Genomic DNA, 58,248 nt, shown 5'->3' with positions numbered 1-58,248 from the left:
ATTACAGGCAACAAAGTGTTCTCATAGTCCTATTTACTTACTTGATAATATGTTAATTTGAGGGTTTTTCTATTAATAGGTAGGTACTCAATACTAGCTGATGCGACGACCCACTCGTATCTGATTGTAGTAGTGCCTATGTTGAAGGTATATTATAGCAGAAACCTTCTCGCTAGTAATGACTACAACTGTACGAAGTTACAACTCTATCCAGTGAGCGATACAAATAAACACTATTTTTTATATAAAAGACAAACACATGCAGACATAGGAACCATCTCTGTTACTGCAATGGCGGATGGTGGTATTATAACATCTGATATGCCGGTACACCAAAGTTGTATTACAAAACTCATCGATGAGAACATGAGAAGTGAAATCATGTATTGTGTCGGCTGAACTACATAAATTGTATGGATTGTATTACGTAAAGCATAAAGGATACATTACAACCACTAGGTTTTTCGCCTTGGGTTCTCTGGACGCGGGCCTTGTGCTCCACCGTACACGTCGAATGCATTCGAGCATTCGATGTCATTGTATTTCTTACGCAATTAAGATGCACTGCTAGATATAATCGTGCCCTCGTACATACTTCATCAACTGACGGCATCTGTAAACACGTCTCCTTGTTTCATTACAACATTCCCTTGTACGTTTGTTGTTTTGGCTGTCTTATTTAAAAGGACGCGATGCGGAGGAGAGATTCTTCTTATCTTCAGAAAGTTTAAACCATAATATAATAAAGTTATCCAATGATCCAAAGGCAATAAACTAATAAAAGTAGGTACTGCGCTCTCTACGTACGCTGCTGTGTATGCATATCTACATGGATTATAATGTTTACTGAAGTTAAATTTAATTATTGAATTGACTCACTTTTATGGCGATAAAGCACAGATAGGTACGTAGGTACTAGTACGGTAGGTAGGTATGACAATTTGTTTCGGTTGTACGGTATTCAGCCATGCGTGCAGAGCTTATTACTTATTAATTATATTTATCTGGACATGCCCTACTTGCGGCTTTAACAAGTTACAAAACAGCTTTTATGCGTTAAACTTAACTATTTACTCCACTTACTTTAGTTTATTTAGTTTAAGTACTTAAAAGGTAAGCAAGTAGATTCTCGCTGAAAATATGTCTATGGGGCGCACTATACGGAGCCCATACTGGACCTTGAAAGAATGAAAATATGCATGAATGTCATAATACCTTATGAAAACATATTATTAACCCCTGACCCAAAAAGAGGGGTGTTATAAGTTTGACGTGTGTATCTGTGTATCTGTCTGTGGCATCGTAGCGCCTAAACGAATGAACCGATTTTAATTTAGTTTTTTTTGTTTGAAAGGTGGCTTGATCGAGAGTGTTCTTAGTATAATCCAAGAAAATCGCAGCCGTTTGAAAGTTATCAGCTCTTTTCTAGTTTTCTTATAGAGGTTTTTGTGCCGGGGGTTTTTAAATTTTGAGTTATAGGTACAAGTGAAAAACTCCAAAACGGCTAAAGCGCTGGGCAAATCGAATCGCTTACGCTCTCCAAGGTTTCTGCGATTTGTTTACCTTATAGGCAAGCGAAATGAAAACGCACTATCTATATTTATTAATAAGCTTTTTTCTCGATACTTTTCATAATAATTTTACTTAGGTAGGTACTATACCTTTTCTTTGGTTTGTATTATTGTAAAAGGATCAGCTGATTCTTTGCATACTTCCGGGTTAGTTTTGGGTTCCGTACCCAAAGGGTAAAATGCCCTATTAATGTCTCACTGATGTCTGTCTGTCTTTCCGTCCGCGTCTCACAGGTCTCTAGCTCGTAGACGAAATGAGTTACAAACATACTCAAATTGACTGGTTTTTTATCTCCTTACCGAACCGCTAGTCCCTATATATGCAAATTGCATAACATTAATCGTGGGTCGAATCAATCTCATTGGTTACAAAGATAACATCTTGAGAACATCCCGCGGCAGGACGATAACCGTCGGCTACGTAACAAACGAAAGTGAAAACAATTAGGGAATTGATGTACAGCTTTCGCCGACTCAGATCGTGTCCGATAGCCCTAATGAGTCAACAATATTATTGTTGAATGTATACGGTGTAATTGAATTAATAGATGCGATTATTACAGCGGTGTCTTAGATTAAGCTTCCATTAATATAGCTAGTGTACTCTCCTCCGATCAGAAAAAACCGGCCAAGTGCGAGTCAGACTCGCGCACTGAGGGTTCCGTACTCTGGTATTATTTCCGACATTTTCCACGATAAATCAAAAACTATTAAGTATGCATAAAAATAAATAAAAATCTGTTTTAGAATGTACAAGTAAAGCCTTTTCATATGATATCCCGCTTGGTATAGTTATCTTATTTTGAAAATTGAAACACATTTTAATTTTTTTTAAATGATGTAAGGACAAATTCACGGTTTTCAGATTTATTCCTTTACTTGTACTATAAGACCTACCTACCTGCCAAACACGATTCTAGGTCAACAGGAAGTACCCCATAGGTTTCTTGACAGACACGACAGACAGACAGACAGACAGACATACAGACAGACAACAAAGTGGTCCTATAAGGGTTCCATTTTTCCTTTTGAGGTACGGAATATACGGAATTACGGAAAATATAATTATTATCTATTACTTAATTCTACCGTCTAAGCGGAGTACCTAAGTTATACAAACCACTGTAAAAATTGCTAACAACTGAAAGTATGTTCTTCATGAGAAATAAATATCTTGAAAGTGTATTTGACAGAGTACCTAATTACATCGAATTTAAAGTCCATAAAAATGTAGGTAATCGTTCTTCCGTAAGAAAATGTATTATAGGTAGGTAGTTCAGACAAAGGTAATACTTAATTTATTGGTCAATTTACTATAATCCGATTCTCACACTTGAAAGTAAAAGGCTGTGTAACAGTACACAGATGACCTTAAAACACAAAGAAAATGTTTCTACGAATTTATTTATTTTAAATACTTTTCTTTAGGTGAATAAAATCTTTAGGTTATTTGCATATTTTACTCTTTCTGACATAATTAGTGCCGTACAAATGGACAGTCGAAGAATTTTATACCAAGTTGAAAATTGCAATAAAATAACGACTATTGAAAACCTGTTACATTTTTAAAATATTAATTTTTATGACCTATGTACATTGTACATAGGTTTTATCATGTCACTCATGCACTCATTAATCCTGAAGTTTAACTCCAGGAAATACCTATTCGTTCCTCAACACTTTCCATACAAATAGGTATAGTTTACCTGTATCGGTGGTTTTCCAGATTTCCGTAAAAAAGTGTATTTAATTTTAAAGTTAGGTACGCGGGCTCAAGATTTACATATCGATCTTATTCGCCTTTTGGATAACCCCATGCACGTACCTATTTCATAGTGTTCATAGGGAAGTTAGATGAAATCTGATTTAAAGATTTGAACCTACATATGTGTTAGGTAGACACGAGCAAGAATATTAAAAACTAGTAAGTTACCAAGCATCCAGAAGGTGTTCATAACTATAACTTTATAATACAATTAAGAGCGGCAACATAGTACAAACTTACTGTACTAAGGGGTCCAAGACTTTGTCAGAACCTAAAACAAGCAAAACTCAAAACAACAACGAGGGCAATTTGGCATATTCTAGTAAGTATCGTTTAAATTGCCCTACCAGTATAATATTGCCTGAATTTACATCGTAAATAGGTGCAAAATTACCCACCCAATTGAACCAATTTGTAGGTATACTCAGGTACAGAAAAGTGGTGGTATTATTCAAAACTGTTCATAGTGTGAACATCTTACCCATTATTATAAATGTAAAGGTTTGGATGTTTGTATGTTTGTTGTTTGTTACTTCTTCACAATAATTGAAGCGATTTTAGGAAATTTCAGGAAAAAGTATCCTATATCCATTTCCGGAATGAAAGCGATCTTCGTACCAAATAGATGGTGCCCGCGGATTCAACAATAAGAGTAAGAATTAAGATATAATTTGAAATCTAGCTTATCTAATGCCAACTTGGTACCTACACTTATTTACAAGCTGCGCGCCGCTTACACTGCACAGCCTTCGCGCCGCTATTCGTGCGCAATAAAATAAATATATGCTGCTATTTTTTATTTAACTTTGTACCAATGTTATTACACCCCATATTAAGAATGTAGAGATTAACGTTTTTTAAAAGAAAACTTTTATCCCAAGCTCTACAATTCGAATAGACGTGACAAGATACGATCTGAACAACTCTGTGCTGAATTAAACACATGTGTGTTCTTTTGTTTTCCTTTGAGTGTGGCATTGTGTTTAAAAGCAAAGAAGCAAGTATAATAAAATTATCGTTAGCTTATTCGACCTGTAAGATGTTTTCATTTCTGAATTTGATAACAAAGTCATTTTAAAATGCGATTTTTACCATTACTATTTTAGAAGTTTTAGATCATTTCGATATAACAGCAATGAAATGATATATTTTATTTAATTTTTAACAAGATGATGACCGCGACTTCGTCCACGTGAGAAAAGTAGCCTGTGCATTCTTCCAGGTTTTAAACCCTGCATTAGGCGCACACCAAAAACTTGCGCGGTTGATCGCGCGGATTACATAATAATATATGTATGCCATTTTTAAAACGGAAAATAAAAGTAATTTTGGTCTTTAATGTTATTTATTTATTTTTATTGTTATCTTCCAGGTGTGTTCTGGTAATTATTTGCATAATGCTAAAGTTTCACTATTTATTAATTATAATATTAATAGCATAATATTATTATTTTAGGAATAAGTAGGCAGGTAACTGAACATAATAATGCCTTGTATAGTAAAAAAATGAAAGTCACTCGATTATAATAAGTACTTGTGATTATACTATTGTCGGCTGCAATTAATGAGTGGCATTTTCGCCACTCAAGGCACTGTCAGTTCAACGAGCGGAAGCCTGTCAAAACATTTTGACAGACGTTATAGGAACCTTGTGTTATGCATCACCCCGATATCGATGCAAAGAAATGTATGAAATATGAATAGTGCTTGAATCAAACGGTTACACAATGTAGTTGTAACAAGCAGATTGTGTAAGGGATTAATTTCACGGGATTAGGCATGCTTTGTTAGATGGCAAATATTTTTAACGTAGGCTACTATGAGAACGGTAAGTATCAAGTAACATTTCTAGGGCAAGTAAAAGTAATCACCAATATTTTATTATTTTGAAATGAGGAAATCCGTAGAACAGCCAGAGTAACTAACCGACACCCGATTGACGTTGGAGTCCTAAGGTGTTGGAATACGGATTACGGACCCCGTACTGGAAAGGCGAGATTACTTTCTCAAAAATTTACTAGTCACTAAAGACGTTTGTGCACTCATTCGTATTCCATTGGGATATTGTTTAAATCGGTTTTTTAAATCCCGCGGAAACTATTTGATTTTCCGAAATAAAAAGTTCGTAGCATAAGGACAACATGAGCTATTTCCATTCCTTTCCGTCAAATCGGTTCAATTATTATCGTGGACACACACCAACAAACATCCAAAGTTATACATTTATTATATTATTAGGATTACGTAGGTACATTTTTGATATGTAGTTTTAGTATAAATTAACCGTTAAGTTAACCACTTGAAACATCTAATTAATACGCGTTAACATTGATAGTATCTGCACATTATATCTTGTTAACATGATATTATTAGAGTTTCTGATTTCTGAGTTAAACAAATAAATTAACTCTTTAAAATGTATACATTGTTGACTTTCCCAAGCTTTGAAGGTTGCTGGCGCGAACTGGATATCAGGATTGTGAGTCAAATGTTTAAATCGTGCTAATATTAACCGGTCAGGGTCAGATACAAATGGATTATTCACCTTTACTGGAGGTTCTATCTTGTAACAATGATCTATTTCTATCTTCTTTGGAACCGACTAGAAAAATATAAACTTACTTACTAAACTTACTTACTTTTATAGTATTAAGTTAGTATAAAAGTAAGATTTTATAGAAATATTCGAATTTGTAGAGATTGATTAACACAACATTTATTCATTAATTTCAAGGATCTACAAGTAACGAGTTACATATTAACAGATATTTACATATTAACGCACTGAGATCGTTGGCCATCTTTAGATAGGCCGAGGCCAATGATCTCAGTGAGTTAGGGCACGTTAGGGCCATGAAAACTTGGACATATTTTTTTTTAAATTTTGTATGGAAATTTTATAATTTAATTTCGTCATTATACTTCAGCATTGCATTTATCAGATCAAAGTAGCATGGGTACGTGTCGTCATTTTATACTAATTACCAAACACCCTGTATATTATGTGCAAACTTAAAACTTGTAACATTAAATGGCTTCAACGCGTGGTTGTTCCTACATAAAACTTATCCCAGACAGATTATTATGCTTGAGATTTTGAAATAATCAATAGGTAAGTTGTAATGGTCGTAATGAATAAACGTTTGAAATAGGCATTTAAAGTGAGTCTTATGATTGATTCTCTACTCACGATACTCATTACTTTACTCAATCCATTGACATGTATTGACACGCGGGAAGCATTGCGCAGTTAGTCATCTCTAGTTTGAAACTTGAAACACACACAACGCGCAGCGGCAACGTGTCTGTCATGCCTCTTTAAATGAAAAAAAAACAGGCAAATGTGAGTCAGGGCCGGCCCAGAATTTTCTAGGCAAGCACATTCCAAACTAGACCTCATCATTGTTTTGTCAAGCGTAAGCCTGTCTTGCATAACTCAAAATACAAAAACCCCCGACACAAAAACTTCTATGTATAAGAAAACTAGAAAAGAGCTGAACTTTCAAACGGCTGAACCGATTTTCTTCGATTATAGCTAAGAACACTCTCGATCAAGCCACTTTTCAAACAAAAAAAAACTAAATTAAAATCGGTTCATTCATTTAGGAGCTACGATGCCACAGGCAGATACACAGATACACACGTCAAACTTATAACATCCCTCTTTTTGGGTCCCTAACTTCAAAACCTAGCCTCGAGTTACGAGGGCGTTAATAAAATTGCTGTCGCACGTTGTATTTGTTTCAGACCTTAGCTGACCACACGGCTATTACCTCACAGAAATGTTAATATTGTCTAATTACTAAAATGTTATCCTAAAGACATCGATCACGAAATGTGACCCGTCCGTTGCGTAATTGTGAGAATGTTTAGCGGTAAAAGTGGTCCAAAATGATGCTGAGATTTAGTAGATTTCATTAGGTCGCGGTCGGTACAATCAAAGTGTTGCCATATTATTTACTAAGTTCAGTTATCTCCCGCTAAATTGCCTCGTCCTGACTGAAAAGGGACCAATTAATAAGATTGTAAAGTGGTGATAATAATAGAAAAAAGAATACCCGGCTGAGTTTGTTGTGGGCTCTTCTCAGACTTGGGCGCGTTTGGAACCCTCGTAGCTTTAGTTTTAAGTTACGTAATTAATTATTATCACCACTATATCGTACAAATTTAACAATTTCGACCATCAAAAAGAGTACAATTGTACCTACTTTGAATAAATGATTTTGACTTTTGATTTTTTGGCATTCAATAATGGCCTGGACCTGCTTTTGATTTGTTTATTAATTAGGTCGTCTAGGTAGGTAGGTTTATTTATCGTGTAATGCAAAGTCGGCAGTCTAACTTTATATAATAAAAGAAAAGTTGTTTACATCCGTCTTAGTATTTGGTAAGAGTGCTCTGCCTACTCCTGATGTGCGTAGGTTTATGTATAAGTATAGATATATAAAAATCAGTAGATGCATATTTTTCGTGGAGTAGAAAATAATTCAAATGGTTAGCGTTTTTTTTTTTTGGCCTATGTATATTAAAGTCTCAAAAGTAAGATAGTTCTGTACGTTTTATAATTTATGAATTCAATCTAGAAATCTCTTGTTATTAATTGCTAACCAAAAGTAGCAACTAAAAATTAATAGGTAGGTACAGGAAGTAAACTTGAAGTTAATGAGCACATCATGAGCTAATCAAACTTAAGTATACTTAGTAAGTACTAAAGGATGGCCGCGATTTCGTCCGCGTGGATTTAGGTTTTTAAAGATCCCGTGGGAACTGTTTGATTTTCCGGGATAAAAAGTTGCCTATGTCAATCACAGAGACGCAAGCTACCTCGGTACCTTTCATATAAATCGGTTAAGCGGATGGATTTTTGGGAATTCCGTGGGAACTCTTTGACTTCCGGGATATGGAAGCCTATGTCCGTCCCCAGGATATAAGCTAACCCTGTTCCAAATTTCGTCAAAATCGGTTTAACTGTTGGGCCGTGAAAAGGTAGCAGACAGACAGACAGACACGCTTTCGCATTTATAATATTAGTATGCATAGAGAAGATAATGAGATCAATCAAATAGAACGACATTAGGACTTGAAAGAATCAATACTGTTGTTAAGTGTTATTTAAAGTGCGTAAAACTTCATTTTAATATTATGTACTGATAAACTTTCTAAGTAAAGAAAAGTAGGTACCTACAAGGATAAAGACAAAGAATAAGCACCTAAGTAGATTATAGACTAGTTAGTCAGACATGACACGTTGTATGTAACATAGGTGATTACTATGTCACATGTCATATTATGGATCTGATATGTGAAATCAACGCAAACATGGTGTCATTGTTATCTGTAGGTATGCAAATGTAACAATATTGTTAAGCTGGCTACAGACTACAAACGCAGCTGAAGATGGGCGCTGGGGATCTTCCTGAAATACTCGATCTCTTTGAGGAGAAACCAGGTTATGTGGAATATGTTCTTACTTTTTAACTGACTTTCAAAAAGGAGGTGGTTCTCAATTCGGCCAGTATCTTTTTTTTATTCACTACATTTTGGAATTTCACTTCGATTCGGAGTCAATGTAAATCGACTGGTACGACTCTTTTCAGAAACGTTTTCTTGGTGCTTGTCTATGTTATGAAATTTCATGCTTCTTTGGTAGAAAGAAGTTATTTCCCATTTGTGAGTAGTCCGTTAATTTTCATGCCCATTTAACTATTGCTAATTTTATTTATTTTAAATTAACTGAACACCGTACCTAACTCTGTTTCACGTTAACGACTCTGTGTTCAAATAATAATCCTCTTTGGATCGAAATCATAATCCTCTTATTGTGTTCATTAATAATGAAGTGTTGAACGATAATCTTTACAGGAGTAGAATTAAAATTAAGTACCTACCTACTTAATTTTTAAGAACTAATTGTCAGATAACTTCGCCTGCGTATGATTTCTATAAAAAAAAGCAGCCTTTGCGCGTCTCCAGAAATTTCATTAAGATTAATAAAAAATCCTGAATCCTGAAAAGATCGGCTCTGTTATTACGACTTATTATAGCCCGGACAAACAGACTGTAAAAAAGTAAGTAAATACGTAAATAAATAGGCGAGTAAATGCAAATAAATACGTTGCCCTCATTACAGAGGGTCGTGAATTTATTTAATAAATCGTAATTCCCTACAATCACTCAGCGGGCGATGGAGAGTGGAGAGTTATGCTTGGAGTTTCTCTATTAACAAGTGTAAATTAAAAATTTATAACACCCCCGACAAGTGAAGGTTACCGTAACTAGAAAAGAGCTTGATAACTTTCAAACGGCTGAACTGATTTTCTAGGATTAAGCTATCCAAAGTATCGGAGTTTTCCAAAACATCATTTTCAAATAAATAATTATACCTCATTGCTTCGTCCTTTGAGATTAGGTATACATTGTAGTAATACGTCTAAGTATTGCCTTTCTACCACTTGTTTGAAAGCAGAAAATCTGCACTTCTATTTTTTGTATTTTTTGTTGGTACCACTGGAGCGTTCCCATCTCATTCGCGTTTTAGTGCCTCGCCGATCACCACGTTATTCAAGTTTTAAAAAACGTTACAAAAGCGTAGTCACCAAAACGATAGTGATTTATATATTTATTTATTTGTTACATATTTTTATGTTATAAGGTTTTATTATAATAGTGTCTGGTGATATGATATCACTATGCAATTAATGTTTTGTGCATTGCGATGTTACCTTGACATATGACAACATGGCGATGTTACTTTCACGTGATTTGGAATTCCGGACCATAAGGTATTTCAGTGAAGACGTGTTACCTAATTCTAAACATATTATGAATAGCTTCTGGGACTGTTTACGAATCAAACTAGTGATATGATATATATGATACGTCACTTGGAATCCCGAAATAAAAAGGTATTTACAGTGAAATGTTGCCTACTTCTAAGGATATTGTGAAAATTTGCTAGGATTATTTCCATATCACACTAATAAAATACGACATTACTTTCCTATTGTGTTGTGTACATCTTGTGGGGATGTGACCTTCACATCAATTAGAATCCCGGAACATGAAGGTGTTTACAGTGAAATGTTATTTATTTCTTAGGATATTGTGAATAGTTGCAAGGACTATTTCCGTATCACACTGAGAATATGACATCACTTTCCTATTGTGTTGTGTACATCTTGTGGGGATGTGACCTTCACGTTAATTGGAATCCCGGAACATGAAGGTATTTAACAGTGAAATGCTGATATTTCCGTATCACACTGGTGATGATATGACATCACTTTCCAATAGTGCTGTGTACATCTCATGGGGATGTAACCTTCACGTCATTTGGAAGCCCAGACCATGAAGGTATTTACAGTAAAACATTACCTATTACTAATGATATTGTGAATAGTTATTAGGACTATTTCCGTATCAGACTAATGGAATGATATCAATTTCCAATCGGTGTTGTGTACATCTCATGGGGATGTTACCTTCACATCATTTGGAATTCCGAAAGCTTTGAAAATATTATCGTGATGGAATACATTTAAAAAGGAATATTATTACCTTTACTTTGATTATTATTTGTGAATGAAATGTGTCTACATGAATCATGAGATATCAAGTGCTATTATCGAGTAAAAATGAGATCATTTGAGATTTACACATATTAAATACCTTCTTCATACCTTCATATAGTTTATACATTTATGTTGCGGTCTTCTAATAAGGATGTACCCTTTCGCTACTGATAGAAAAGTTAAGGGTAGATGGTTTAAAATACCATTGTACAGACGGATTACAACTCGAACCTGAGTTAGTGCCAATGATTGTTGTCGAAACGCAGCCAAGCACGTCAACCATAAAATTAAGCCATCGTCAAGAAAAAACTAGTCTTCGCTTCGCTTTATCGGATATGCTCATGAGGAAGCTCTCACTCATTTTTTCTCTTTAGAATAAAGTGATCAGTCCGTAAATTAATTATTATTAAAGATCCAGCCAGACTGATGTGCGATACCCAGCACAACGAATCTATGACAAGAAAAAACTTCATATTCTTTTTTAATAAAGAAAAATATTAAAGATCAGCTCATACAGAAATAGACTGTGTCTTATACAGCGTGAAGCTAGCCGATACATTCGGGCTTGTAATATTATGATCCGGTGCCAAGATATGAATAATCCCACCCGCAAGAAAACCTCCTGCAACGCAGAAGCCGACACCGGCTCCTATCCAGACTTTAAACCAGGAGCATCCGCTCCCGGCAATACAACAAGCGGGAGCAACGATTATATACGAAGTACGAACCCACGAAGTCACCGCGCTCACGGCAGCTGTGACAGTCGCCGCGCCGCTGGCTCTGGCAGTGTCACCGGGGACCCTCGTCGCTGCACCCGGTACGTTCCGCAGGAACGTTCATTCTACTTTTAGGACTAATGGCAATTAATTTATGACCCAGTCATACTATTGTGGGTAAGAGGATACGGGATTCCATTTCTAAAACCAGTATCTTAATCTCACGACCCAGCATGTCTCCTATCATCTGAATATAATATCATAGACTTTATGTTTAGTGAAGTTATACTTATCACAATGTGATTCGTGTGAAGGATCGTTTCCTTCTTTTCATTTTTTATTATAAATCCAATGGAAATAACAGACTTATAATAAGTCTAAAATTCTTAAACGAAAAATTCTTAAAGTGGGTGCTTACATAACAACATTAAGGTCAATTACAGCTACATCAATGAATAGTTGGATGGCCACGTTAGATTTATTTCTTAGGAGTTATAAAAGATTTTACTACCTATCTATAGAAAGTATCTACGATTTAAAATGAACGAGAATTATTCCAATTTAATGGTTTACTATTTTGGTCTGAATATACTTTCCGCCTCTCGTCTTTACAAAACTACGAGTACTAAAGCCGGTGATTTATGTATTTACTCAGATTTTTGGGTTACTTGTCAACTAGGTATATACATAACATATATTTACAAGATATAGTTGATTTTTAAAAGTTATCAGGGTTATCTAAAATTATTTTACAAACAATAAATACTTTAGAGTTCTTAAGATTTATCATCAATGTAAAAAAGAGCTGTACAGCCCGAGTACCTACTGTGCGCAAATATTGCAATTACCTGATTAAAAAAAAAAAAAAAAAAAATACCTTGACCCGTCTGAAGAAAAATGATATTTAATCAATCAAGAGCTAAATTTACATACAAAACTCGTTGTTAATGACTTACTGCGACTTACCCGCGATTTAGTAAGTAGATACGGTACACCTACAAAAACGGACAGAAAGATGTTTTAAATATCTTGTTGTGTAATGCAAATCACTAAGATAGCTCAGCATTGACACATCAGCATTCAGCACAGTCTTTGCAGGATTATTTACATAATGGTAAAAATCTATCGAAGTGACAGTCAATCCTATTTGACAAAATAGACTGTCTAGAATTATTTTTTTTTTTTCGGATGCTAACGATATAGGGTAGGGGCGACACGTTGTGAGAAGACCACCGATGGCCAGTGGATTCTGAGTTTAGTTTTGAATCTGTCAAACATATGAAGTAGCTAAAATTACTGACTGTTTTTTTTTGGACTTTCAGGTTTTCAGAAAATGGAATCTATAAAAAAAAAAAAAAAAAAGGCATTATTATATATGATTTTTGCAACTCTTTTGTTTTCCAACCGATTTCGTTGAAACTCGCTGTCTTTGAAGAATGTAGTAAACTATTAATAGAAAAAGTGAAATTTTTTGGAAAAACAAGATGGCCGCCGTACAAATTTCGTCGGTGTCTATCTCGGAGGCTATAAAGGATGGAAGAGTGGTTTCTTGGCAAAAGATGATCAGGGTCCGAAGGTCTACTCAGTGAAACAAACTCTACATGCTCGCGGACCACTTTAGTGGTCCGCGCACCCACGCACCCTACTTTATTAACCTCAACTATCCCGTTTTTACAAAAAATGATATGGATGTCGTTTTCAGAGTTTTCCAGGGTGCTGATTTTGATAATGACATTCATTTTTAGATCCAAGCTGGTGGACATGCACTTTTTAAGAAAAAATTGATATGGGTGTGGGTTTTATGTGTTTTTGTGGTGAATTGTGTATCTTAATAAATAAATTTGGTTAAATATAATAAAGTCAACATAACCACGTCACGCGAGCTGCTTTAGCAGCTCGCGCACCGAGCAAAACACTAGTTTAACTATATAGATGGAGTTAGATGTCCACTTCTTACGAGAATATCAAAATCTATAATTATGCTGTGAAGCTCACAGGAGATTTGTGTTCGCTTCATACATTAGTTTAAAAAACAACGAAATGCGGAGTCACGAAGATCTTATCAAGGGAAACGGGAACTAGAAGAACATGTATTTAAATAAATAGTACCAGCCTTAGGGCAACCACATGTTGGTTTTGGCAAAAAGAAAAAAAAAAAAAACCCTGGTTTCCACCATTTCAGAGCCTTCTCTGTTCGGTTCTAAATTCAATTTAGACATAATGATAATGCATTATCTGTTTCAGCCACCCTGTTGATTGCATATTATGTTGGTTGCATGGAAGTTATCAAGACGGTACTACTAGGTAGAGAGGAGCGTAGCACCGTCATCTTTGTATATATTATGATCAACTTCGCAAGATGGTGTTGGGTTAGTTTTTTGTAAAAAAAAAAAAAAAAAAAAAATAGGTGCACACGACAGAACGAACTCTGTGTCCTGAAATAAAGGTATATTGTATATTATGAAGCGTCAACTCCGATGAAAATGTCTATCTGAATTAGCCGGTCAGGCTATAAACTTGATGGGTTCATAAAACACAGCCATGGCTCAGCTCTATCGTTGATCCTAGGTTCGAGAGTAACGTCTGTTTTTTCATCGTCCTCCAGTCTCAAGATTTGATGTTGTTATACCATGAGATCTGTCCATAGTTTTAGAATTTTTGTTAATTGGAATCCAAATAACAATTTGAATTTAGAATATTTGATTAACGTCACATTACTCATGCTGGTATAATTACACATAAGGTGCAAACCATATTTTGAAAATTAATTTAGATACGTAGTGTAATTGTTAATAATAATATTAATTTAACAAACATCAGTCGAAATACATGACCTAACAAGATCGTCATACCCAGATTCAGCTCAACCTTGCCTAAATGTTCCTTTCTAATAAACATTCACCGAAGATAACTTTATCCAGCAGAAACATTGTTAGAATACATCGATAGAATGTAACCCCTACAAAAAAAAAAAAAAAAAAAATGCCCCATTACAATAGTAAGATTTAAGAGTCCGCATAAATCGGTATCTACGAACAGTATCAGTCAGTGGATAAAAATATAATACTTCTATATTTTTTTTTTTCGCTTATTCCGTCAGGCATGCAGCTACCTCCGCAGCTCACAGTAAAGGTATCAATATTGATATACCTAATACGAAATACAGCGGCCTTAGCGTGGGCAACTCTATGCTGTGTGCCAGAGTTTATCGTAGAGGTATTCAATGTGATCAATCTAATCAGATTGCTCTATCACTCCTATTATTTATTATTATTTATTATTCATAAATCAATCTGGAACACTGAGCAGCTGATTAAAATTTATTTTAAGTAAAATAAATTTGAATCAGCAGCTTTAAAAGTATTTTATTTTTACTTATAATACAGTGATTATAAAAATCACTAAGTATCTACTTAAATACGGATGAAGTAACCGTAATTATGATAATATCTTTTATTTATTTTTGGCTTTATTTTGCTTGTCAAAATTGATAATATAAATACAATATTATTAAACCTAGAAGTGTTTTAATATTTCACTATCTTTCAAAATCTACAATGTATACCTAATCTCAAAGGACGAAGCAATGAGGTATAATTGATGATTAAACGAACTTACCTGAAGTGAAGTTCTATCCCAATTATACGAGTTGCTTCGTCCGAAGAGATTAGGTCCCTCCCAGCCCTAGGACCCCTGATAAGTGAAATATTAATGTTCCAGGCAGGCTTTCAACTAAATGAGATGGGAACGCTCCAGTGGTACCAACAAAAAATACAAAAAATAGAAGTGCAGATTTTCTGCTTTCAAACAAGTGGTAGAAAGGCAATACTTAGACGTATTACTACAATGTATACCTAATCTCTTCGGACGAAGCAACTCGTATAATTGGGATAGAACTTCACTTCAGGTAAGTTCGTTTAATCATCAATTATGTATCTAGGCAACGTCCATCTCGATAGCTTGACATTTGTCAATTGACATAATATTATGAACCTAACGGTTAGTTAACCTTCTTTTCTACAAGAAAACTAGAAAAGAGCTGATAACTTTTAAATGGCTGAACCATTTTTTTTTTGGATTATAGCTAAGAACACTGTCGATCAAGCCACCTTTCAAACAAAAAAAACTAAATTAAAATCGGTTCAGTCGTTTAGGCGCTACGATGCCACAGACAGATACACAGATACACAGACACACAGATACACAGACACACAGATACACACGTCAAACTTATAACACCCCTCTTTTTGGGTCGGGGGTTAAAAATAAGGAGACCCGTAGAAAAACCAGAGTCAGCCGACACAGCTCAATAGGTTGCGAAGCTGAAGTGGCAATGGGCAAGGCACATAGTCAGAGAAACCGTTGACGTTGTAGACGTTGGGGTTTCATGGTGCTAGATTGGCGACCTCGCACCGCAAAGTGCAGCATAGGTGGTCAGACGACATCAAACGAGTCCCAGGGAGCCACTGGATTCAGGCGGTAAGACCGTGGTATGTGGAAGTCCTTACAAGAGACTTATGACGTCTATCGGTTGATGGTGATGAATTCCCTACAATTACGAATTATTGAATGATATGGGTAGGAGCTTTCTTGGGACACTAAAATCCTTCCGCATCAGTAAAATAAATAATAATAATAATCAATCGATAATGTTTTAATTAATGTTTTTTCTTCCATTACTTCTGTAATATTTTTTTTAATTTTTTTTAAATATGGTAATAATGAGATCACACTATCTAACTAATATTATAAAGGCGAAAGTTTGTATGTGTGTGTGTGTGTGTGTGTGTGTGTGTATGTTTGTTACTCCCTCACGCAAAAAGTACTAGACGGATTTGGCTGAAATTTGGAATGGAGATAGATGATATCCTGGATTAGCATACAGGCTACTTTTAATCCCGGAAAATCAAAGAGTTCCCACGGGATTTCGGAAAACCTCAATCCACGCGGGCGAAGTCACGGGCATCGGCTAGTAATAAATAAATGAAAGAAAAATCAATCGATAATACAATTTCGAAACCATAAGTCAATTTAATTTATTTGTTTAGATAGTAGACGTAGTTGATAAGCTTACTCTTAATACCTCATTCGCAAACTTGTCACTTTCTCTGCAGTGGTAGTGGGCAGTATTCGTCTGATGCGCTCGTGATTATTACCATTAGCGTCCATTAGCCGTTTAACTAGATACGATTAGAGCACGGCACGACACGGTTTGCAACACCATAATATATCATAACGCAACTTCAGAAATAAACTGGTCTAAGACAAAAATTTTAAATTTCTAGTTTGGATTTAATTTATTTTTTTAACTCATAGAATGCTGAAAGTAGTACTTTTCTAATATTACAATCTAGCCTATGAGATTTAATAAATGAAATGACCACCTTCACAGTGCTTTAACATCGCACGTTTTTTGTGGGATAAATTTAAAATAACCTACGTAGTACGTAGTGCTCAGCATACTTTGATAAATTATTATTTACTAGCTGTGCCCGCGACTTCGTTCGCGTGGAATAGTGACTTTTCGGGCAGCATATTTTGAATTACATAACCATCGTTTGGTTTATATAGCCACGGACGCTCAGGCGCGAGGCGTGTAGTACGTACTCTGTACGTTAAAAATGTTCGCCGTGATTCTTTAAATTGACATAACTTTTTTATTTATGAACCGATTGACATGAAATAAACACTAAATGTTAAGTGAAGCTTACTACAATATATTAGTGAAAACCGTATCTAAATCGAATAAGCCGTTTCTGATATTAGCGTGCCCAAACACACAGACAAACAGACAAACAGACAAAAAAAATAATTACAATTTCGGGTTCGGCATCGATATAATAACAACCCCTGGTACTTTTTTTTTATATATTTCCATTGTACAGACACCACTTTTCTACAATTTTACTATATATATATAGATAACAAAAGATTGCAGCATTTTTAGCCGTGTGAACGGTTCTGTACTCAATACGGTACGTATGTAGAGTAAGATTTCCTGCAAACGAACATGCGCTGAACAATATAAAAACACATTTTTACATGGTGATTGGTGACATAGAATAAAAGAAGGAGTCATTTTAAATAGGAGCTTCTTTATTTCTCCAGATGCACGCGTATAACCACTGCGGGAAATCACATTAGTTCTTACAGAGCGCCCTCTGATCTTATTGGTGTTGATGTCGTGTGTGAATGCCTTTCATAATATAAAAACACATTTTTGCGTGATGGCATGGTATAAAAGGAGCAATTCTAAATGGTGACTTTTTTATTCCCCGAGATGTACGATCAAATCTGCGGGTTTTCGTGTTAGCTCTTATAGACAGCGGTCTCCGCTTTCATTGATATCCTCATCATCTTTGACGACAGGGGTCAATACTTGCCCCAAGTATTAATATTGGTGTAGGTAAGTGTCTACCCTAGTTATGGGCACACTACACAACTTTGCCAGTGGCTTGTATTATGCTACGATATTATTTATTTTTTTGGTTTGGATCAGTTTACATCGCGTTTGCGATTATATCAGGTTCTAAAACCGATCCGTTGATTGCATAAGTCGCAAAAATATATAGCACGGTATAAAACTTGCTATTCGAAATACATTTGCTTATCTAAGTTCTTTGCGTTTTACAAATACGCCAATGAGAGCTTTATTTATCATTCGTGACATGTGATAAGAAACCCACACCCCTGACAGGTATTTTGCAAGTTTGTTTGTGGGTCTACTGTCTATCTACTAGGTTTAACAGGGCTCCCTCCGTCACTACTCCATACAATCTTAGTTCCAATTTCATTTGAATATTAAGCAACCAAAGTCCATTAAATTTTGCAGACATATTCTAGAAACTAATATCTGTGCCTGTGGTGTTTTAGATTTTTCTAAAAATGTGTAGTTTTAAAATTACAGGGGCTCAAAGATTTGTATGTGAATTTTAAAGACCGCGTAACTTTGAAACTGCATATTTTAACAGAAATCTGGAAAACCACAGGCATAGATATTAGTTTCTAGAGTATGTCTGCATTTCATAGACTTTGGTTGCTTAATATTCAAATGAAATTGGAACTACGTTTTTATGGAGCGAGTGACGGAGAGACCCCTCTTAATAAGCGAATGCAGCTTAAGTGGTAACATTCGTATTAATAATAGCGAAAGCTATATTTGCATTTTAGGGTGGTTGTACATTACACTACACACACGTTAGATCTGCCAGGACCCGAGAGGAAGGTAAAACAAGAAATCGAGGGTATACCTACTGCTAAACCCCAATAGGTAAGTACCTACCTAAGTTTTTATTGGGTTAGGTGGGTCTTACTGGCTATAACCCTTGAAACGCTTACTACGCAGAGGTCAGCGTTGACGAGCTGCTGCTTTAATCGTAAGCTTTCTTTGATGAGATCAAATCCGCCGATTCTATCACTGTTTGTTTGTGACAGATTCGGCAGATTCGGTGGCATTAGGCATGACGCGAAGGCACATTAGGTTTTAGTTACAAACTAAAACCTAATGTGCCTTCGCGTCCTCTGGCCACTCTTGTACTCAATTGATAAATCTCTTAGAATGCATGATGGCTAATGTCAAAAACCTTCACATAAGTGCCAACAACAACAGTGTAAAACATTTCAATTCAATCAGATGAGCGACGTGCAAATGTAGAAATATGATGCATGTTAAAGACAAACAAACAATTTGTATTTCATACCAAGGTTGTCAAATGTTTATAGGTATGTAAATATGTAACGGAAAATATAATAGGTACAGTAATTATAATATATTATAGAGTTATCAATATTGGTTGCTCGAATCTGTATTATAAAATATATAATAATCTCATCATATAAATCAGAATATAAATCATTGACATAGGATCATTATTTACTTGTACATAAAATATTAAGTAGGCATACCCAATTTTGAAAGAAAAAGCTGAAACTTGAGTCATTGTTTTATTTTTTATGCAGTTTCAATTTACATAGATCATAGAGCCTATCAATATTAATTTAAATATTTATATTTTTACCAATAAAATATGCATATTAATAAATTACTTGCAAAGTGAAATTAATCAACTCTCGCTGGCAAATCTATCAAATCCCTTGATCACAAATCAAATGATATCCGCGATGTCAATGACATCAAACGGATGCGCTTACGCAACATGCACCTTGACAGTATACCGTTGTGTCTGAGTTTGATGACGTAACATACAAAGTCGAGCAATTCATATCTGCTCCTCATCCCACGACGTTACTCTTCCGTTCATCGAACTTTTTCCTGAGGTAATTCTTCATTGTACTAAAAATTACTTAAGGCTTGGACATACACAGCGCCCGGCGGAAACGCTTCCGCGTAATTGCATCCAACATAGCTGTCAAAAAATATTAATCCGAAAATTGTATGTAGGCATTCACATTACAAACCACGCACTTTTCCGTAAAACACTGTTTCCATTACGTTATACGTAAAAGTAATGTAGAAAAATATTGGTGCAAATCATATTTTCCTTGCAAAGCGTAATTTCAAGTGACAGTTGATGGACTGGGCATTAACTTTCCTATTCTTTAAATGTATTATACCTACATTGGTAAAGTAACACATCTGCTATTAAGGGGCGATACCGCATCCTCATGTCTTCCCTCTGATACTGAGACATTCATATTATTGACCTCAAACTAATTATACGGGAATTATATATAATTAACGCGGGAACTCTGTCGACTGTCAAACTATATGCATACGTAATATAATATTATGTGATTTACTTCATACAGTTCCTTGGCTTGCAAATCGTACACGCATGCGTCACATCCTGTCTTATTTACATCCGCTCCGCTCCGCCGTCACGCATTGTATCTCTCCAAACCTTTAAGCTTCCGAGGAAGTAAAGCGTAGGTTTAGATCGATCAGATTAAATATCGATAAAATAATTGCACAATAAAGCATTGTTCTGTAAACACCGACGCGATTGATATGAATGAACCGTCACAACTATTTCGATATTATCAGTACGATTTTATTCTGTGGCTGAACATACATGCTACTACTGCTAAGCGATTAGCTTCTCTAGCAGCCAGTTATAGCGCTTAAAATTCATGTGTCTCTATCTGCAGTAATAAAAATGTCAAAATGTGCTTCCGGTCGGATGCCCAGTCTCCAAGGTGTCGTCACGATGGAACCCTATGAGTAAGTTGCTATGAAATAGATATTGAGCTAACAGACGGAGTGGAGTGGAGTGGAGTCTTTCTGATAACTACTTAAACTCAGCTTCGATATCAGTACCGTTAAAATTGGAATACCTACTGGAAACAAAACACGAAGGATGCCGCGCGCTGTTGCCTTTAGGGCTAATTCGCACGAGAGCTTTTTTAACGTCCGTTAAAAAAGCGTTCAAATAGAACAAATGCATTCCCAAGTATCTGTTCACACGTCAACGCTTTTTTATCGCGCACTGTTGTATTGTCAGCGCAACGCTTTTTTAACGCTCGTGCGAATTAGGGCTTGGAAGAGTATTAGAAATCACGCCATAATTGCCAGACACGTGTCGTGGCAATCCCCTGCCAGTCACCTTTAAACTTGTTGAGTTGACTTCGTAAGGTTGTCATCGAAAGACAGGAAAGACACCGCGCCTTGGCTTTGTCGGTGTAACTTGCCTACTACCTAGTGCTGATGCCCGTAATTCCTCAGCTGTTGTACATGCGAACCGCAGCGCGAAATCCCATGAAAACCCCGTGAGGGGCGTGAAACCACAATCCACGCTGTCGTTTCGCGCCGTTCACGGGTTTTCTTGTCTTTGTGCGCGAGTAAAGAGCGGTCTTGAGGAAGCGATCGAACAATTAATGATACTATCCAATAGGCGTCCAGCCTACATCTAAGATTGAAATATCCACGGACGCTTTTGCATCATTTATAGTTGCCATAAAAGTAGTTTATCGTTTTTGAAATCGATTTGATATTGTTACGAAAATGTGGTGCCAATCCTTTCCTTACATTTATTTATAGCTAGGCATTTTATTATGGGAAGATTTTATAGTATTAATAGATAGTAATATATTGCAAAGTTTTCCGTTTTAAATAATTTAATGGTGATCGGCTGGAACAGTCGTATCGAGCGCAAATTAAGAATTCTTCATAATAATATCATAATTTCTTTCATTCATTAAGTATGGTTTGTTTTGTCCCTTTCGGGTATGTAACGCGTCTGACAAGTCCACCTTGATTCTTAGTCTGAGCAAAATGATAGTCGTAAGTTTTCTTCCCAACCTTTCCATAGTAGATAATAAACAGCGCGGCGCTCAATGTACCTACTTGACCTTTTTACTTCATTACGCTAACTGGTCCCTGCAAATCTTTAACATCTCAGAACTATTGTAATGATGTATTACATAACATTAACACGTTCTCGTGGTTCGTTCCAACCAACGTGTTATTTAAATAAGGTCCCAGCCACCCCGGTCGGTGACTACCTCATTACAAACGTGCTAACATTTTCGTTAGCTTTGTTATCATTCTAGTTTAAATTCCAAAATAAGTAGTTGCCGGTTATAAAGCAACAGCTTTTGTTTCTAGATGGTGCCCGCGACTTTGCGTGGATTTAGTTTTTTTTAAACCCATAGAAACTCTTTGATTTTCCGGAATAAAAAGTCGGAAGTCTAAGCCCGTTTGCAGGCTGCAAGCTATCTCCGTACCAAATAGACGATACGTGTAACTTTACCCATGTGGATTAAGATTTTCAATGAATCCCGTGGGAGCTCTTTACGAAAACGAAACAAAAAATAGCCTATGTCCTTCCCTGGGATGCAAGCTAACTGTGTAGTATTACACTTTTCGTCAAAAACGGCTTAACCCGTGAAAAGGTAGTAGACATACAGACAGACACACTTTCACATTCATATTATTAGTATGGACTGGAGTGCAGTAATAGATGACATAAACCATATAGTACAGGGATGCAAGTTGCAACCTATATGCGACCCTATTGTAAGTAGGTATATAGGTAAGTCTTGGCTCGTGCCTTGTCCAGAAATGTGTGACCGGCCTTTATCTTCATCTTGATGACTTATGTAAATGTTTTGTCATAGGGTAATCCCCACCGGTGGCCTCTCATGTTACTGTGACCTAAATACCTGACACACATTTTGATCCGTAAACTAAAATTCTTTGTGTAATCTGCTTAAAATTCCAAAGTGCTCATTATTGTAATCTTTTCATGGCAATATGGCCTACATACTTCGAAAACTCATTAAGAATCATGTTGCTTTTATTTTAAAATAATTATGTAGGTACTTACTGAGTAGTCAACGTAGTTACGCGACTTTTTCTAAAGAAATCATAGGAACACTAACAAAATAAGTCACAATATCTATAACACGAAGCATACAGCATAATTATTTTAGTGAAAAAAAGTATTGTTGTAAAATCAGGTATGTAAATAAATAATGACTTATTATTTAAACAATAATTATTATATAGACACGAGATCAAATACTAAAATCAGTAAATCAATGTATTATAGAAAAGTCAGAACATACTAATAAGATGCCTTGAGTTGAGTGATAAAATCTATGATATCAATAATTAAGATTAGAAATACTACTTAAGATAATTAATTTAATATAATATAATTATTATTAAGATTAATAATAATAATAATAATCTTTATTTATTTAAGCAACAAAGGCCCACAATATTATGTTAGTAAACATCTTAACCTATGTTAGTAACTAAATTATAATGTAATGTATGTTAGTAAGAAACTTATTCTATGTTAGTTAATATAATTAATATACTTATTAACTAATGCAGACATCCAGTGCGCTTTGAGAGCGCTGTCCTGTCTGTCTGCTATCACCTTCAGGATAATGTTGGGACTTCTCTCCAGCCTGCTTTTAATTGAGGCGATCCGTTTCCGCATTATTGCGAAGAAACCGTCTACACGGTTCTCCGCAAACATACCGGACGCGCTACAGTATCGAGGCAGTCCCAACATTATTCTGAAGATGTTATTATACTGGACTCGGAGAGCGTTTATAGATTTTTGGGTATAGTCAACCCACAGACTGCACGTGTAGAAGCTCTGACAAAAGGACTTGAACAAAGTGACCTTAACTTCTTTTGTGCAACGTGCGAATCTGCGAGCTATCATATTCCCTCTAACCGCCAACGCCCTCCGTTCCCTATCTATGTCACAGTTATCTTTCATGTCTGCTGTAACCACATGACCCAGGTATGTGAATTTGGGCACCCTAACCAGCTCTGCACCGTACAGTCTCACTGGAGGTACATAGCTGGGAGAAATGCTACCCGCCGCAAAGACCATTAGCATGCTTTTTTTTACATTATATTTAAGTCCATGCTTTTCAGCATAGTCTTCGCACACCCTCAGCAAATCTCTCAGCGCACAGACCGATGGGCTCAGCAGCACCATATCATCCGCGTAACTGATGTTTAATAAAAATTAAGATTAGAAAGATGAGACTGTATGTACCTGCTCAGATTGCATATGAAACTACCTTTTTTTTAGAGATAGATACCTATGGCTTAGGTGTTGCAAAGAAGATTTCTCCTCTGGACTAGTAAAAACGATCAAAATGTATTGCGAATAGTGAAATGCACAAAGGAATTTAACACATCATTATTTGCTTATAGCGGATCTCCGGATCCATAGTGAGGGCTGACCGACGACACATGACATAACATACTTAGCGACATACTTTTGAATTCGCAAGCAAATATAGATAGTACTGTACACACTTTTCCTTCTCTGAATGAAAAGTTGGTTTGTGTTCTAGTTTATTAAAACTCGTGTGTGATGATGATGATGACGGTGACGATGAAATATCCTTCCTTTTTCAAAGGAACAAGCAGTAAACGAGTTTTTTTTAATTATATAGACTAGCGCTTGGCTGCAATCAGACCTGCTAGCAAGTGAAGATGCAGCCTAAGATGGAGCGCGCTTGCCTAGCAGTTGCCTATTCACTCTTGACTTGAAGGTACCCATATTATAGGTGGAAGGGAAACTGATGCCGGAAGGGCGTTCCATATCCTAGCGGTTCGAATTAGGAAAGAGGAAGCAAATCATTTCGTACGTGTTCGAGGAATTTCGACTACGTACGGATGCAGACCTTGACGATGCCTGGCAGTACGATGGTAGAAAGGTGAAGGAGGAACCAGTGGTACAAGACCTTGTAGTTTGGAAGTTTAAAAAAAGCTACATCCAATTATAGGCCACGAGTGGACGTAGGTTTCTTTCAATGATGATATCAAACGAGTAAGGAAGATCGTCCTATTGGATGGAAATACCTAAGTAAATAGTTCAATGCGAACTCTGGCGATCTCAATAAACCAATAGGTAATTCAATAAGTTCAATTCAAACTAAAAGTAAGTAGGTAGGTACTATTACTCAAAATTACATAGAAAAAATGCATTATATATAAAAAGCCCTCTTCATAAAGGTGAATAACTCTAAAGTTTTTATTTTAGATATTACCTACCTTATTTAGGCATATAAATTTTTGTACTTGTACTTTTTTACTTTTCTTGTCCTACTTACAAAAATAATATTGAAAAATTTAACTTTTTAATCAAGTAATCATATTCCATTATTATGTTTCCGTATTAAAACAAATAATTAAGTAGGTACGTATAATAATGCTTTCCTCAATGCTATAAGAGTAGAAGGTGGTTGCTTAACAAAAGAAATTCGGCGGATGTTACATAATGTGGATGTAGATCGATTATCAACATTACCTACTAAATGATCGCGTATAATCCGATAACCTCAAACTTGGCCATTCATAACGTAGAATTGTAAGAAAAAACTTCCATTGTATTTGGTCGGTAACCAATCGATTAGCCGGCCAGATCGATATCTACAGATGTCCGATACCGTCCATCGGAAGACACCTTGAAAGTAGGATAAATCGTGAGTTCACTAATTATTATTGGTGTTACGTTAAGTATTGCGACACTGGCTGGGTTGTCTCCTTATTGCGAATCCACTAAGATTTATGGTTATTAATCAGGCTAAGAGTCCAGTGGTAGCCGTGTTTGTATTGTTACACCATCGCAGAGATAATATGTTTATCTTAAGAAACAGTTGTGTAACATTCTCTTAAGTGTTTTAAATTAGCTAATACTAAATGTTTCACGCGGTCATTACGTCTTGTCAACATAGAAATTAATTCTTTGAGAAACCTCATCTAAATATGTCATAATAAATTACGATTCATGAGCGAATAGTCTCTACAGCCTGATGGTTAAGATGTCGGGGGGTTCAGGGTTTGATTTCCGGACTTCTAACTTTTTGGAGTTATGAGGGTTTTAAACAAACTATATAGGTATTTGATTTGACGGCGAAAGAAAACATCTTGAAGAAACCTGTAATACCTTAAGAGTTCTCCATAATGTTCTCAAAGGTGTGTGAGGTCAACCAATCTGGATTTAGCCAGCGTGGGGGACTATGTCCATAAATCCGTCTCATTCTAAGAAGAGAGCCGTAATCGGCAGTGGGCCGACGATGGGTTGATTGATGATAAGGATGATAATTTTTATATAGAGCTTGCTACTGGTTGATTGTAGTGGTTGGTCAATAGTATTAGGTAATTAGTGGCATTGACTCCTGAAAAGTTCCAGGCGTATCCTAAAATACCTACCTAAAACAAAATAATCTTAGTTTAGCACGGTCATATAAAGCGTCTACGTACAAATTTATTCTTCCAGTTATGTCTTCGAAAGCCAGTCGTCACGAACCATATATCACTACATTTTACTGAGGCTCTGGTGGTTTCGAAAAAAGGTAACTGTCGCTATAAAAGGCTCCATTTTACTGCCGTACTGGGAATGCGGAGCAAAAATAAAACTGCATTACCTTGCGAGCAAGGAGCGAACAGGATGTTTTGAGAAAATGATTTTCATGAAACTATGTGATCCATTTTTTGTGCTGAGTATTTGCAAATTGGTAGCTATTGACCGTGACTTTGTTTTACAATGTTCCACAGGAATCTGATTACTTCGTTGGCTCTCTGTCTGTTTGTTAAGACTCGTCAAGAGAATCAAAACCTATAGACTAAGTACCTACTTTCCGTTGATTTAGATTTTAGAAGATAGGTACATGGGCAGGTAGCAAAGTCTTATAGCACAAGTAAAGGAAAAATTCCGAAAACTTAGTCAATTGCAGGACTACAAAGTTTTACAAATTAACGTTAAATGTTTATGCTTAACAACAAAAGCATTGGACAGCTTTAACAACAAAATAATGAAATCTATGCAAAGAACAAATTATTGCGTGTCGTAAAGTCCAGGGTTACCGTTCAAACCTACCTTTGTTTACAAAAATCTGCAAAAAAAATACCCAACGTGGAAATATCATTACTAAATTGTAATACTTAACCAATATTAGATAATACTTAATTTATTTTCTAGGTACAGAAGGATCATCCGCAAAGACGTGTAAATATAAAACAGAGGTAGCGAATCTAGTTACAAGACATTAAGTAAAATTGCTGGCACTGCGCTACGGGCTATGATTTACTAAAGGCCTCTCTTTCTATGCGTAAAGTCCTAGCTTTCTATCTCTCTCTCTCTCTCTTATGAGATTGAGATAGAGTTAAGAGAGTCGTCGCAGGACCATGTCGCGTCATATGATCAAGTAAGTCCAGCCTGCCTTAGTTTCTAGTATCAAGAGTTATTAATATCCGTAGTTTAATCTTAGTGGAATCTGCATTCCGAACTGGTGGTAAAGACTTGACTTATCATAACTGGCACATGCTGTAAGTTTTCTTATATGAAATAAATAAATTTCATTAAAAAAAAAGTCATTTCATTTCATTTCCTTGAAACAAGATAACTGACAACCCTAACTGAAATATACTTTCTCATGGTGATTTAACGATGGGTCAAAGAGGCATGGTGAAAAACTCACTCTCGTAAGAGCCTCTCATTTCCGCGAAGCCACGAAGACGAAGAAACCGTTTTTCACAGGTTATAAATTGTATTGAACATGCATCAATACATGGGTGAAAGATCAACAGCTAATTGTTTTGTTTTGAATGAAATTGACTCTTTCAGTAATATTAACTTACTGATTATGTATTAAGTATTAGATATTTGTTTAGAACACTTTAACAAGTGTGAATTAAAAATTTATAACACCTCCGACAAGTGAAGGTTAACTAGAAAAGAGCTGATAACTTACAATGTCTAATTGCAAAGTCATTGACTGTGCAATCAGACATTATAAGGTCTACATCTCCTGAGGATGCTCCGGTGTCGAGGCGAAACGCGCGTCGAGTGGTGTTGGAATTTGTGTGGTACTGCGTACCATACAGATTTCATTGGTTTGGCGGATTATACCAAATTAAGCTTTTGGTTCCTTGTATATCATGGACTTCCGCAAAATAACGCCTGCTTCTATAATATAAATAATAAGTTGTTTTAACGTATCTTTTAGTATCTACAATAACTCATAATACCTACTCATCATGTTACAATTATTTCAGAATACTTAATCGTGTCTTTAATTGGCTTACAATGACCATGATTTATGCAACTAAGGGCTGTAATAATTCCATTCAAATATATTATCGTGATGTCGAGAAAGGTTCGAGCTATTAATTGAAGTGATAAAATGATATTTACCTACTACTTATTTTATAATTGTTAATTACTTGACAGCAGTGAGAAATGTTTCAATAAAGTTTTACGATACATGTAGCAATAAAAAAATGGGACCGGATTTGAGGCAATCCGCACACTAAGCAATATTTTCAACGTCAAGCCGGCGCCGGCGCCGACATAACTGACATTTACATGGGACCTTGCGTTTACCAATTTGCGAACAATACACGCGGTTGTCACACGCATTCCCGGAACCCTGCGCTCGAACCCGGAGTGACCTCAGCCGCCCGACCTCCAAACACATTCTCCACCTCAAAAGAGTTGCAGAAATTATACTACGACACCTACAACGACTCACTTATCGCACAAATCCATCAGTGTCGCACAGAACCACTTTTTTATTATTTCAATATTTACTTGTATTTTTAAATATTACTTACTTATTTCAATCTTTAAAACAAAATATTTATCTCCACTGTCTGTACTTTACTCCATTGAATTTGTTTTTTGATCAATAAATCCCAACAATTTTTTGTTTAATCAGCATGATGGATGGAACGGCGAAAAGAAAAATCTGTTTTTTATATTTATAGACTAGCGCTTGGCAGACCTGATGGCAAGTGATGATGCAGCACACTTGCCTTGAAGATGTCTATTCACTCTTCAAGGAGGGGAAAACTGATGAACGATTAGCCGTTCGAATAAGAAACGAGGAAGCAAATCGACAACTCCCTCTCAATCCACTTCGTTGGTAATACAAAACGTTACCTGGTTTTGTCAAAAGATCGTTCATCTCACTCTTGGGTATGTCTCGCCCGTAAATGTTGATTGCAACAGCATGCGCTCACGCTCAACTTGGAGCCACCATGGAGAACACTCTTAAAGTAGCTATGCGTTAAGAGAGTTCCCACAGAAGTGCGTTTACAATTAGGTAACATTTAACCAGATCCGCGAGCTCATTAAATAAATAAAAAATCGGAAAAGTGCGAGCCGGACTCACACAAGAAGGGTTCGGTTAACCGTACCATCGTACAAAGTATACCTGACACTTTTATGTAGGATAGACAGCGCGATGCATTTTATGTGATCTAGTAAATTATTTTTTTCGTGAACACAGTTTAATTTTTTTCTGTTGTAACCACAAAGTCACGTTTTTCGTATTTTTTCCTTTACTTGTGCTATTAGACCTACCTACCTGCCTTTCATGATTCTAGGTCAACGGGAAGTACCCTATAGGTTTTCTTGACAGACAGACAACAAAGTGATCCTAAAAGAATTGAGGTACGGCACCCTAAAAAGATCATTATCATAAACAATAGAGCACTCGGCGACTGAAAGTGATAGTCTAACCGATATCAAAGCGAACGATGACGATAGCAAATGACTACAATGCGTCTAGTCATTCTGGATCCAAGCGCGTTTGTAGTTGAAGGTTATCAGTCTCTTGCGCTTTCTTTATGATCTGAGCTTTCTTAGCAGTCAAGGGCATAAGGACAGAGTACTGGTACGGAGTAGGTACCGTCTCCAGTAACTAGGTAGGTAATGTCATCCGCATATTTAACTGTTTATTTGTGCGGACGAAGTTGCGGACGTCATCTAGTATCGATCTACAAAAAAGATTTTACAAAATCTATACTAATGTTATAGGTATAGGTTCGAAAATGTGTCTGCCTGCTATCTTTTCACGGACCATGCATTTTAACCGATTTGGTCGGGGACGAAGATAGTATCCCGAAGACGGATATAGGATACCTACTTTTATCCCGGAAAATCAATAAGTTTCGTCGGGATTTTTAAGAATCTAAATTCACGGGATCGAAGTTGCGAGCAACACCAAAGTTCGTTAATAAGTTCTATATAATTTCTTAGTGGATTTTAATATTGCAGTTTTCATTTTAAATGTAGCTATATGTAGAAGTATGTAGAATAATATCATAAGTTAACTATCGAAACTCAAATTACAGAATAATACGATAATATGCCTACAGACTAGCCTAGGTATTGCTAGGTAGATTAAGTAATAACCTGAAGCATGTTATTAAAGTTAGAACAACAGAGCATTCATCATTCACCGCAAATTATAAAGAGGGGTTACACAGAAGCGGTAGACGGAGCCGTAAATGGTAAATGGAACGCAAATGTCAAAATTGCAGCTATTTACAATACATCAAGCTGCGCCGGCGGCTGGCTTGCGGTTCTTTGACAAATGAAGCTGTAGTCTTCCTGACCGCGTAATGCATGGTGACTTAGCTGCTACTGTGTGACCCGGAACGTCAAGTGAATAAGTCACGCACTTGACTTACGATTATTTATGAAACGGTGCGGAGCTCGGAGTTTGTTTTACTTACTTTAAAAATGATTTAAAAAGTAAGTTTTTTAATTTCTAAGTGGGCATTGAAGAATTGCGAGCACGTTTTTGAAGTGAAACCTTTTTTTTTAGGCGCGTTGGACGACTTTGGAATGGTTAAAAATTTCAAGTTCGCGTCACCAACATGCCAATGTTAATAGTGCTCGAAGTACTGATAGATGTAACTCAAAGAAATTTTAAGCACTAGTTACCTAAACTATTACTTACTAAAACCATGATGTTAATTATTTCCTACTTGCTAAATCCATTATATAAATAAACTAATGTTGATTTACAATTTATGAAATTTTATTTTTTAACCCCCGACCCAAAAAGAGGGGTGTAATAAGTTTGACGTATGTATCAGTGTATCTGTCTGCGGCATCGTAGCTCCTAAACGAATGAACCATTTTTATTTAGTTTTTTTTTGTTTGAAAGGTGGCTTGATATTGATAAGTAGGTAGTGAGTAAAAGTATGTAGAATTAATTTGGAAATAAAAATAGACTACAATTGTTATGATACCTACAGTATTTTGCAGTTTAAACTTTTGTCCGTACCTAACTACCTATTCTTTTTTAATTTTTGTCCGTAGAAAATATTGTAAGGATATTTTGCTGGAAGTTTCTTAAATATACCTACATACATGCATAATTAATAATTTGCGTGTAAGTAGGTACATGGTAGGTACCTTTTGCAACTATAAACAAACTGCAACAAACTGCATCAATTTTACGTAGTCCCCGATAAGATTTCTGATAAGAAGAATGATGGGATAAACCTTGTTTCAATATACAGGTGAGACCTCAGGCCTCATTGAAATTGATGCGAGTGTTAGACCTTGTGGTAAGTAGATATCCTGTTCTATACGGTGTGCCAAATGCCTTGAATGAGGTCAAAACGTGTTGACTTAAAAGGATCTAATAGAATTTGACTGGTTCTTATAGATAAATCCATGATGGTAGTAGATATATTATCCACTCTTCTCATGTTGTTAAAACTAATGAATCTAATATTAATTGTATGTGCATGCATATTACAAACAAAATAAACATAGGAATATTTTTAGTATTAATTAAGTAACTATGTTGTTTCAGCAAAATATCTATTGATTTTGTAAGTTTTGTATTCGACGAAATCCAATACCTACTTCCTATCTAGATGCAAGTATTTACTCGTAGTAGGTATATATATCTGTCTGTCTGTTTGCTAGCTTTTCCCCCTTTAATCGATTTTGATGAAAGGTACGGAGATAACTTGCAACTCAGGGATGAACAATTTATATAGGCTACATATTTTGTGCCCGGAAAATTAAGTCCCGAGGAGCATCATCTAATACCTACTCCTAAAACTGCTACTTATCAACTTATACCTACCTAATAATTTTCTTTCGAAAGAAATAATTTTTCAACGCATGCGCACTTAAGTTATATTAAGAAAATAACAATAAGTACTTTCAAAAGGCGATATGGAGGGATTTTTACCTTCACATTACCATATTTCAGACGATATATCTTGAAAAAAAAAATGTAGTAAAAGTGAAGCATTTATTCACATTCCATGCTAACCTTGAACTCCAAAGATAATATTAAAATCATTAAATAAAATAAGCAGTGGTCAACAAAGGGTGATAACTGATCTGAGCACCGAAGTGGGCGCATTTATACAGAACATAAGCAATTTACATAGTACAGGGACCACTGAGATGGAACGGTCTGATATGTGAAGGATTTAAATGAAATAAATGGTAAGTATAATGGAACTCTTAATGTTGGTAAGACACCCACCGCACCCGGAAGGTTCACACTCAGAGATACGCTATCTAGCCCGGGGATTGATTACTTCTCGAGCATTAGGTACAAAGCGTAATAACTTATGACAAGGTACCTAAATAGATGAAATTTCCTCGTTTCGAAAATAATGATAGCTTTCGAGGAGTCACTTGTGGAATAGTTAGGTAGGTAGGTATGCTGTCTAATACATAGAATCATAGACTTATTAAGCCTATGCATAGAATACTTAAATCAGAATGTGTCAAGGGTTCGAGTATGTGTTAAATTCAAATTCAAAATGTTTTTATTCTATTAAACTACAAGTGCTTTTGAATCGTCAAAACAATCTGCCATTGGTTCGGAATGCCGTTCCTACCGAGAAGAGCCAGCAAGAAATTCGGCGGTTGCTCTTTTCAAGAACATATTCAATTTACAATAATATGCCATACTGTATACAAGCAATTGCAGCGCCGTGTATTGCTGTAGCGAGTCAAATCCAAACTTTTTTGTCATTTAGATAATCTTCGATTGTATAATAAGGTTAGATACACACTGGGTAGGTCATCAATCATCATCTAGCAATGGCTATTGATTAGGAAGATGAACTCAATAAAATACCTTCTATTTTTTTAATTTTAATCGGACCATCACACTAACTTTAAGTATTATATTTTTTTTCTGAGTAATTACTTACCTGTTCCCTACGGTGGATATTTGGTGGATATCCACCTGTAGATACAGTTATCCCTGATATTAATACATATTTATTTTGATAATGATATTAATCTGCGTTATTCCAAAAGGTAATGAAATAAATAACTAGTTAAGTGATTTAGCTCTTGCTATTGAATTAGAAGCCAACGTAGAGATACAATTTTATTTAAGCCATTCAAATATTAAGTAGATACAATGCCGAATACAAGAAACTTAAAAATTCGGCTTTTATTAGAATGTACCTATCACAAAAAACCAACGTTAACGAACGGTCGATACGCTGTCTGCACCTTCATACTAGTCTAGTACAGTCAGTCTCAAGGAAAACCCACCTCTCAAGCCTCAGGAGGCATTATTTTCCAGTTAAGACGAGGGTGATCCTGCACATGCGTTCTGGCCATCATTGATTTTTCTCAGTTTGACAGTTCACCCGATGTTTTGAGCTACCACCCGCGTATAGGAAACAAAGTAAACAAAAAATATGGCTTTAGATTTTTCCGCTACGTATAAGTTATTGGTTTTAGGTGATTCGAATGTCGGAAAAACGTGTATCGTGCATAGATATTGTGATGAACGATATTATGATATTTATATATCTACAATAGGTGAGTGATCAATTTAGTTTTATGGTTTTATGTGGCTTTGTTAGACAGGTGAGGCTGTGGTTTAGTTTCTTTGTGACAAAAGAATTTTACTTTCTAATTGGCAATGTTAGGATTATTAACAATTATTAAGAATTTAGGTAGCTTTGCTATTATCCTAAGGTCTGCAATGGTTATTCCAGACAATATGAATTCTGTTAATATTTTATAGACTTATTAACTAGGTAGGTATGTATCTTCAAATTAAAAAGTTACTTTATGATTTTATTGTTTGGAGAAACCTTATTTAATTTAATAAGTTTAGTTGAATTAGTAGGTAAGTATGTATATTTAATTTAGTTAGATATCTAGAAGTAATTGAATTCGTACAAATTAACTCGAGTTCACCACATGATATAATTCGCATTTACCTATCCTATTTTTTTTGTCAGACCTGCAGTTAGCAGGTTATGATGCGGCCTAAGATGGAGTGCTCTTGCCTAAAACCTTTACCTACCTCTACCTAACTTGTTGTATTTCAAATTTTAGTACAAGCAAATTTACAAATTTTCAGGTATAGATTTCAAACAAAAAATTATAAATTTGGACGGCGTGCCTATCAAACTTCAAATATGGGACACGGCGGGTCAGGAAAGATTTCGTACGCTCACTACGGCATATTACAGAGGTGCTATGGGGATCATTCTTATGTACGACATCACCAACCTTGAGTCTTTTAACCATCTCTCGTACTGGCTGAGAAATATCCAAGAGGTAAAATATTTAAGTACTTACCTACCAATATTTTTAAATTCCCAAGTAATACAAAATGTACTTGACGACATCATGATTTTATGTCTGATGGAAAGCAATAATAAAGTCAAGATTAGAACGCCCAAGACTAGAAGATGACTGTATTTTATTTACTTTTGCCTACCCACTCAAGTTATAGACGCAAAACGCGGATGCCGGAAGGACGTTCAACGCCTAGTGGTTCGTAATCGTATCAGAAACGTAAAGCAAAAACATTTCTTGCTATTTGATTAGATGCAAATCACATAAGAATGCCAAACGCTCATGTCTTTTTGCTGTTCTCTAGTAGAACAGTGCAGAAGGAGCAATGTTGTGAAGTTCCTGAGCATACAAACCAACGTTGATCGAGTTAAGCTATGTTTAAAGTCAAAAAATATTGCTCGTATTGTATTTTAGTGAAAGTAGATCCCCTTAAAAAATACAACCGTAGTTTCATGTTGTTACCTTACGGTGCCGGGCCGTAAAAAGCAAGCAGACAGACATAGGTAATAAAGGTAGGTATTTTATGACACAGATATATTATAAGTACTTATGTATTTTACAAATCCCGCAAGAACTCTTTTCAGGGTTTAAAATTAGGAGAGTAAGTACATCCTACGTCCATTCCACAGTAAAATCAGTTCAATCATTGTGGCGTGAAGGAGTCGACAAGCATCCTAAGTTCAAACTTTCGCGTTAATATTATTAGAATTAAGTATGGCTATTTCGCTGCGATATATACTTACATCTAGCTATACCTACAGTAATAAACCTACATGACATGTTATCTAAGATATAACCTATCCATACTTGATATTATTTTGTTATTTGCAGTATGCATCGCCAGACGTAATAAAGGTTTTAGTGGGCAATAAATGTGATGTGCACGAGAATCATCGCGCAGTTCCCAAAGAAAGGGGTCAAAAGGTATGTTAGTCAATTTCACTTTCTTTCTCTAGACCTTGATTTATATTGAAGAGATTCAAATAGTTTCTTATACCTATGCTAAAACGCAGGCCCGGACCCCAATAGTAGTTGATAGCTTTAGAGTTGTGGTATCGATTCTTATTAAGAACCTATTTAGGTACGAAAATTTTTTGATAAGTTTAAAGAAAAGCAAGTTCTAGGTTTACTCATATGTATGTCCTCATTAGCCTATGTTTTTAATAGATACAACATTTTTACATTATAGATTGCTGATGATTTCGACATGCCCTTCTTTGAAGTATCATGCAAGAGTAATATCAATATAGAGGAAGCCTTTTTGACTTTAGCCAGGAAAATACGTGAATATCGAGAGACTAAGGTAATTTGTTAATAATTATTATTTAATCTTATTTAGGTACCTACCTACCGACTCTTACTCATGATGTTGATAAGGGTGCTTCTCTTGTGCCTTGCAAAATGAAAAAGAGTTGCTTCCAGGAGGATTCTTAGTTATTAAAGTATGGTTTGATCTCATTTCCCCATACTTACGAAATACCTATCTGTCTAAATACCTACGTGTTAAACCTTCAAGGGCCCCGAGACCCCGCTAAAATTTTGCATTTTTTTTTGTCGGTTTCAAAACGGACGTTGCTCCTACGTGTGGTCGAAGACACTTTTTTTGGAACCGGATGGTTGTACTGTACTTATTTTATTATATCCATAACGTCACAAGTTCTGTAACATGATATCAACGTGAACCCGAAAATCTGGCACCGTCGGACGTCCTTATGCATGCAGCAAATATTTTCATTTGGTTGGATATAAAGAGCAACAAGTGGACATCCTTATTTATCCAACAAACATTGATGCTATTAACTTACTTAAAATATAATAATATCTAAGTTGATTGGTACTTATAATTCTCAACAGGGCGACTGGCAATCGGGGTATGAGGCGGGGGAAGCCCCGCATACCCTCACCCCGACTGCCATGTGGACCTGTCGCGAAGTATTACTTACTTATTCAAGAATTGGGTACCTAACCTAGGGGAAAAACAGTAACTTGCAAATCGAATTTACACAAACGACGGTTGATAAATAATAAAGTTATGAGAAAGTGTATAAAATTTAAAGAAAACCCGCTTTGCCCTAGAGGTTTTAATCAGGTTTTGGTATTGGACAAAGCGTGCATACCAAAGAAATGCAAAGAAAGTCATAGGGAGGTAGGGAGGTACCTACCTAAAAACCTTCAACTTGATTTTGCACACGTAACTTACACAATAATTAACTTAGGGTACCTCTTTAGGTTTAACAGGCTGTTCCAGTATTACGTTTTACCTAGGTACCTACCTAAATATTTTTTTTTAAATAATTTTACAGGCCGACGCTTTCGAGTTAAAGGAACGAGACAACGTTATAAAGCCATCTGAATCCGAAACAGACGTATCAAAGTGTAGCTGTTAGCCCCACAACACTATAAATAAGAACATCTCTAGGTACTAATCAATGCAATTATAATTAATAGATAATACCTACCATTGACAATTATTAACAAGAAGGTGTATGAAAATTTTGTAATGATACGGCCCCACTATCGGGATTCGGCAAATGATTCGAGTTTGGGCATACGCTAGTTTGGCATTTGGCAAATCAACTGACCACATTATTCGGCACACGGCGAATGTTCTGTGTATGGCAAAATTTTGGCAAATAAGTTTGGCAAATCATCCGGTCGGTAGACGCGACATTCTGACGCGAATAGTCTTATTTGTGCGGATTTTTTTATATTATTTATATCCCGGAAAAACAAAAAGTTCCCGCGGAATTTGTACAAAGCCTATTCGCGCCAATCATTCAGGTTAGCGCGAATGTGCGGAATGATAGTAAGTATGATAGTAGAATAAGATTGCCGTCTGCCACACAATTTGAGATATCACGAATCGTTTGCCAGATCCCGATAGTTGAGCCAAACCATAAGAAAACCTCTTTTGCGTTGCGCGGTTTTTTAAATAAGCCAGAAGTTGGTGCAAACTGCAAACGAAGATGGACAAGCGGTGGAGAGTAGATATAGATATTAGAACAATTTACCGAATAAACTCGCATCATGAAAAACAAAGAATTTTTATAAAGAAAAAAGTTTGGAACTTAGTAGTACCTACCCTTAACTACCCTTAGTAGGTAGGTACTTACCCTAAGGTAAGTTCTTAATTTTTTTCGTTGCTGTTAAGGAGTGGTGAGACGAAATCTTAAGGTCTTCGCAAAATTATAGACACCAGCTCCACTCCGACTTGGCTCACAGAATGGCAAATGTGATCTTTATCGTGTTCTTTACTTTATGTAGCAAGTAAGTAGGTACTTGAATATCGTTGATGTGATTGTAAGTACATGATATTTATTTGGGTCGGAATTTCAAGATAAATAAATACATTTGTTAGACTTAATATAATCACCATAATAAAAACAGAACTAAATTAATACTAATAATTTTATTTACTAAAATAATTACCAACCGTTTCCGATTAAATAAAACTTAAAAATCTAGGTGTTTAGAGCAGTTTTCGGATTTTTTTCAAGTGTCAAAAAGCAAAAGTTTCATAAAGTTTTTGTATCTACTAATATTTTTTTAAGTAGAAAGCTTCCAAAAGTCACATGCATATGTGCCATCAAAGTTAACTATAATTTTGTCCGAATATAGGTACGGAATCAATTTACACTTGTTAATCTAATAAAAATATGAAATACCTTAATTTATTTTGAGATTCCGTCTCCGAAATAGAGACTGCACCCACGCTTTGTGCATAGTAAAAATATAATAACTGTGTGCCCTTCGCATGTTTTATAAATCGATGATGTTTTACCTAAAACATTAGTTTCTAGAAGTAGGTTTAAAAAATAACACTACGATTGAAATCAACTGATGAAAAACGTGGAAGGACTATTAATTGGGAAAGGTCTTAGTTCTGATTCAAATAAATTAAAATTAGTTTTTATCAAACTTTTTATTTATTTATTTGAGTCAAATAACTAAATAATGAAACCAAATTTTCATTACGCGTACTATAACTTCCTATATTTACGTATGTTGCTTTCAAACTAAGAAACGAATTTATTCAAAAGTTTTTATGCAAAGTGTTTTCCTTGCAAACCATAATTTCTCAAGTGGCGGTCAACAGATAGATGTCATTGACTTTCCTATTCTTTCTTTAGTGCATTATACAATACTGTTTCTTTCATAAAATATGCATAACAATTCCATTATACTTAAATTATAATTAATATTATGCAGGTAGGTTTATTTTTATGTCCTATTCAATATTATTACTATTTTACCAAGTTTTTATACAAAATAACCTACCTTATCTTTGATACCTCTCAATTAAAAAAAAATCACAAAATTAATAATTTTAACATAAAAAATTAGGTAATATTACACTTTTATTTATTACCTACGTAATAATAAATATAAGTACTTCTTATTTTATAAACTAAAATATAGTTAAGTTGGCCGTATTCGAAGATGTTTGAAATAGGTAGGTACCTACAATTAAAAAAAAACGTAATATTGCTATGTACCTATCTAATATTTACATAAGTATAATATCCAGGATAAATGTAAAGTGTTAACCAGGGTAATTGGATACACTTATCATAAAAGTTCAATAAATTATATCTTTAATCGATTCGAGAGGTGAACGGCATATTATACTTTGATTGATTGTCTATGACACAATATAATAACTTACACTTGTCAGACAAATAACTTTCACACATATTACTTATACGAAAAAACGATCGGAAAAAATGTGCCTCAGTTTTGGTACACTTTAACGTTTCTCCCTTTAAATAATAAAAGTCATCACATTATATTTTATCATTTTTTATATTAATATATTAGTTACATTTACCCCAAATATTATATTCGTTCCACAAAAGTTTCTTGTAGTCCAACCACTCTACCTTTAATACAGTTTTATCACTGCAAGCTTTCCTTTAGTATATTTTTCAAATATGTTTACAATTACCCTGGTTGGCTTCAATAGCACTGTTTCTCTGCATAAATTGATACTTTGTTAAAAAATAATAAAAGTAGCCTTAACGAAATCTGGTTTGTCTTTATGAAATGTACCTACTCGTAAATCTAATAATAATTATTATCTAATTACGCAACGAAGCATTTGCTCACCAACTCTTAGTAATAATGTGTAAGGACTCCTAACACTTGACGAATTTAAATAGAAAGTTTTGAACTTCTTATAGGTACTTAGTTGGTTCTTTAACTATAATATACATCTAGCAATGGCGCCGATTCTGTTGTTTTTCTCTTCACTAAAAGAGTAACTGCATCTTTTTCTTTTTAATATTGGTAGAAAAGAGCCAGACATGAATTTTACAGATTAGACTCTTAATTTTAGTGCACGCTACAAATTTAAACAATAGGCTCGCAAGTCGCAAATGGTACCTAGCTAAAGTCACAAGGATTGACAGCTCAAAATTAAATTTTAATCTGTCAAAATGTGTCTGTCCTTTTCATATTACATTAGTAAGAAGAGGATGCGAATACTATAAAATTTAGCCGTGCTCAGAATCAGTACCAATGTGAATATTAATAATTTATTGTGATCTCATCGGAGTTTAAAGCTATTAACTGCGACTTTCGACCAATGATCGAAATAAATGATATACCTACAGGTAGGTAAGTTTGTAAGATAAACACTAGCATAAGCAAAGCATAAATAAACACTAATTACCAACATAAAAAATAAATAAGTATTCATTCATTCATTTTCATAAATATCTAAAGCAACGGCAAAGTTGCAAAATTTTCTCTTTTCTATGCTTTAGTGCATGAAACCGATAATTATTTATAATACATATCGAAAATTTCGGAGCTCACTAGCGTAAGTGAACCATGGTTTAGTGGTCAAAGGCCAAAATTGTTGATATGTATTGAGAATTAGTTAGAAATTTTATCCGATGTGTAGGCAAAACACTATCATAAAAATGTATAAAATATATTAACCCATTTGAGGCCAAACAAAAACTAGAAGGGTAACCTTAGATTTTTTTTTAGTTTATTAATTATTAGCAACACAAAGATACAAAAAAATAAGAAAAAAGTCTTCATAAATATTTTTCAGGATTTTACAGGGGTGTACCCAAATTGGCACAATGGCCACTTAAGAGTCAAAATTCGTAATATATGATTTGTCATTGTTGAACTGTTTTCTTGCGTTTTTACGACCCCAACGGAGTAATTTTGGCAAATGATACAAGGAATATTCTGAGGAAGCTTTTCAGGAACGTGATCAGCGCCGTCTAGTTGTGACGATGGGCGAGCAGATTGGCTTTGGATTGATTCCTTGAGATCAATTCTGGCTAAACTTCGTCGAGATAATAATTCGATCCATGGGGTAGTCTTTATAGGCAATCGCTATAGGCATTTCATATTGTCATGTCAATCATGTAAGTGAATGAGATCCACTACTATTTTTGCCGTGAATGCCGATTCGATACAGCAAAATTGATTGGTCCATTTCGTCCACTCCATTCATGCCCTTGTTGTAGATTTGAAACAAATGTGGAGTCTTTCATACGATTTTCGTTCAGAATTCAATCGTAAGATTCTGTGTTAGTTTTCAAATAACTTGCAAGTACACTTTCGCAAAACTGAAACATTCAAAATGAATTGATTTGGTCCAATACTAAGCTTACAGTTTGTGGCGAACTGATTCTAATTCGAACTCTTTTGACAGCCAACGACTCATCATTATTGCTGCTTTCAGCACCAGAAAGAGTACCTACCAACATTGTGAACAAATCTAAATAAAAAAAAAAGAAAACTTCGGACTCACTCAGCAACTGACACATCAGCGCCCAGCCCAAACTCTTGGATCGAGAAAGCTGAAATTTTGCATAAATGTTTCTTTTATAACGTTGATGAAGAATAAGGTCGTATTTTGGAAAATTCCCACGGGAGCTAAGCCGCAACTGGTCGCTAGTATTTCTATATTTCCAAGAACGTCATTTGACAAGTTTGATGGAGTCTCGTTGTCATCAAACCCTACTTCTTCATCAGTAACGGTGTCAACCTTTCGTAGATTTATAGCGAAATCATACTTCAAAATGTTATCTCTATCTTCTAAAATCGAATTAATAGCTTCCTCTAATCTTCAAAGGTTGTATTTGGCACTATAATGCCTTTTCAGTTCATCTTGATAATCTGTAAAAATTGATATATTTAGTGTTCCAGTACTATACTTGTGGCCATTGTACCCAAATTGGTACAGTAATATTTCAAGTCCTATAAAATTTTATATACTTAGTATAAGTAACTAAAAAAGCTTGCAAATATTTAGGAATTTATTGAATTTGACAAAATATAATTATTATTGATGAAATATTTTATGTATATAAAATTATAATTATAAAACTATACTTACCTCCACATATCTCTCGATAACGAAATTTGATGGATCGTTACTAAAATAATACTGATGATAATTTTTTTATTTTATTTTATATTCAATCAGTGCACTTTCAACTACTCATAAATATAATAATATATTAACTAATGTCAACACTTTTTTTATTTCACTTCAATAAGTAAGTGTTCCCAAATTGGTACGGCGGTCAAGAATGGGTTAAACCTAAATAATTTGATCCATAATTATTATTAAAAAAAAAAAACGATCCTACAGCTAACTTAATGTTTAGTTGAATTCCTTTTCTAGATGATGTGTAACTGAGAATTATTTTATGATGAATGGACTGTAAACTAATTTATTAGGTATATCATTAAGTACTAATTATTATTATTACTACACAATCTTAAGCAGACCTAGTGCCTATAGTTTGCGACAGGTCGACATGGCGATCGGGGTATGAGATAAGTCGTGGAGGGGGGGATGCCCCGCACACCAGCTCGCGCTGTCCCCCACCAGAAAAGGAGGGGTCTGTGCAGATGTGCGGCGTCCCTGCCCCGATTGCTATGTCGACCTGTCGCGAACTATAGTTCTGGATAATATTTTAGCTCTAATAGGTAACATGTCTGAAACTTGGCTCGGAGGCACAACCGGATTAGTTTTATGTGTAATTAATAAATTTTTATTACAAAAACATGTGTTTTCTTCGTTTGATTTTCCATAAGCCATAATAATTAATTAATCCCTTTCCATACACATTGAAAAATGCATCTTAGGCCATGATTACATCTGTAAGTTTTACTCACGTAAGACAACAAAACTGATGTAAATGTACTTAGATATAAGTGTTTACATTAGTTTTGTAGTAAGTTAATCACGTAAGCTACATAGTCATTAAAACTTACAGGTGTATCCGTGGTCTTATAGGTAATCTGTGCATTCAAGCGCACCAGTGGTGTAACTATACCGTTAGAGGTCCGTGGCAAATTCATCGTAGGACGTAGGACCCTCCCTAAATGTAAAGGTCAACCAACGTTGTCATCATTATTAATTACACTATTAAATCCTACTAAGTTTTGTAATAATAAATGGACCCTCGCCACCATCATAATCCGGGGCCCCCTGCATTTGGGTACCCATCTTGCCCTTCTATAGGTAGGCCACTGGTCGTAAGGAATTCGTATACCGATATAATTCGAGCGGAGCAGAGGTGTAACGTTTTTTAACAATTCAAACTCAGTTTCGTTTACTTTAGCTTTCAGTCTTCCCCATGATCTAATCTTCACATCGCATTGAAATATTCTTTAATCTGACAATAATCCGTACCTACGTTATTTCAGTTTGCCGTAATTATTATTAAATCCAGACTACAGTATGTCTGGCAAAATTAACAAAGGCTCCCAACTCAAAGAGGCCCAAAGTTTTTCATCAAGATTTACATAGGTATTTAAAAAATGTAATGTATTTATTTATTTATTTATTGGGACACCAGAAAATTATAATATCAATACATTCTTAAATCTATAAATACACACACACACACACGTTATTAGATACATTACTTATTAATTAGGTGTCACAAGTTGTACCAAAAGAAATTAAAAATAATAATTATTATTAAACAATAAAAAGTTTACAATGAACAAAAATGACTTAAAATAAAATAAAAATACTAATTACTAAATAATCTCTGCTTAATTTGAACTTAACTTAAACTTAACTTCGGCTGCCTGAATATTTCTGAGGCTTCCCTTTTAAATTTTTCCAAGGGCTAGGACGTCACGTTCATCTTGCGATTCAAGAATTTTCCAAGAAGCGTTTTCTCAGAACTTTCCGAGGGCCTTGACATTTTTTCCTCGTATAGTTTTTTTAATGTTTTCATTTCTGTCAGATCCTTAAAATTAACGGCTGCGCCATGTTGTGTTTATCACTTTTTATTGTTAAAAGATAGTTATTATACATTAAACAACCGGTGACCCCGCCGTACAAACGAAGGAAGCACAACTATCGACCAAATCTCTGTAATTACACGTCACGCACACAAACTCAACATAAATTCTACGAAACTGGCCACTTAACACCTTCCGATACGCATTTGACACAACGTAGTGATTATATTTTTTTGTTTGACACTTCAATGAAATAATTTAATTTTAAATCGTATCGTAATCGTGCTGTGCAAATTACACAACTTCAAATTGAAGTCTAGGGTTGTCAGAAAATAAATGGGGTAATTTTGCCTAAAAATGAGCAATTTTTTTTTCATTATATTTAGACAAATTTATATTTTATTTTTGATGACAATCATAATATAATTAAGCGAAAAGGGCTGTTTTGTTAGTTAAAAGATTTTAAATTGATATTGAAATTTAACTAAAACAAAACTTATTACTAAATTGTAGTACATTTAATATACCAGTCTCCGTCATAATAGCTGCATGCCAAATTTATCATGAAGTACCTAGGTACCTACGTAATTGGACAGATAAAAACGTATGTTTTTATCTGTCCAACGTACTTACCATGTTGTCTTCTATGTTTTTTGTAAATGTATATGTTTGTGTGTGCAATAAAGAAATAAATAAATAGGTAATCAAAATCTTACTACATTAATAATATTATTTAGTTATAGTTAGTCCATGATAGGTAGTAGGCACCCACCAAAACAACCTTAGCGACGAACGGAGGACTCGTCACGCGTGATGTGGTCAAAGATGGGACGCTATACGGATAGCTAGAATATTTATCTTTATTTAGATATTTTTTTAAGGTCATAAAAGTCATAAAACACAAGACAAATAAAATATGAAGCCATTTTGAATAAATAACTTTGAATTTGGCTTAGAGAAAAAAAAACCGCTACCCAAGAGCTGCTTTGTGTAATTTGGTAAGAGATCTACGATATAAGGATGTAAACTTGCCCGGTGTATAACACCAAAAGTAGTGAATAGTCTACTAACCCTGCGAGCTACGCTAAACAAAATCGCCAACTGGTGCATACTTGGATTATTATTAAATATTTTTAGTGAATATATTGTGTTTTTGTATTTGACTTTTTAACTTTTTAATTTTTAACTGTCAGGATACGATTATATAGTATATATGGTGATGGGCACCCTGTTAAGCAGAGATTTTCAATAGGGCCAGAGGCCCTATACTGTAAAATTCAAAGTTATGTAAAAACAGAGTAGGTAAATTTTAATACGTTGCAATCTATTATTATTATTTTTATCATCGAACATCCATTGATTTGTAACTATCATAATAAAGACTAATCTAATGAGATCTCATTTATTAATAATAATCATCGTGAAAGGGAAAAATAGGGAAAAATAGGAAAATAGGCAAATTTTCATATGTGAATGGTATCATTCCATAACGCACGAAGAGATTGCCTGAGAAGTATGTGAGGCTTGTGAAAGCGATGTATAGACGAGCGAGTACAAGGGTCAGATCAGAAGCTGGCGTTACGGACAAGTTCAATGTGGAAGTAGGCTTGCATCAGGGATCGGCTTTAAGTCCTTATTTGTTTGTCCTGGTAATGGATGCTCTGACGTCAAACATACAGGAACAAGCGCCCTGGTGCATGCTGTTTGCCGACGACATTGTGCTTGTCGGAGAAGATGCGGCCGACGCACGGTGGGGCAGATCCGGGAATTAGCTGGCCATAAATCGATTTCTCAAAAATGGCCATTGACAAACAAAACTTACTACCTTAGGTAATTAAGTAGACACCGAACATAATGCCACCTCTCCATTCCTCTAATTAGGGGTGTTCACCATTTTGTGTCAGTCTAAACCTGAGCGTCACTCTAAGTGTTCATATTGCGTTAACTGATTCAGTTAAAACAACTTTTTAAAAAGTGATTTTTATATGTTAGTGAGTTATTTTTGAAAAAAATCTTAATGGATTCGATTATAACAGGTAAGCGCCCATATATTACATATATAAAAAAGTTTGAATAACGATAAAATAGATATTTTATGGCACTTGCAAAATAATGCTTCTGTTGCGGTCGAAAAATCATCTTTTAGATACTCAAAAAGGTTTTACTTTAACTTCCCATCCCGTCCCATCGGTTTTATTCATTGTAAATAAAAACTGACTATTATCCCTAATTGAATACATCGAGATTAGCTGCGGTCTCCCGCGGAATCCATATTTTGAAGGCTATGAAGTACATAGCGGAAAATCGCCGTATTTCACAAATTTATTTTTTTCGGTTTTTATTTGCTTCCAGAATAGGAAGGCACTTTAGGGACTCGCACCGTAACACGTGGATTTCTTTTTACTAAAATGCAATAACAAGACTTGCCCGATTTTGATGCAAAATTGATTTATTTTGAGAGATATATTCTATCACAAGATGAATATTGTGATGAACAAAAGAAGGAAGTTAAACATAATTTCTCACGTCTAAAGTCACAATTTAAGAAAAAATGGATCGAGTCACATAAAAAGGCCCATACTTTCATTCAAAAGAATGCTGAATGGTTAAAAGGAACATACGAAATACCGAGACCTAAAAAACCTTCTTCTGGTAGACCATCAAAGTCGTTCGAAGATTCAAGTGAAAGAAGTAAACGCAGAAAAACACTCAAAATGCGTAGCACTATAGAAACAGACCACAAAACTTTATATTGAGTTGTATCCCTGGCACCCTATGTCTCCAACAATGCATAAAATCTTAATACATTGTGCAACTGTAATGGATCATGCACTTCTGCCTATTGGATTACTATCCGAAGAAGCAGCAGAGGCACGAAACAAACATTTTCGCCAGTATCGGTATTTCGCAAGAAAATGCTCAAGGGAGCAATGCAATTATGACGGCCTTAATAGGTTGTTGCTAAGTTCGGATCCATTAAAATCGAGCGTAAAGCCAAAACCTAAAAGAAAAAATGTGCCTCATAGCAAAAAAGCGTTGGAAATGCTTATTTCCGCTGAACTCAACACAGCAGAATGTCCTCATGAGGAATCTGAACCGGACCAACTTGACAAGGATGAATTGAGCTCTAGCTCTGGTGAAGACAGTTGGGATTGATCTGAATCACATTATGTTTATTTTTGTATTTTTTTATTTACCATCTTCTTATCTCAGTTTAGTAGCATCTTTATTTTCTTAGTTTATCATAATCACGATTTTAATTTACTATTATAGTTTTAGTGTTTTTAGTTTTTTACTATGTTTTATATAGAAATAAAATCTGTTTTGGCACTTTATGGAATTATTTGTTTTTCGTGTCAAAAAACGTTTGTTTCTCCTTCGCGGTAAAACTACTGAACCGATTTGGCTGAAATTTCGAATGAATATAGATTATGCCCTGGGTTAGCACATAGGTTACTTTTTATCTCAGAAAATCCGTGGTTTCCACATGATTTAAATCAGAATTTCGACAAACAGGATTTAAAACCAAAATATACGCAAGCGCAGCCGCGGGCATCAGTTAGTTTTAAAAAATAAGTTCCCAAAATACTAAAAAATATAATTTAACCTATTTACAACACATATATGGGAGAAAATAATATTGGCCGCCTAATTCCTGGATCTGCCCCACTGTGCGACGTCCAGAGCAGATTGCGTAGATGGCAAGAGAAATTGGAGAGTGTTGGCCTGAGGATCAGCCGAACGAAGACAGAACATCTGTTCTGTGACTTCGGTGGCCCCTCCAGTTTCTCTGATATCTGTTTGGATGGCGTAACTCTACCTGTCTGCTCCAATTTCCGGTACCTCGGTTCGCTCTTCCAAAGTGACGGTAGCATTGATCGAGACGTGAACAATAGAATGAATGCGGGATGGATGAAATGGCGACAGGTCTCAGGTGTTATATGCGACCCGAAAATGCCCCTTAAACTTAAGGGGAAAATTTACAAAACTGTCGTTAGACCTGTCACATTGTATGGTTCAGAATGTTGGGCGGTAAAAGGGAAGGATGAAAGACGAGTACATGCGACCGAAATGCGAATGTTGAGATGGATGTGTGGTGTGACAAGAATGGATATGATAAGGAATGAATATATAAGGGGAAGTTTAAAAGTAGCACCAGTGGTAGAAAAAATGAGGAGTAATAGGCTGGCATGGTATGGGCATGTAATGCGGAGGGAAGAGAGTCATATCACTAGAAGAATGTTAAATATGCATGTGGATGGAGAAAAGAGAAGAGGACGACCAAAGAAAAGGTGGATGGATTGCGTGAAAGAGGATATGCGTATTAAAGGGGTAGATGATAAGTTGATGGATGACAGAAGAGAGTGGAAGAGGAAGACATGTTGTGCCGACCCCACGTAGCATGGGATAAGGGCTGGAAGAAGAAGATCATTCCATAACGCACACATACTCATCAACTGACAGTTAGCCCTGCTTCATTTGACTTTTCGGAGCATACCATCCTGAGTATTTATTCATCCAAGACATTAAATGATTTATTTTTATTAAATGTACGACATGTTACTTATTACAAAATACCAACAGAGCCAAGTTTTTTTACCATGGTTTTTTTATTATATAATTTCAACTTTATTTCATAGTGCATAAAGCTGATTTTAAGTTAAAAGACGCTGCGCTACGGCTCGACTCCATAGGTGTGCATTAAAGCTAAATCTGTGAGATAATCTATTGTTGAATGTTATGGCAAAAAATACAAGCATAACGAATTTTAATTTACGACTAATTTATTTACATATTTTAACTATTGCGGTATAGATGTATAAAAGTAATAATATATAGACACTGATACACATTTCTATACAAAAACATGATAGGCAAGTCCTAAAAATAGGAAAAATAAATACATCAATTTATAAAATTCATTTGGAATCGCATGCTAGTGCTAACTATTGCATCGGTTCAATTCCATTACTTATTTAAGAAAATACTACATAAATCGATGTTTTGACTGAAATTTTAGTGTAAAAATAATATTTTTCAATACCATTATTTGTAAAATAATAACGGGAGATATAGAAATTTCATGTCAAATGTTTAGTTTTCTTTTCCTCGCAGTCTGAGGTTCAGTTTTGATACTTTCTTTCTTAACTGTGTATATTGTATTAACTTTGCTTGTGGCATTTGTTTGCTGTGATGCCGGCTCCAACTTTACAGATACTTTGGTCTCATTCCTTTCTTCTTTGCTGAAATAATAGAGAACTTGATTTAATGTGAGAAGAATAGATTTATGTACTACTAGATGATGCCAGCGACTTCGTACGCGTGGATGTAGGGGTTTTACAAATCCCTTGGGAGCTCTTAGATTTTCAGGGATAAAAAGTTGCCTATGTCAGTTTCCGGGATGCAGGCTACCTCTGTTACCATATAAATCGGTTAAACAAATGGACCTTTAAGAATCTCATGGGAACATTGACTTTCCAGGATAAAAATTAGCATATGTCACTCTCCAGGTCTTTTACTACACATATATGCAAAACTTCGCTGCAGTGTGATTGAAGGACAAACCAACAAACAACAAGCCTTGTCCTTCCCGGGATGTAAGCTAAATCTGTACCAATTTTCATCAAAATCAGTTAAACTGAGATAGAACTTCGTGAGGCTTTTGGTTGGTAGGAGCCCGACATAACCACTGCGCTTCCCTATGGCCGGTGATATCCATGACAGATTTTCCTCACAAAAAAAAAAAGTCTATTAGAAGAACGGAATAGCATGTGTATCTTACTCACATTATAGGATTTTCTGGAGGTACATCTATTATTCTGTCCATAACACTAGCAGGTACTTCTGCATCACCAAAATTAGCATGATACAAACAATGCTTCTTCATATGTAGTTCATCGTTGTATGGCGGTATAGCAGCTATAAGTAAAAGATATACACATTAAATGATGTTATTGCAAGAAAAAGTTAACATTTGCTTAATACTATAAATAATTACAGTTAACTTATAGAGTTATTAACTACAGTTATTTCTTTTTCTTCTTCTTATTTTGTTTAAGAAAATTTAAGAAATAATTACAGTAGGTCCAATGAAATTTGGCGAAAATAGAACAGGATATTACTATTCTAATGCGCTAACACAGTCAGGACATTATCAGTGTAGCACCATCTATCAAAATATAAAACACAAAGTTTAGGTAAAAAGTTTTTACAAAGAAAAGTCACACAGGCGCTAATTTTCTTCATCTCTCATGTCTTCTTTTATTTCTAATTTTTATTTGACTAAATTTAAGTCTTAAAGTTTTAGTCAATTTTATTTGTGAAATTTAAATTTATGTGCATCAAAGTCCAGCTGAAGCTCCGACAGATGGATTGACAAACAAACACCAAGTAGATTCAGAGACTTCACTTTGCTTAGCCAGTAAAAAAAATTAAATACATACTATATCTAATTTTGCCTCCAAAGGACTTGTATTCTTCAATCTCATCATCCTTGGTAATGAGCAGCTTACGTAACTCTTGCTGGCTACACCTCAAGTCTTGTATTATTTTCAGAGCTGGTTGTGTAACTTTTTGAAAAAACTGTAAGAACCAGTAGAATATTATTATGAAGTTACAGATACATTACATTTTTCTATAGTACCTAGTATATTTTCCTACAAGAATTGCACAGTTAAACCTTTGAGGTTAACAATCTTTCATTTTAGATTGCACTAATCAACTACACTTATCTTGAGAACAACAAGTGAAATCTAAAGATTTTTTTACTACAACAGATATTATGTCATACAGGTATAGTAACGTAGTTGTTAAACTGTTGTAGTAGAAAATAGATATTATAATATTATGCACTAGATGGTGCACTGCTATGCGTGGGTTTGGTTTTATAAAAATCTTTTGGAAACTCCTTTTTGTTGTTAATTTTCTAGGATAAAAAGTAGCCTATATCTATGTCTGGCTTGCAAGCTATCCCTGTACTAATGATGCTCTAACTTGTTCCACATGGATTTAGGTTTTTTGAAACTACCATGCGGCTATCTGATTATCTGGGACAAAAATTAATGCACTCTGCACCCGTCAAAATTGGTTAATGGGCCTCAAAAAGATAGCAGACAGATTAAGATGTATAGAAAAGTCTAGACAGATAGTTATTGTTTTCCTTACAAACTCTCTGGACCCTTCTTCTAATTTAACAGAAAATTTTAAAAGGAATCCAAAAGATCTGCTCATAGAAACTGTGAGTAATGGTCCATCAATTGATATTTTTATGTTCTTTAGTTCAGATGGCTTCTGGAGCATTTGATATCCTTTGTCTAATAACTCATTTTTCTCCATTTCTAAACCAAAGTTACTTTCCTGTAAACGAAGAGATTTACCAGTATATTTAGTACAAAGTTCCTCTTATTAATTGATGTTTTAATTTTAATCACAAATCTTATATTGGTCATTGTGTTGTTGAAATTAAACTTGATATAGCAATTATTCAGTGTAATAAAAGAAAAACTTATAGGTAACAAAATACAATGCAATACCTTAAGACAAGCAATGAATTCATTTTCAGTGAAATAAGCTCCCCATATTCGAATGTAATCTGTGACAAAAATACTATAAATTTGCCTTTGATCAGTTAATAAGAAATAAGCAGGAGACTTCTGCAATTCTTTCCACATTACAGTATGGAAATAGTTTGTTAAAAATGAAATAATATTATGTACAAATAAACCACAAAAAAAAAAGAAACAGTACGACAAGGCTCTTCTGGCACTTGAATGACATTGACAGGAGGGCGTAGACTTTGTAGAACAAAGGCTGCCAGCAATCAAAATATCCTTAATTTTAAGGAATATATTGAAAATGTCAATGTTGAAAATCGAGTAGTTTTATCTAATTTTAACTGAATGAAAAATTGAGAAAGCCGTTTCTGTTTCCACGTAGGGGAAAATTATAAAAACCATTGATAGACCATAGACTTGCAACCTTTCATGTTTTTTACCTGCTCAAATACTACACTACTGTCTTGCTTGGTGCTAATAAATATAGCTATAGGATGCAGACAAATGCTGTATTTATTATCAGGATATAGGTATCGTGAAGTTATGTATATGGAATGGCTTTAACATTTAAAATAACAGTGAAATTCAGATTTTTTACCTAGCAACACCACATGTGACACTTCACAAGATGGCGGCGTTAGTTCTGAGTTTGGCCGCGCGCCAAAAGACCCTTGTCGCACTTATATTTTGTAGTTTATGGTGACAGAGATGACAGGCGTCACAGATGGCAGATCTCTAAACTAGTGTTGCCGATTGCTTTCCAAAAAATGCACTAAACCAAGCTCAGGCAATGTTATATTTTATTAGCAGTCGGGTTTGTAGTTTTTTATGTCATTTTATTTCTTGGTTTTTAGGGTAACTTTAATGTGGTCATTTATTATGACCATCCATATCCAATGATAAATGTAAAAATAAGGGAATACGCAGGTGCACGGTGTGGAACGGAGTAGAGTGGAGTTATTTGCTATGATTTTTCATATTCGCCAGGTTAGAGCCCTTTATTTTGCTACCCCACTAGACTAGACTCAGAGGGTCTTGAAAAAAATCGTTTTTTCAGTCCAAAGGACATAAATTCATTTTGTTTAAGAATTTTAGGTGCCCTGTGACAATCGCGCTATCACGACGAATCTAAAGAAGTATCATTTATCAAAATCCGTTGAGCCGTTGAGTACCTAGTTACAAGTGGACACACATAAGTAGGAATAGACATACAAACATACAGGTCAAACGCATGCCTAACCCTCCTTTGGCTTCGCTGCAGTCGTGTAAAAATGCAAAAGATTGCGCAGCTAATGAGGAACTTTCCTGGGTCAGTTCTTCAATTGAAGCCTCATAGATGTTCTTGCATGCCCTTTCAAGGACGTGGGAATAATCGTATGGACGCACCTCATGCTTGTGGCAAAGAACATACAGCAAGCATCGGTAAACATAATAGATGGCTTGCCTGCTAATCGGAACGCTCCCAAGCGTTGGTAAAAATAGTACGCTAACACCCGTCCACACTTTGAACCCCCCAAAAAAAAAACAGTGTGTGTACTTCATTATAATTATTATTGAGGTATTTATTAAATTAAAAAAATTTGAATCAAAGAAATAGGTACCTACCTACATAAATTGCACAGTCTATTTATTCCGAGCGCATGGCGAGGTGCCGTAGTCCTCTGCTAATAAATTCAACTAATTCCAAATGCTTCTGTTTGCATACTTTATCTTCATTATAACTGAGTCGACTCTGAAACTCAATTAAATTAAAAACCTTTCAGCGGCATTCTTGGATCGTTTAGATTAAGTTTCTCAAAGGTTGTTTACAAAACTATTATTCCTAATAGGCACAGACAAAAAAAATTACGTACAAAGTTAAAGTAAGTACATATTTAGATACCTACTTACCTAAACTTAGTAACAATAATTAATGATAAGAACAAATCAGATCAAGTGCGAATCGGACTCGCACACGAAGTGTTCCGTACCAACAATGGTACGGAACCTTTCTTGTACAAACAAGAAATTTCAAACTCAGTAGGTATAGGTAATATGCACTTACTAAAGAATTCCCAGACAGACACGATAACGGACAGAAGGATGGATATACGGACATACAGACAGACAACGAAGTGATCCTATAGAAAGGATTCTTTTGGCTTTTTTAATTTTTTTTTAACCGACTTCCAAAAAACGAGGAGGTTCTCAATTACTCGGAATCTTTTTTTTTACTGTTTCTTAATATGTAATTTATCGTTAAAAAAGCATTCCTCGAAATAAAACTAAATAATTTTGATGTAGTCCCAAAAGGCTAAAATTAAGTTGGTTAAGACTTGTGGCGACATTATCCAAAGCTTTGCAAGTTTCCCTTTGATGAAATGAAGTTTGCGCTGAAGCCACGGACTTTCATAAAACTTCGATATGTTTTTATAATATGTAGTAATAACCAAACAAGTAATAAATCCCATACTGTATAGTTTGAGAATTGAGTCGTACCTACCTATACGAAAGAATATTCTACAAGAAAATTCCTACCATTATGTGCTACGGCTCTCCACTCTCTACAGTGAGGAATATGACGCTAAGAGAGATTTCGTTAATGAATCCATTTATACGCCAAGTTAATTAAATTCAGGAACCGATATAATCTAAAGGCCAGAGAAATGGTTACTTGAAAATTTTCCTAAGAGGAAGCGGATCGCTTTAGAATGCTATAAAAATTGATGGGGTTTGGAGATCGATACTTTGTTTTATTAAATGATACCAAAAATTGGTCCTAAATATTCACCGTCTTTAAATAATTCAAAGAAATTCATTATATGATAACTTTACAGAAAATAACTCTTAAGAGGGGTCTCTCCCTCACTCGCTTCATACAAACGTAGTTCCAATTTCATATGAATATTAAACAACTAAAGTCCATGAAATTTTGCAGACATTCTAGAAACTAATATCTATGTCTGTGGTTTTCCAGATTTCTGTTAAAATATTCGGTTTCAAAGTTACGCGGTCTTAAAAATTTACATACAAATCTTTGAGCCCCTGTAATTTTAAAACTACATATTTTTAGAAAAATATAAAACACCACAGGCACAGATATTAGTTTCTAGAATATGTCTGCAAAATTTAATGGACTTTGGTTGCTTAATATTCGAATGAAATTGGAACTACGATTGTATGAAGCGAGTGACGGAGAGAGCCCTGTTAAAACTCTTATAGGTAGGTACCTACTAAGAGGTTCCTATAAGGGTTCCGTTTTTCCTTTTGAGGTACGGAGTCCTAAAAAGTGAAAAAGTAGACGTAATATATGACGTGCTGAAGTGCATTTCATGTTGAAGTTGAATTTGTCAAACACCAGAGGATGTGTGTCTGACAAATTCCACAAAGTAAACCCCATATAAAATAGCGTGCTTTGAAAGTTTCTTTTGTAAAAAACCAAACGTAAGCCACGTCCCGACTTTTACCTTGTACAGTAAATTGTGCTGCTGAGTGCAACTCGCACAATAAAGTACATGCTAGTAGAGAAAACATTGTTTATTTCTGACTTTTCACCGCAGTCCGGGCGGAGTTAAACGGTTCTTCAACTGGATGATGTTAAATTTCTCACTGCGATAGGTATACCTAGGCAGGTGCAGATCAAAATAAAGTAGGTACTTAGCTACATAGGTTGGTCCGAGGTTCATGCAACTAGCTTTTCGGAAATGTTAACTGAAAATCTCTTGTTTTAACAATGAAAGAAAACATCGTGAGGAAACCCGTATGGCTTAGAGTTCTCCATAATATTATGTTCAAAAGTGTGTCAAGTCTATCAATCCACAATTAGCCGGAGTATGGCCAAAAACCTTCTCATCTTAAGAGGAGATTTAACAGAATTTAAGCATTTTACAAAAAAATCTATAAAATTATAATGCATTATAATTTAATAGACTTTTTATATAGACTCACATCTTTCGGCCTATATTTCTTGTAGTGAAATAATTATTTAGGGCAACTTTCAATGGCCTAGTATAAAAACTCTCCATTCAATTTTGAATGCAGGTAATTGTACCCTACCTACGTCTCTACTTCATTATGAACTTCCATATCTAAAGCTTTCAGAAGTCAGTTATTCTCGTGGAAAATCTAACTTGGTGCCTTTTTAAATCTCCTAAGGCAACAGAATACAGATAATAAAATTATTGGAGTAGGTATAATAGGTGCTCCAATAATTCTAACTTATTTTGTTTTCGGGTTGTTTTGTTTAATTTTGTAAGTACGTTTTATATTAAGCCGTACCTAATAAACAAGCGAGACTATGATCCTCCGAGGATTAAAACTTTGCTAACACAATTTTACGTTCCCGTGAATATTCTGTGTTCTGATGTTTTTTACCATCTTCAACTTTCTATTGATGTCAAAACCAAAGGTTTCGTGTCTACTCGTTCTAACAAATCTAGATTTTGCTTATTAAAATATTAACAGGGCTCTCTCCGTCACTTACTCCATACAATCGTAGTTCCAATTTCATTTGAATAGTAAGCAACCAAAGTCCATGAATTTTGCAGACATATTCTAGAAACTAATATCTGTAAAATCACAATACATAGACAATACAATAGTTTTAAAATTACAGGGACTCAAAGATTTGTATGTGATTTTTTAAGACCGCGTAACTTTGAAATCGAATATTTTAACAGAAATCTGGAAAACCACAGGCATAGATATTAGTTTCTAGAATATGTCTGTAAAATTTCATGGACTTTGGTTGCAATGAAATTGGAACTACGTTTGTATGGAGCGAGTGATAGAGACCTCTATTACCAAAAGCGAGAGCCGTACTCGCTCACTGAGGATTCGGTGTCTTGCGGCCAGTTTCTTCATTGCAAGCAACAGCCAAAGTAATGGCTTAAAGTAAAAGTAACGGTCAAATTTGTTTCTTCACAGTGTAATCTGTTGCCTTTACTATTGCTTTTACCTTTAACTTTTACTGCTCAATAGGCTGCTGTAAAAGCTACAGTACTTGTCATTTGTCAACATTTTTAGGTTATATTTACTTTTTCAACAGTATTTCACGGTTCCACCGAGTTTTATCATTTTATTTGATACTACTTATTGATTGTACTTAATTAAAGTATCAAAATGTTTTCAAAATCTTCAAGTGAAAGTTCAAGTTCATCAGATGATGAACTTATTATAAGTTATTTAACGCATCGGCGTAAAAGATTTAATATTCGGAAGGATCATTTTTTATAGGACGACGCTGATTGTATTATTTTTATTAACCCCCGACCCAAAAAGAGGGGTGTTATAAGTTTGACGTGTGTATGTGTGTATCTGTGTATCTGTGTGTCTGTGTATCTGTGTATCTGTCTGTGGCATCGTAGCGCCTAAACAAATGAACCGATTTTAATTTACTTTTTTTTGTTTGAAAGGTGGCTTGATCGAGAGTGTTCTTAGTTATAATGCAAGAAAATCGGTTCAGCCGTTTGAAAGTTATCAGGTCTTTTCGATCTTTTCTAGTTACTGTAACCTTCACTTGTTGGGGGTGTTATAAATTTTTAATTTACACTTGTATAAATATTAATATTGAAATGCTGATAACATACCTAGACGTCAAGTTTACGTCCACATTTTCGTCTCCGAAAAGCTCCATCAAAATAAATATTTTAAACTTGTAAATGGTTTTAAATCAGTTTGTAAGAAAAAAACGAATTTTTATTTTAAAAGTAAGTACCTACTTTGGCACCATAGAGATATTTGACACTTTATACTAATTGACACTGACACATTGACAGTGATATTACGATGCTGCCATGTGTAAAAAAAACTCGCCACGACTTTTTGGTGAAACTGCGACGTGTATGTAATGGCAACTACTTTGACTTTTACTTTAGCTGTTGCTTGAATGAAGAAACACATTTACCTAAACTCCAGTAATGGTCAAGTAAAAGTTAATACTTTTACTGATTACTTTAGTTGTTCATGAAGAAACTGGCCGTTGGAAAGTAAAAATAATTTTCAATTAGTTTAATTTAATCTACACCGTTAGAGAGAGATTAGAGAGGAACCGTCTAATGAAGCCAGCTCTTAGGCCGAAATTGTCCCAAAGCTTCAGCTCAGACAATTTCCAGATAGAGCTCAAAAACCAGTTTCAACTATTGGAAACCACCTTAGACATTGACCAGAGATTCACACACTTCGTCGACGTCGTTCGTGAAGTGGGCCGCAAATACTGTCGCAATGAGCAGAAAAAGGTATCTAAGATCTCCAAAGATACCCTGGAATTAATGGAGAAGAGACGACATACTTCCTCGGCACTGCCTGAGTGGCATACTCTGAACAAGCGTGTTAAAAAACAAATACGATTTGATCTCCGGCGCTACAACACCCGCAATATTCAACATGCAATTGAACAAAACCGAGGATCAAAAGTGTTTGCAAAACGACTTGAGAGGAGCCACCTGACAAAGCTGAAGACCCCCGAAGGGAAGACTGTTACTTCAACACCAGAGGTGTTGAAAGAGATCGAAAGATTTTATTAACAGCTGTACTCTTCTCAGGCTCCCAGAGCGGCTCAGGACACGAGCGACAAACGGGCGACCTTAACACGCCACTACACCGAAGACATACCAGATATTGACATTGGCGAGATGCGAATAGCCCTCAAACAACTCAATAACAACAAGGCGCCGGGTGATGACGGCATCACATCAGAACTCCTACGTGCAGGAGGTACTCCTGTGCTGACAGAGCTTAAGGAGTTATTTAATGACGTCATCATAAATGGAACAACGCCGAAAGCATGGAGCAAGAGTGTAGTAGTCCTTTTCTTTAAAAAAGGAGACAAAGAGCTGTTGAAGAACTACCGGCCGATCTCTCTCTTGAGCCATGTTTATAAGTTGTTCTCGAGGGTTCTTACAAATCGCCTCGCCCGAAGACTTGACGAGTTCCAACCTCCAGAACAGGCTGGGTTTCGAAAAGGCTACAGTACCGTAGATCACATACACACCTTAAGGCAGATTATACAGAAGACAGAAGAATATAATCTCCCACTCTG

The 58,248-nt window shown here is 35.2% G+C and overlaps 2 protein-coding genes and 1 long non-coding RNA gene across 3 annotated transcripts; 2 read left to right on the top strand and 1 right to left on the bottom strand.

Moving 5' to 3' along the window:
• The first annotated feature begins 17,052 nt into the window (after positions 1-17,052).
• Positions 17,053-38,911, top strand: LOC123867628. Its single transcript, XR_006796460.1, has 3 exons — positions 17,053-17,063; positions 28,805-28,812; positions 38,484-38,911. It is a non-coding gene; the product is annotated as an uncharacterized LOC123867628 (long non-coding RNA).
• Positions 33,361-38,911, top strand: LOC123867623 (ras-related protein Rab-8A). Its single transcript, XM_045909732.1, has 5 exons — positions 33,361-33,672; positions 34,223-34,422; positions 35,275-35,367; positions 35,633-35,746; positions 36,747-38,911. Exons 1-5 carry the CDS (start codon positions 33,549-33,551, stop codon positions 36,828-36,830), a joined length of 615 nt encoding a protein of 204 aa, XP_045765688.1. The 5' UTR covers positions 33,361-33,548; the 3' UTR covers positions 36,831-38,911.
• A 9,289-nt stretch (positions 38,912-48,200) lies between these two features.
• Positions 48,201-51,925, bottom strand: LOC123867618. The gene is made up of 6 exons (XM_045909728.1): positions 51,913-51,925; positions 51,210-51,399; positions 50,842-51,033; positions 50,121-50,259; positions 49,464-49,596; positions 48,201-48,920 (listed from the first exon to the last, which is right to left on the bottom strand). The coding sequence occupies exons 2-6, from the start codon at positions 51,345-51,347 to the stop codon at positions 48,764-48,766; spliced, it is 759 nt and encodes a 252-aa protein (XP_045765684.1). The 5' UTR covers positions 51,348-51,399; positions 51,913-51,925; the 3' UTR covers positions 48,201-48,763.
• Between the last annotated feature and the right edge of the window lie 6,323 nt (positions 51,926-58,248).

The sequence above is a fragment of the Maniola jurtina genome, chromosome 8, assembly GCF_905333055.1.
Source record: "Maniola jurtina chromosome 8, ilManJurt1.1, whole genome shotgun sequence".
Taxonomy (NCBI): Eukaryota; Metazoa; Arthropoda; class Insecta; order Lepidoptera; family Nymphalidae; genus Maniola; species Maniola jurtina.
The sequence above is the reverse complement of the archived record's forward strand: the minus strand, read 5'-3'. Positions and strand labels throughout refer to the sequence as shown.

Coding starts and splice junctions, on each gene's coding strand:
- LOC123867623 (XM_045909732.1), top strand. CDS start 33,549: ATGGCTTTAGATTTTTCCGCTACGTATAAGTTATTGGTTTTAGGTGAT. Junction 34,423..35,274: donor GGCTGAGAAATATCCAAGAG/GTAAAATATTTA, acceptor TGTTATTTGCAG/TATGCATCGCCAGACGTAAT. Junction 35,747..36,746: donor GTGAATATCGAGAGACTAAG/GTAATTTGTTAA, acceptor ATAATTTTACAG/GCCGACGCTTTCGAGTTAAA.
- LOC123867618 (XM_045909728.1), bottom strand. CDS start 51,347: ATGTGGAAAGAATTGCAGAAGTCTCCTGCTTATTTCTTATTAACTGAT. Junction 51,034..51,209: donor AATTCATTGCTTGTCTTAAG/GTATTGCATTGT, acceptor CTTCGTTTACAG/GAAAGTAACTTTGGTTTAGA. Junction 49,597..50,120: donor TGGAGGCAAAATTAGATATA/GTATGTATTTAA, acceptor TTTTACTTATAG/CTGCTATACCGCCATACAAC.